General features: G+C 45.1%; 1 protein-coding gene across 6 annotated transcripts; it reads right to left on the reverse strand.

The window, feature by feature from the left end:
- Positions 1–7,183: 7,183 nt before the first annotated feature.
- LOC110508471 (capping protein, Arp2/3 and myosin-I linker protein 3) lies at positions 7,184–54,668 on the reverse strand. 6 transcript variants are annotated; one of them, XM_090225315.1, is made up of 40 exons: positions 54,358–54,668; positions 47,447–47,541; positions 29,687–29,737; positions 29,471–29,530; positions 29,209–29,330; positions 28,614–28,708; positions 28,261–28,331; positions 28,034–28,107; positions 26,311–26,386; positions 25,941–26,029; positions 25,628–25,722; positions 24,717–24,803; positions 23,379–23,488; positions 23,142–23,219; positions 22,398–22,474; positions 19,029–19,133; positions 18,490–18,559; positions 18,261–18,342; positions 18,042–18,138; positions 17,895–17,949; positions 17,338–17,510; positions 16,861–16,929; positions 16,406–16,499; positions 16,125–16,223; positions 15,814–15,933; positions 15,468–15,581; positions 15,077–15,252; positions 14,799–14,886; positions 14,207–14,329; positions 14,045–14,111; positions 13,775–13,947; positions 13,065–13,144; positions 12,776–12,895; positions 12,423–12,600; positions 9,878–10,316; positions 9,455–9,582; positions 9,114–9,351; positions 8,825–8,896; positions 8,337–8,456; positions 7,184–8,029 (listed from the first exon to the last, which is right to left on the reverse strand). In XM_090225315.1, the coding sequence occupies exons 1-40, from the start codon at positions 54,413–54,415 to the stop codon at positions 7,980–7,982; spliced, it is 4,368 nt and encodes a 1,455-aa protein (XP_090081441.1). In that variant the 5' UTR covers positions 54,416–54,668; the 3' UTR covers positions 7,184–7,979. The 6 variants fall into 6 exon arrangements, with proteins under 6 accessions (XP_090081441.1, XP_090081439.1, XP_090081440.1 ...); XM_090225313.1 differs by having other exon boundaries at positions 8,813–8,896; XM_090225314.1 differs by having other exon boundaries at positions 12,423–12,603.
- Between the last annotated feature and the right edge of the window lie 17,421 nt (positions 54,669–72,089).

Here is a 72,089-nt window from a genome sequence, read left to right on the forward strand (position 1 = left end):
GGAAGAAGGTGCTCTGGTCAGATGAAACCAAAATTGAACTTTTTGGCAACAATGCAAAACGTTATGTTTGGCGTAAAAGCAACACAGCTCATCACCATGAACACACCATCCCCACTGTCAAACATGGTGGTGGCAGCATCATGGTTTGGGCCTGCTTTTCTTCAGCAGGGACAGTGAAGATGGTTAAAATTGATGGGAAGATGGATGGAGCCAAATACAGGACCATTCTGGAAGAAAACCTGATGGAGTCTGCAAAAGACCTGAGACTGGGAAGGAGATTTGTCTTCCAACAAGACAATGATCCAAAACATAAAGCAAAATCTACAATGGAATGGTTCAAAAATAAACATATCCAGGTGTTAGAATGGCCAAGTCAAAGTCCAGACCTGAATCCAATCGAGAATCTGTGGAAAGAACTGAAAACTGCTGTTCACAAATGCTCTCCATCCAACCTCACTGAGCTCGAGCTGTTTTGCAAGGAGGAATGGGAAACAATTTCAGTCTCTCGATGTGCAAAACTGATAGAGACATACCCCAAGAGACTTACAGCTGTAATCGCAGCAAAAGGTGGCGCTACAAAGTATTAACTTAAGGGGGCTGAATAATTTTGCACGCCCAATTTTTCAGTTTTTGATTTGTTAAAAAAGTTTGAAATATCCAATAAATGTTGTTCCACTTCATGATTGTGTCCCACTTGTTGTTGATTCTTCACAAAAAAATACAGTTTTATATCTTTATGTTTGAAGCCTGAAATGTGGCAAAAGGTCGCAAAGTTCAAAGGGGCCGAATACTTTCGCAAGGCACTGTATAAGCACTTGGCCCCCAAGGACCATACAATTACAACCGATAAACTGGTTCTACAATGTAAAAGGCAATTCTCACATCCATTGCTCCATCTCTTAAATCAGACGTAATTATTTTTAATGCCATTTCATCACTACGCATACATGACAACGATTCTCTTATTGAACATTCTGACGCCAAAGCGTTCTATGTGCACGGAGGCGTGCGCTCCTATTACCCACAAAACAATTAAGCTATGTCAGAGTTCCGTGTGTCCTAACAGAAAATATGACCAAAGGAAACCATACATGGAATTACATAAACAGAAATTCTACCTCGTGAGTCTTGCAAACATTGATGTGCACTACAAACATTGCGTCCACTCCGAGCAGGGTAAGTAATGGTTGGCTAAATGAAAACGTATCATAAACGTATCACACCTGAAGCAATAAACGTATGGGATGGAATGATGAAACGCTAGCAATTATTTCAGTATTAAATGTCATATAGATTTAACACATAGGGCCTGTGCATTTGAACATGTGAAAGCAAACATTTCAACAAGAATAAAAAGCCCTCCACTGGCAGGAGTTGAGAGTCTTCCCACAACAGACTAATAACTCATTATAACAACACCAAATGTAGCTTCATAGGTAAATCAAACACTTAAAGTAATTGTTACACACCAAAAGACCAGTACTCTCCTATGCTAGTAATTGTTGCCCCACAGCTAATCTGTTGCAACTGTCTCTGGCTGAGTGTAGAGTAATCCACGTGTGGCAAACTACAAAACCTAGCTAGATAATGTCAAGTCAGTCTCAAGTCAAATACGGAAAGTTGTTTAAACTGGCCAGAGAAAATAAAAGGCAGTCGCACGGCATTCAAATGTAAATATATGTTCAACCTCATTGGTTTACTCAGTCATTACTACTGGTAGGTCATTGACATTTGACACTATTTGCAGGTGGAATTGTGATGTGTAGAACTTTAAAAAGAGTTGGTCATCCACTGGGCTGTCTAAAATCTACCTTCACAGTATCAATGAGCCAGGTCAGAGTCCCTAAAACATGTGACCAGGTATGTGGAGCTCCCACAGCGAACATGGGACTTTTAGAGAGTGCTAAATGGATACCTGCCAGCAGAGACTTAGTTGTCAGTAGACATGAACCTGCTAGCATGCGAACATGTAGAAATTGTCAGTTGATGTTTGAATCACATGATTTGCAAAATTATTGATTTTACCCCAAGTCTTTGAGAATCCTGGGGACCTCCTCCACTTCGGTTGACATCTGGAAGGTGGGCTCAATGAGGCAGTAGAGGAACTCAAAGATCCTCAGGAACGCCTTGGTGGAGGGACGCTTGAGAGACTTCACTGACACCATACCAGGAAACCACTTCTCTATCAGGAACTATAGGAGAACAAGGGGAAAATCACTGTCAGCAAGACAAAGGAGCTGATCGTGGACTACAGGAAACATCGACGGGACTGAGGTGGTGCAGGTCGAGAGATTCAAGTTCCTTGCTGTCCACATCACTAACAAACTATCATGGTCCAAACACACACCAAGACAGTTGTGAAGAGGGCACGACAACAACCCCCCACTTGGCATGGGTCCCCATAAACACTTGTTTATGTTTTGTATTATTTTCCAATTCGGTGTCCTTCTGCTCCCTTTTGCAACGAGGGAGTGTACCTAACCAGATTCGTGCAACCGACACCACGCAGTGGAGAGCTTCTCTGTGCCGAGGTCAACAAGGATCTGGAGGTCAGGGCCAAGGCTCAGGCTACATACTCAACGTGAGGGATAACTTACTGTATAAGGTTCCCAAACGGTCTAAAAACCAAGAGTAAATCATACCTCCTACTGATATCTCCGATTTGATTTGTCTGTTTTGCCCCCTTGCTAGGATTAATGAGGTCATCATCAGTGAACCTTAGAACATCACCAACCACAGGACCGGACCACCCAATGGGAGTTTGTAATTCAGTGGAGTGCCACTCAAGATCTGGAGGAACATTTCCCCATTTGCTTCATTGCTGAGGAGGCGGACAGGTGAGTGTCATGGCATCATGTTTCATGGTCCTGCAGCATCACCAGAACAGCTCTGGTACCTTGATACTTTCTGCTACTTCCTGGTACTTTCCGGTAGGCTACATTCCTCTGGAGAATCATCTCTGTTATGAAATTGTCATTTCCCAACGCAGCTGGAGAGAAGTTCTTATTTGATGTGGGTGTTTAATAATACAAATATGACATATTCTGTGTTTTTTTTTTACCCTGATCCTCTCTTTCATGTCAGGCATTTATCAATCAGAGATGAGCTGGGTTCTGGTGTATGCAGTAATCAAATCAAATCAAATGTATTTATATAGCCCTTCGTACATCAGCTGATATCTCAAAGTGCTGTACAGAAACCCAGCCTAAAACCCCAAACAGCAAGCAATGCAGGTGTAGAAGCACGGTGGCTAGGAAAAACTCCCTAGAAAGGCCAAAACCTAGAGAGGAACCAGGCTATGAGGGGTGGCCAGTCGTCTTCTGGCTGTGCCGGGTGGAGATTATAACAGAACATGGCCAAGATGTTCAAATGTTCATAAATGACCAGCATGGTCCAATAATAATAAGGCAGAACAGTTGAAACTGGAGCAGCAGCACGGCCAGGTGGACTGGGGACAGCAAGGAGTAATCATGTCAGGTAGTCCTGAGGCATGGTCCTAGGGCTCAGGTCCCTTGGAGCGCTGTCTCACACTGGACTGGAGCCAGCAGGAATCCAATCAAATGAAAGTCGATGCGTTTCTTCCCCACCTGAGGCTCTCCTCAAGCCTTCAGGAATGGTGCGCCTTGCCGGGTGGCTGACCCCCTGCCTCCATCCACTTTACTCTCCTGACTTTCGTCTACATTCGGCTACTTTCACCTTTACCACTCAAACGCGCCATTTGACTCCTCAAACCCTGGCCTTATCTGCTAACGGAAGTGTGAAGAGTCTGTTTCCGCAAGCGTTCCCGGAAGTGATGCTGCGCCTCTGTAATGGGTTGTAGATTATTTTATGATCAAGGATGATCTATGTTGGAGTGTAAATAGGCATCTTAACAGATAAACCTGTGGACAAGAGTACATACTAGTACTACTTATTCCAATATTTATAAAAATCATGATACTGATTGACTTTTCAGATAGTGCCCACCATTAAGAAGAAAAGTTCAAATGGCCCAAACCTAAATCATGGTTTTACAATCCCGTTGTTTTGAATAAGACAGATATATTTTTACAATAACAAGATACAGTATCTCCTGTGTCAGTCACAGCCGAAGGTGGTTTGCCACGAGACAAAGATGACAGTGGAAGTGGAGAAGTTCTCTATCACTGGAATTCATGAGGACCTTCTCCGCCTCGACAACCCCAGCAACTCTGCCCGCAACCCGGCAACGCATCTCTAACAGCACCCATGTCATCGGAGTCACCCCCCCCCCCCCCCTCTAAATGCCTGTGGCACTCAGACAGAGGTGAGTTTTAACTGAACTGGAAGTAGCAAATAGCCGATTAGCAGCATGAATGAATTTCTGCTTTGCAGAGAGGATTATTGAATGAACAATTATCTTATGGTTGCAGTCCAAGATGAAATTGCATTGAGTCACACTCATTAGATCCTTTGATTTTCCGTCCGTAGGGCGGGCAGCGTCTAGTGCAAAATATTATATGGGGATGATGGCTATATGGATATCTCTTTGGGTGAGACTTATTCACTCCTGGGTGTTTGTCTGTGTTATTAATATTGAACCTGGTCGAATGAAATATATTCGCCCCCAAAGGACAAAGCCTGACTGATTTTGAATTGGGGTTCCCTTAGAGAAAGGGTCAATACGTAGGGTTTTGGTGAGGAGTGGGCCAGTGGTTCCTGCTGTCCTGTGTTACACCGACACACAACCCTCACACTTTCACAAACACTACATACGCACACGCATTAAACACACACACGCACACTGACACAACACAAACACACATGCATACGCACACTCACACACACTTTTACACTCATCATTTACTGCTGCTCCTCTGTTCTTTATTTTACTCTTATTGTAATCTTTCCGAATACCTAGTCACTTTACCCTGTCTTCATGTACATACTTACCTCAAGTACCTCGTACCTCTAGAGGCACATTGCTCTTGTACTGTCACTCCCTGTATATATCTCCATTCTTGTGTCATTTATTTGATTAATTTTATGTTACTATTTTATGTTATTTTTACTTTTAAACTCTGCATCGTTGGAAAAGGTTTGTGAGCAAGCACTTCACTGAAACGTCTACACCGGTTGTACGGCGAACGCGATAAATCCAGTTTGATTTAACTACGAGGACCTAATTTCCAAGAACAAAATCCACACCTTCGACAACCCCAACGACATCATCACCAGGAGGAGATCCATTTCTACAGCCAGTACGCCGAAACATGGCGATGTGACCCTGGGCTTCAACGCACACAGGAACAATGTCACAGTCATGGAGAAAAGCTTCGGCATGTTCACTAACCAGTTTGAGTTCTACCAGACGAGCCAGTGTGTTTCCCCTGACTAAATCATCTACAGTGGGGCAAAAAAGTATTTAGTCAGCCACCAATTGTGCAAGTTCTCCCGCTTAAAAAGATGAGAGAGGCCTGTAATTTTCATCATAGGTAAATGGGAACAGACTGCTGGATGATTCTGGGTGATACCCCCTCAGTTCAGTGACCTTTGACCTCTCTGGCTGTAGGTGTACGTACATCAGCTGTTCAGTAATCCTGTGTGAGGCTGGGAACCTCAACACCTGGTGTGCCCAGGGCTGCGTCAACTCAACCTCCCCCAGTCTGCTGGTCACCACCACCGCAAGAGAGAAGCCCTTATGGAAACTGCCAGGGTCCCAGGGTCCTTTGTGCCTGAGACTTCCAAAAGCTTAGGTAACTATAGCTGAGGGTAACAATAGCTCAGGACAAGCTAGAAGTCAAATGTTGTACTTTGAATGGTTGAAGTTACAACAGTTCTTATCTGCAAGTCTAATCCTAACAGTCATTAGCATGTCAGCCTCCATCTCAGTCTGGATGGAAAGGTGTTTTTGTGTTTCGCAAAGAGTTTTGGTGAAAAGGGTGTTGACTTGTTTTCTTGTCCATCCAGTGACCAACATGAGCATGGTGTTCATGGCTGGGTGTCTCCTGACAGCCGTTGCCAAAGCAACTAGGGGTCAAATACCAGTTAGATGACAGCCATCCTCTCATATGTAGCCTGCAATATTTAAAGAAGAATGAGGGGGAACCATGCTGTCTATCATTTGGCACAGCGGTCTCTAACTTTTACAAGGACTATGTCAGCCTCGTGGGATCAATGAAGTATACCCATTCATCCATGAACATACTTAGTGGACACTCCCACTAACATGTTTTAAGAGTTAAGTGTTCGTTCCTTATCATCATCTACAGCTGCAGGATCTTCATTTGATCACACTGGAATATAAAACGTATATGTGTACCTGAGGTTGCAAAAGGCTTCTGAAGTTTGTCATTTCCACTTAGAAATCTCAGACTTGGTTTTCCCTTACAAAAAAAGGTACAGATCTTTGTATATTTAAAGATGGAATCCGCAGTAGGGGGAAACAGCGACACTGTCCACCCCCACGGGCGTGATTGTTTTTTTTTGTTCTGTAGACAAACTACAGGTGCATCGCGCGCATCATGGTTTAAAAATAAATAAATGCATTTCATATGCTGATGCTCTATCGCGCTTGCAATGATCACAAACGGACGTGGCAGGTTCACCATTCAGGATTCCAGATTTTAAACTAGCTTATCCCCCCATATTGATTAATTAATGTGATTAGCAAAGCTCCTGAATGTGCACTGTCCTCTGCTATAGAGGTGTGCTCTTTCACTCTGTCAAACTCAGGCGTGAAAGAGGAGCTTTTGGCGTCAGAGGACAAGTACCTTCTGGTCTTTTAAATCCAAATTGTGTGTGTGTGTATTTTGTGACATTATTCATGACATGATTAATGAATGTGGACTTTTAACACAGCCAATTTAATATTTGCCTAATTCATTGATTAATGTATTCGTGGCCCATCTGTCAGTTGAAATCCCTTTTAAGCCTACTTCAAACAAATGGACGCTACCAATTCGATGATATACTTTTTTTTACAGACATTGCTCAGGCAATGTCTGTGCCTCTAACTTGTGTTTCATCCAAGTCTGTTTCATCACTCAGCTCTAAGCATTTATCGCCCTCTGCTGCCCACTTCATAGTACTGCTCCAAAATCCATCGATGTCATTTTCATAGAGGGTCAAATCCTAATCTTGCACAACAAACATATGAGTTCTTGAAGCAGATGTCAGGTTAGGGTTGTTTTCACCTGAGATAGTGCGTCATCAGTTTGGTTCCTTTAGTTAAGTCAATTTTATTGATTGATTCATTATATTAGCATTTTTTTGAAAATATACTAATTTCAGTCCTGTAAAATATGAATAAAACAGACTAAAACTGCCATTGTTCTATTGACCAACTACTAGATTACTGTAATAATGATAAACAATACACGTCATTACCATCTTCTCAATAGGAAAAACATCCTTACAACACACTCACATTCATCTTATTGTAAAATAAAAGCATGAATGTTACCCGTTACCATGTAATGACTTGGTAATAACAATGTTTAGTGCAGAGTTTGTTCACTTACGTTCAATAATTACATAATACTAGTTTCGAATACATACCGACTCATTCTTACAGAAACAGGGTCACAGATTGTCAATAAAAGAGAGACGAGGGAGAATCAGAAGTATGATCAAAGATTTTTGTACAACAAGAAGTGCAAGAAATAACAGCGGCATGAGAATACCAGAGGGCCCTCAGAGACCTCTCTGTGTGTGTGTGTCTGTGTGGATAAGAGCGTTGGCTAAATGACTAAAATATAAAGGTAAAAATGTGTGTGTGTGTGTGTGTCCCTCTGCAAAGGAATGAAGGCGAGTGCAACTAAGTATGAGGGAGGAAAAAAAGCAGAGTGTACATGCATGTTTCGTAAAAATGAAGGAAATTAATGCTGTATACGAGGATAACCACAGTTGGGTCTATGGTGATCAAGTTCATCATTTCTCTTCTCTCTCCATCTCTTCACTCTCCTCTCCCTCCAGTTGTCCAGAATGTTGTCTTCGCCTCCGGTCTGTTGTTGTTGTTGTTATGACGACGTCACACCATTGTCGTTGGCGGGCTCTGGACTCTCAGGACCTAGACAGAGAGAGATCTGAAAGTCAAGAGTCCTTGTTCGGCCTTGTCCTATCTCCCATTAAGTATTAGAAAGGTGACTCTCCCTCATCTCCCCAAACAATGCCTAGGCCACAGTCAACAGGATTTTAATGGCCCAGCACGGCCCAGTGTTTTTTTCTGATCATGTGACACATTGGGTAGACTGTCAATGCCATGTCAATTCCCTCTTTCACCACTGAGTCATGAAAAGGAGGCTTATGAACATTCCCATGCTTGCACATACTCATACAGTATGACACAGAGAGGGGTCCAGAGAGCAGATACATACAGACAGTCCTGGGGAAGTCCAGAGATCTGTTTCTGTTCTCTGGGAGTCTGGGTCTTTTCACAGGGGGTTTGCGATCTGAGGACCCCGTCTCCAGATCGTTGGGGCTAATCCGTTCCATGCCTGAAGGGAAATGATATGAGACATACACACAGGGCCACACAGACGGTGACTGGTGACAGGGGGTAGTTGCAGTAATGTAAGAGTCATGAGAAGCAGAGATCTATTGGATAGTCCCTGGCAGAGGGATGGACAGAGGAATGGTCAGCGTACCTAACAGCGACACAATGAGTCAGCATTCAATGACTGAAATAGCAAGCAAATAAATGCATCAAATCACAAATTGGAATTCCAACATCGGAATTCAAAAGATAGTGTAAAACAAGCGTATGCATGCAGGGATCTGTGGAGACAAACATGTAGGTACAGACAGACGTACAGCACACATTCACACATGCAGTGAACCCACACACGCTCACCCTCACACATACCCATGTCACATGAGTCTGCCTTCCTGTTGCGATGCGGCTTCAGTGGATAACCATTTCTTCCTCCCTCCTCATCTGATTAAATAGTCAAAAGGTCAACCTGCCGCCATCATCATCATCATCAACAACAATAATACAATATTCATAGCCATTGATCATTTTTGGGACTGCATGCACATTTTCATTTACATTTGAGTCATTCAGCAGACGTTCTTTTCCAGAGCGTTATCAATTATCACTACAATGATTTCTTAATAAAACCACCTTCAGTGAAATTCCATCATAGTGCTACCTTGACAACCAGCATGATCAGGAGAGTCAAACACAGGCTTGGTAGAAGCAGGAGGCACAGGAGGAAGGCTTTTCTTCTCATTAGTCCCTTCGTCTTGACTGACAGGAGCTTGAGACAAATCAAAAGAGGGCTTGGCAGAGGCAGGTGGAACAGGAGGTGTGGTTTTCTTCTCATTGGTGGTTTCCTCAGGCGGAGTGACAGGAGGCAGTGTCTTTGGAGAGGTCTTATCTCTACCAGGCTGTGGAGATAGATTGCACGCATCGTTAAGTCATTGAGACAGACACAAACAACAAGCAGCGACACAAGAAACAAGGAGACACAGACAGACGAAACAGACACACCTTTTCAGGAATGGGGGGCCGCTGCCCCTCTGCCCCTCTTTCTTTCTGCACACCCTCACGTCTCCTTTCATTATTCTCCTCTTCTACCTTGTCTCCCTCTGTCCATCCTATACCATCAGTTGATTTCTCTACAAAGACAAAAAAAAGTGTGAAACAAAAGTGATATTGTAATTTGGTAACGACTCTACATCCACGTTCTATCACATGCAGTAGCTGGAGCCAAACGCGGCCGACCGGCTCAAATCGGTCTTATGTAGCAAAATGTGAAATTGTGTTTTTTACATTGGATAAAAGTAGAGTCTCAGAGCTATTTAATACACCTCTAGTTAATACACCTCTAGTTAATACACCTCTAGTTAATACACCTCTAGTTAATACACCTCTCTCTAGTTAATACACCTCTAGTTATTTATGTTGCAGTACCGGAGCTTCCCTGCAGGTGTCTCTGTTTAATGCTGGCCAGGCTGGGCTTGCTGCTTTGAGAAGGGGGTTCTGGTTTCTGTCCACAGGGGGCAGCCTCCTTCCTGTCCTCCATGGACTCCGTCCCCTCTGTCTCCTTTGTCCGTCTCTCCACCTCTGTCTGAGTGCTGGGCATCGGCAGGTCCTGACAGACTGGCTCTGTCTGTCTGTCAGTCTGTCTGTCACTCTGTCTGTCAGTCTGTATGTCAGCCTGTTTGTCTGTCAGAGAAGCGGAGGACATTGCATGTCCATTGGCACGGGACTCTGTCTGGGTGTCTGATGCAATCGGCGTGTCCTTCTGTCTGACTGTGTCTCTGCCCACTGGTCTGATCTCAAAGCTACTGTCTGAGTCCTCGTCTTCTGCTCCGATACAATTGTATACCACCCCGACCAGATCTGAAGGCTGGAAGGTGGGAGAGAGACAGAGTGAAGAGAGTAGATTGTACAGCTTACATTGTGTCATATATGCACATTTTTACTATTTCGTTTTACATGGTGGGTCACCATTGACACCAGGGTCTCATTTACAAAGGAGCCCTGCGAACATGAACCTACACAATTTGATACAAAGAATGTAAGATAATAATATAAATACAAGATGAATCAAAACAAACCCAACTCTCACATATCACCTCGCTTAAACTCAATCTAAACTGTCCAATGGAGACCAGCAAGTCTAATTTCAAGGCTATTCCATGAGCTGGGGCTATAAAACTAAAGGCATCCTCGTTGACATTCTACACATGGGACACTCGAAGTCAATCTTAAATGAATCATTGTTCATTAACAGTTAACAGGAGAGGTTTCAACAAACTGGATGCCATAGTACACATCTGTCAGGAGCTCTACCGAGGCAGTCCCATTAGTTCTCTTAAATACTGCTGGCAAGTTATATTTACAAGGTTTAGCTTATTCATCATATATAATTAATTCATCATTAACGTTTGCTGCATTCATGTGACCGACCAATACCGCTTCATAACATGTGACAGACCAATACCTCAGGAGGCTTCTTCTCTCCAAGCTGAGGCCTTAAAACTGAGATATCCTTTTGTTCTCAAAACAAGGTTCTGGGCGTACTGCCAAATTGCAGATGCTGATAGTGAGGATTCGTTCAATCAGTCACTTACATGAACACGGCAATTGGTTATTAGAAAAGCACAAACCTAAAACGTTCCATCACAGATTTTCCCTAGGTCAGTGGAGACCCTGTGGTCATCCTGTCTGGGTTGCCCCCCCCCCCCCCCCCCTTGGGTTGTGCCGTGGCGGAGGTCTTTGTGGGCTATACTCAGCCTTGTCTCAGGATGGTAAGTTGGTGGTTGAAGATATCCCTCTAGTGGTGTGGGGGCTGTGCTTTGGCAAAGTGGGTGGGGTTATATCCTTCCTGTTTGGCCCTGTCCGGGGGTGTCCTCGGATGGGGCCACAGTGTCTCCTGACCCCTCCTGTCTCAGCCTCCAGTATTTATGCTGCAGTATTTTATGTGTCGGGGGGCTAGGGTCAGTTTGTTATATCTGGAGTACTTCTCCTGTCCTATTCGGTGTCCTGTGTGAATCTAAGTGTGCGTTCTCTAATTCTCTCCTTCTCTCTTTCTCTCTCTCGGAGGACCTGAGCCCTAGGACCATGCCCCAGGACTACCTGACATGATGACTCCTTGTTGTCCCCAGTCCACCTGGCTGTGCTGCTGCTCCAGTTTCAACTGTTCTGCCTTATTATTATTCGACCATGCTGGTCATTTATGAACATTGGAACATCTTGGCCATGTTTTGTTATAATTTCCACCCGGCACAGCCAGAAGAGGACTGGCCATCCCACATATGCTCTCTCTAATTCTCTCTTTCTTTCTCTCTCTCGGAGGACCTGAGCCCTAGGACCATGCCCCAGGAATACCTGACATGATGACTCCTTGCTGTCCCCAGTCCACCTGACTGTGCTGCTGCTCCAGTTTCAATTGTTCTGCCTTATTATTTATTATTCGACCATGCTGGTCATTTATGAACATCTGAACATCTTGGCCATGTTCTGTTATAATTTCCACCCGGCACAGCCAGAAGAGGACTGGCCACCCCACATAGCCTGGTTCCTCTCTAGGTTTCTTCCTAGGTTTTGGCCTTTCTAGGGAGTTTTTCCTAGCCACCGTGCTTCTACACCTGCATTGCTTGCTGTTTGGGGTTTTAGGCTGGGTTTCTGTACAGCACTTTGAGATATCAGCTGATGTACGAAGGGCTATATAAATACATTTGATTTGATTTGATTTGATTTTGACCCGCGGGACCTCCAGAACCAGCCAGTAAAGAGAGTGGGTCTGAAAATGGCTGGATCTCCAATTAATACATGAGCTGAGGTAGTAGGGGAGTCTCTGAAGAACCGCTATTACATTCTATGTAATAGATTACATAGAATGTAAAAGCTTGCATGCTGTACTGTGATGCATTTTGTAATGAGTGGGATAGACTAGTCAGGTAAAACTCCTGGCCATATTCATGAACTAGGGGCCGACCTACGTTCCTACCTGTCTCTGTGTGAGGCAGTGGGGGCTAGGCCTGCCCCCCCTCATCCCAGGCAGTGGTGTGCCCTGGATGGGCCTAGGGGACGGCATCATTCTCCCATTGGCTCCCACCTCAATGATGGCCTCCCCCTTCCCACGATCCTTAGGGTGCTGAATCATAGAGTACACGTTCTCTGAGCCACTACTGAGAGAGAGAGAGACCGAGAACGAGACAGAGATGTATTATAAACTGATAAACTGACAATAAACAATTATTTTATAGTTGTTGTTTAACAATTTATAACTATGACCTGAATCATATGCTCGGCAATAAATCAACTAAATGTGTGCATGACTTTTCAGGACTCCCTCCGTACTCTGTTTCCTGATTGGAGATGGTGGAGCTGCGGTTCTTGCGGAACCCGGAGAAGATCGACAGCACACTGCGTCTCTTCTTCCTCCTCAGGGACTGAGCTTGATGGAGTAGTGACAGCTGACTGGTGGGGAGAGATAAAGATATGGGTAGCTGGGTCACTGAGAGTATGTGTGTGTGTGTGTGTGTGTGTGTGTGTGTGTGTGTGTGTGTGTGTGTGTGTGTGTGTGTGTGTGTGTGTGTGTGTGTGTGTGTGTGTGTGTGTGTGTGTGAGTGAATTGTGCGTAGCCTACCTGTCAGGCAGGACTCTCTTGGTATAGAAATCCGGCAGTCCATCCTCCAGCACGTTGACTCCTCCGTTCTCTGAACAGTGCTGAGAGGACGGAGATAACAGGTTTACACCACAGCCACCAACACAAATTCTGCTGTCACACTGAAACTACTGCCATGCTATCCTGTGCAATTATCATGTATCATGTACATACACCCTACTCCCTATATAGTGCACTGCTTTTGACCAGGGCCCATGGGCTCTGGTCGAAAAGAAGCGCACCATACAGGGAAAAGTGTGTCATTTGGGACGCAGCTGAGGAATCTGATATGCCGCCAACAGAGAGATGCCTTGGGGCATTGCGGATTGGAGAACGTGATAAACGAGTGAGTCATGAGATAATGCGACAGATTCACAGTCATAAAGAAACCTATTTTTGGGATGCCTCTGGCATGAAAAACCAGGATGACTCCAATTCTAGAATACAAATACATTGCATTAGAGCTGAGAGGTGAATAGATTTGTTTGGCTCAGAGGCCTGGTCAACCCCTACCCCCTAGGTACTTAAGTTTAACTAAAATGATTGGGTAAGTAATGTCTGTATCACATTTCACACAGCCTAGTGGGTACGTTTGAACTTTCAACTTGACCAGCTTTCAGATCTGTATGAAGTGCTTAGGGGGCTATTTAGGATCGGGTCTGGCTCTTCTTTACAGGTCAGAGTTGACTCACTGTTTCCACGGGGACTTGTCCTCGACAGTGCCTTCGCGGGGGCCGTGGCCTGACCTGTGTCACATGGCGCAGTGGTGCACCCTGGGTAGGCAGGGTGTACAGATCCTCCCATGATGCTGAGCGGGATAGGGGGCCAGAGTGAGTCGGGGAGGAGGTGGGATCATCACCAAGACCTAAAAGGGAGGGAGAGAAGATTCAAAGTTGGGTCAAATCCATGTTAATCCACATAAAATGCCCTGCATGATAACTTTATTATTAAGGTAAGCTCACTCAATCTGGTTGACACCGGACGAATCCTTCTGGTTCTGGAGCTACGTTTCTTGATGGCGATGGTGTCCTAGTATGACACGAGAGAGAGGGAAGGCAACGTGATAAGAGCAATGAAAAAATGCACTCGTACACGCACACATATACACCCGCCCACACACTTACGATGTTCATGCCCAGGCCTTCCTCGTCGGGGAAGTCCAGTGAGTCTGTGATTCTGGATTGTCTGATGATGCGCCTGCCTGTCCCTGCGTCATCCAAACGCTTCGCCTGGGACACCTGACACAGCTAAGACAACCGAGAGGCATTTACAATGCTATATACTGGTCCGACACAATGGGAACTGGTCTGGTCTGAGACTATGCTCTCTGGTGTGAGATGGTGGGGAGATGAAACTGAGATTGAACAAGTCACTGTTCTAGAGGTACACAGATGTACACAGAGGTCCCAGAGGTACACAGAGGTACACAGAGGTCACATAGGTACACAGAGGTACACAGAGGTCACAGAGGTACACAGAGGTACACAGATGTACACAGAGGTACACAGATGTACACAGAGGTACACAGATGTACACAGAGGTCACAGAGGTACACAGAGGTACACAGAGGTCACAGAGGTACACAGAGGTACACAGAGGTCACAGAGGTACACAGAGGTCACAGAGGTACACAGAGGTCACAGAGGTCACAGAGGTACACCGTGCATAGAGGTAAAGACACATCGAGCACAGAGAGAGTAGTGTGTGTGTTAGTACCAGGGTTTTGTGAGTGGTGTAGAGCTCCTGAAGGATCTGATCCACTATGGAGTTGGTCAGATAGGAGACCACCGACAGCTTTACGTCCCTGAGGGAGAAAGATAAAAACAGAGAACGAGATCAAGGGAGGGAGAGAGAAAGAGATCAAGGGAGGGGGGAGAGAGAGAGAGAGAGAGAGAGGGGGGGAGTGAATTCTTCCTTCAAGTTCTCTATTCACACCCTACTCTTTAGTCTAGACCCTTCTCATCCCCTCCCTCTTTTTTTCCTCCCCCTCTTACTCCAGGGCTCTGTTGATGTCCTGTGCCGCTCTCTCCATCAGGGCGGTGCGGATGGTGGAGCGAGGGATGGAGACACGTTCTGAGACAGAGGAGAGCGGAGGGTTGAGTCGCTCAGCTGAGGAGGAGGACATGGGACACAGCTCCCGACACAGAGACACCATGGAGTCCACTATCACCTGGGAATGATCAGTCAACAAAGTCATCAATGTGACACTCCCTCATTCAATAAGTCCTGTTTACGATAAGAATCACAGTACCCATGTTTCCTTATCAGCAACCGTGGCCAGGTCTCCTGCCGAAGAATGTGTATATATATCCATCTATCTTTCAATTCATCCATCATAGTCTAAATCCAACCATGCAGGGGGAGATGGAGTGTTGAGTGGTCTACCTGTAGTTCCTTATCAGCAGCCTTGGCCAGCTCTCCTGCTAGAGAGTCCAGTTTCTGTCTGACAGGCCCGTCCACTGAGAGAACATGGGCCAGCTCACACAGAGATGGGTAGAGCTGAGAGGGAGAGAGAGGAGCTTAGAATATATTCAACCACACATACATATGCATATTCAACACACACACACACACGCATACACACACACACACTCACACGCGCACACACACACGCACACACACAAACAAACACACACACACACACGCACATATGCACACAGTATAGCTGAGAGAGACAGAGAGAGTGGTTTAGAATACATAAACACGCATGCATACGCACACGCCAACTTACTGCACGGGAGTTTCTGGCCTCCTTCAGGACCTGTCTGGCAGCCTGCAACTCCTCTCCTTCCTCTGAGCCTCGGAGAGCACACACCTGCTGCTGCACACGCACACACAGCCGCTCCATCACCTGACACACGCAGACACACACATACACACACACGCGCACGCACGCACACACACACACACAAACACAGACTCACACACAGACACACACACACACACACACACACACACACACGTCAGTCCGTGGGGTTTTGACTCAAAGGCTGTCTTTCTCGCCAAAATTACACCGTTTACATAAGCTCACAGTATTTGTACCTGTTCAGCAGTGCTGGTGACCAGGCCTTGGTGCAGACGAAGAGCCTGTTTCTGAGAGAACCTCTGGGTCTGGTTGTTCCTCAACAGAGCACGCTGGATCTGAGAAACAAAGTGAGAGGGATGGGAAAGGAGGGATGTCGGTGGTGAAAGAAGACGAGCAACAGAGAGAAGAAGAGGTGGTTTAACGAAGTGAACAGGGCAGAAATAAGAGAGACGGACACGAGACGCCGACGACAACAGTCGTGATGTCACGGCGTGACGTCACACCCCAGGGGACCCACCTTGGTCAGCGCTTGGTCAATCCTCTCAGGGGCACTCCGGTAAGCCTGTGTGACATCATTGAGGGGGATGGACATGTAATGCAGGGTGAAGTTACTGTCAAGAGAATGAGTCAGCGAAAATGAAGAAGAGGAAAAAAAAACAGAAATCATTACAAATCAATACCTTTTCTATGAATAATGATGAGTCATTGCCTTGGAAATGCTTGATGCGGTAGTTGGATATCACTCTAATGTCCTCTTTATGTGAATCCTTGTCACTAGAACTTAAAACAGGCAGCCCCGCCTCACAAACAGGTCAGGGTGCTTATGAAACGCTGTGCAACGACTGCAAGGCAAGCTCAGAGATATGCGTCTCTTGTCTTCTGACTTTCAGTCATGTCCCTCGTGTTCAGGCTTGTTTGAGTGAGTGGGTGAGAGCGTGTGTGTGTGTGTGTGTTGGGGTGCGTGTGTCTCACTGTTCCAGGGCCCGAGCCACATCTTGGAATCCTGTAGCCGTGGTGTTATTGCGATCCCACGTCACACTCCTTAGAAGGATCAAATGGGAGGAAGGAAGAAGGAGAAAGAGAGGGATGGATAAAAGGAGAAAAGGAGAGATCATTTGAATAATAATTGACTTGAAAACTGAAGCTCACATACATGGCACCTGTCAAATTACAAATTCAGAATTGCACAGCGTGAATAACCAAAGAAGTGCTTGTTCACTACAGAGTGTATTGAGAGCCGTAACAGAACCCCTCATCATTACATTATCACTGCATTAACTACGGCATAGCAACTGAACAATGAACTTTCCCACATCCCCCTCAGTCTCTCTTTTCCCCCTCCCTCCCTCCCTCCCTCTCTCTCTCACCTCCCCCTTTCTTGCTCTCTACCAGCCCCCCTTTCTCCCTCCTCTCTTTCGCTCCCACTTTCCCTCGCTCCCTCTCTCTTACCTGAGTGTGGTGTTGATCTGCAGGGCTTTGCTGAGCATCTTAGCCCCCGCATCCTCCAGGCTGTTCCCACTCAGGTCCACCTTGCGCAGGCAGGTGTTGCTGCCCAGAGCGTTCACCAGCACTGTGCCCCGAGAGCGCAGGCGCGAGTCCGCCAGAGAGAGGGACTGCAGGGCCTGAGGACGGAGAGACGGAGAGAGGGGCGAGAGAGAGGATAAGGGCTCTCAAAACTGAAGTGAATTTGTAAAGTGTGTGTATGTGTGTGTCTTTGAGTGCTGTGTGCTTGTGTTATGTTTGTGAGTGATCAGCGTCAACAGCAGTAAATAATTGAGTGAGCTCGCCATGGTGATGCCGTATCTGCGCTGAGAGAGGAGCCCGGAGCCGAGAGAATAAAGTACGTCCCAATGAATCATTCACTAGGGCCGGAGAGAACATACAGTGTGCCTGCGTAGAGTATGGCAGTGAGTGCGAGTACATAAACATACCCGGGTGGTACGTGTATGAGTTTGTGTGCGCGCGAGCGTGTCTCAGTGTGTGTTCACGTGCATGATGAAACTCACACACTCTTCCTCCTGCACTAACTGCACTAGTTTCTGCAGAATTTCATCCAGCACCCTGCAGACACATAATTGCCACTGTTAGACAAAATACACATCTTCCCAGTGCGTGTTTCTACGCGCCTGCGGAGGACGGGTTACTGTCCCTACCTGCCCTTGAGGTTGAAGTTCTTGCCCAGCAGCAAGTGTTTGAGGGAAGGGTGTCTGGAGAAGGCCGGGATGACCCCTAGCAGATCAGCATCCAACCCTGAGAGACACATATGCACAGTATATCAGCTAATGCATATGAACTGGCATCTATGTTGGCCCTCAAAATACTCAGAAGACTGTGGCATGCGTAGGGAAGAGAAAGGCACAAGGGTCACTCACCGTTGTCTGAGATGTCCAGACTACCAATACAGGCCACTCTGGGAAACAGCTCCTGGAGCACCCCGGCACCAGCAGACCTCAACTGAGAGAGAGAGAGAGAGAGAGAGAGAGAGAGAGAGAGAGAGAGAGAGAGAGAGAGAGAGAGAGAGAGAGAGAGAGAGAGAGAAGACTAAATCAGTCAAATGGAGAGACAGGAAGGCAAGGCAATTCGGACAGACAGGCGCCGTACCTCACAGCAGCTGAGGTCCAGGTGTAGGTCACTGATGTGAGGGTTGGAAGACAGGCCAAGGAAGAGAGCTCTGAGAAAGGCAGAGATGGAGAGATGGAGCGAGAGAGAGAGAGAGAGAGCGAGAGAGAGGAGGTCAAGAAAGGTCAATGCATAGCAAACTCATTTCAAATTGTTTTCTTAATTACCATGACGGATTTTTCCATCAACTTCCCTACGAGGAAACCATGTAGGATTTATATTCACACACACTGAGGGGTGTTACAGCCGTCTTAAAGGATGTGGGAGAAAAGGAGTTTAGAGATTCCTAGAACTACTTGGCCAAGGACCAGTAAGTGCTTCAACTGAAACGCGGGAAGCGTGGTAAAGTGGTACACAACAAAAAGACAACTTGATAAGGAGATTGGTTTTTACCAACAAAACACCTTTCACAATACACACATGTTCAAGAATTCATTAAGTGTCGGTAAATAAATGATAGACTGAGTCAGAGCGTGAGTCAGACATTTTGGGAGGTGGCCAGAGCGGAGTGCCTATCTCACCTCAGAGTGTCCGGAGGGAGCTTCATGGAAGACAGGTTGACGTGCGTAAGACTGAAGGCTGAACTGAAGAACTGTCTGACGACAGGAAGAGTCTCCCTCACTTTCCTGAAAGAGAGAGAGAGCGAGAGGGAGAGAGGGGGAGAGAGGGAGAGAGGGAGAGCGAGAGCGAGAGTGAGAGCGAGAGTGAGAGCGAGAGTGAGAGTGAGAGTGAGAGTGAGAGCGAGAGCGAGAGCGCGAGAGAGAGAGAGAGAGAACGGGAGAGAAAGAGAGGGAAATAAACAGAGGGAGAGAGAGAGAGAATGCAAGATAGGGAGAACGAGAGCGTGAGAGACAGACAGAGTGGGAGAGAACCAGAGGGAGAGAGAGAGAATGCAAGATAGGGAGAACGAGAGTGTGAGAGACAGACAGAGATAGAGACAGAGTGGGAGAGAACCGGAGGGAGAGAGAGAGAGAATGCAAGATAGGGAGAACGAGAGCGTGAGAGACAGACAGAGTGGGAGAGAACCGGAGGGAGAGAGAGAGAGAATGCAAGATAGGGAGAACGAGAGCGTGAGAGACAGACAGAGAAATAGACAGGCAGTAAATGGCCTTCAAAAAACAAGACTATAACATCAGACAATGTGAACAACACAAAACAAGTTTAAGTTACAAAAATGGCTGGCTTCAGTCACACAGAGATGGGCAGCAGATACACCCAGCACAGTGTAGGGGCCAGTGTAGACATTGAACACTGTTACAGTCAATGATTTGGAGGAAAGAGAGAGGAGAAAGAGTGAGAGTGAGAGTGAGAGAGAGAGAGAGGGGGGGATAGCGCTGGCTCTTTCATTCTTATCAGTTCAAACCGATTTATGTTCTATTTAATGTGGCGAGATCAGAGCTCAGGCAGAGCGACCAAGGCTCCACTGACTGCTGCTAGTGAAGGACAGACACACAGAGAGGGAGGGATGGGAGAGGGGAGAGAGTGAGAGGGACATGTCGAAGAGGAGAAGGAGCTAGAGAAGGCGAGAGAGAAAAGACAGAGAAAGAGAGGCATGAGAGGAATGGAGAAAAAGAGAATAGAGAGGGTGACGTAGCAGGGTGACGTAGCAGGGTGACGTTAATTGTCATGAATCTTGCCCTGGACGCAGAAATTAGAGATTTCTGTTAGATGGGCCAGCTACAAAATTGGATATATCGTAAAAGTTCATGAAAACAAAAATGTGCTTTTTGGTCTTGCACTTCCATATAATAAAACTCATGTCATATACAGTACAGTGTCAACGTCTATAATCACTATGTATTCACAGCCCTTGACTTTATGTGTTACAAAGTGGGATTCAAATGGATATAATTGTTTTTTTTTGTCAACGATCTACACAAAACACTCTGTAATGACAAGTTTTAAGAAGTGTATGGAAAATAAAACACAAACATTTCTTGATTAGATACGTTTTCAACCCCCCTGAGTCAATAAGTGTTAGAATCACTTATTACAGCTGTGAGTCTGTCTGGGTAAGTCTCTAAGAACTTTGCACACCTGGATTGTACAATATTTGCCCAATATTTTTTCTCCCAATTCTTCAAGCTCTGTCAAGTTTGTTGTTGATCATTGCTAGACAGCCATTTTTAAGTCTTGCCATAGATTTTTAAGATGATTTAAGTAGAAACTGTAACTAGGCCACTCAGGAGTTTTCTATGTTGTCTTGGTAAGCAACTCCGGTTTATATTTGGCCTTGTGTTTCAGGTGAATTGTCCAGCTGAAAGATGAATTTCAGTGTCTGTTGGAAAGCAGACTTAACCAAGTTTTCACTAGGATTGTGCTTGTGCTTAGCTGTATTCCACTTTTTTTAAACCCTTAATACTCCCTAGTCCTTGCCGATGACAAGCATACCCATAACATGATGCAGCCACCACCAGTACAGTATGTACTGTATGTACAGTATGTGTGGGGTACAGCAATGGGGTAGTCATTTAAAACTCATGTCAAACACTATTATTGCAAGTAAGATTGAATCCATGCAGCTTATTATGTGACTTGTTAAGCACATTTTTACTCCTGAACTCATTTAGGCTCGCCATTTAGAAAAGCGTTTCATTTGTAAACATTTCTAGAAACACATTTGCAGTTTGACATGATGGGGTGTTGTGTGCAGACCGGTGACACAAAATCTCAATTGAATAAACGTCGTATTCAGGCTGCAACACAGCAAAATGTGGAACAAGTCAAGGGGGGTGAATACTCTCTGAAGGCACTGTGCATGGCGTCATACCCTGGGTTGTTCTGAACGGCCACGGAACACGCACCTCAATGCGCTCGCGACTCCTTCCTATGCGCTTCAAAACCACGGTCTGTTTCTCTGAATTGCTTTGTGCAAGCCCAAACACTGTACGATCCTATTTTATAACCTAGTTAGTCATTTTGGCAATAGAACAAGCGTTCAAATAATGCCCAGCTGACCCAGATTGCAATATAAAATGGGCCCCTTTTGGATTGTGTTAACAGGATTGCAGGGTTGTGCTCCAATCAAAACAACTACAAGTGTGTCAAGTGAACTGTTCTTCAACTTTGGTATGAATCATTTTCCCATAATCTCCAAACTGTTCCCTTTAAATTGCTACCATGATTATGCATTTCATATTTATTTTGTAAGAAACATTTCATTTTTAGTCCTACCCATATAGGCCAATTCCCATGAGTGTAAAGGGTTAATTTAAGGTTTGGGTTAGCCATTAGGGTTAGCAGTGTGGTTAAGGTTAGGGTTCAAATCAGATTTTATGACTTTGTGGATGTGCCAGCTATTGACAACTCTACAGAGGTGCCTCCAGGGCAAGATTCATGACAATAAATGCCAACCTGCTCTATAGTAATAGCAGAGAGAGAGAGAGAGAGATAGTAGAGAGTAGAGAGAAGAGAGCGGGGGAGGTGAGGGAGACCGAGAATGTGCTGGCGCGTAGAGAGCCTGGGGATTTGAACAATAATTCCCTTCCAAAATTAGTCTCATTTTTCACAAACTTTTCTATAATGGATTAATCTGCTGAGCGGAGATGGGGTTGCTGCTTTGCCAGTCCTGAGGGAGGCCAGACGAGAGCAGACGAGAGATGGATCATGTCTGCTCTGCTCCAGCCTGCTCTGCTCCGCAAGGTAGGTAAACACTGGCTCAGAGACGGAAGAGATGGATGAGGGGGCGCGTCTTGTACAGTTGGACACATTTCTATCTAATTCTGTCTACGTGGTACAGGGGTAAAGGCCCATCTCTGACAGAATGTGTTGTGCTCTACACGGACACTTCCCTGAGAGAGGATACTGCTGGTTGCCTCTCAGGGATCAACAACGTTAAGTGAATCGATATGGATGAAGGTCCATTCAAGGGGCAACCAGAGTCACCTCACCTGTGAGAAAAGCAGTTCTTGGAGAGATTCAGGTAAGCGAGATCAACACAACATCCCCTCAACAGAGCGCCGAATAACTGTTATGGATAGAAACCAGTTAGTTAGCAGGATTAAATCACATATTATGTTAACACGACAACAAATACATACGAAGATCAATCATGTCAACAAGCTCGGCAGTTTCACGATCGCTTCGCTAACACCGTCAGGAAGTCATTTTTGCAAAAACGCTAATGTGCCAAGGAAGTGACATTCTAACAAAGTCAACCAGACTCTCTTACAGGGGAGATTATATGGAGAAAACAAGATACGAACACAACAACAATCGTCAGAAAACAAAATCCCGAAGAAAAAAAAGTGGCCTCCTTTCATCCCAAAGACACATCAGAGGAAGAGGAATGAGTTGAGAACGAGCAATGGCAGACCAGAAGCTTCCTGTCTCAGAACACACTGTAATATTCTACACAAACATTAATGCTCAACATAAAAGGCATAATATTCCTGCAATTGTGGCAGAATGTTCCTTCCCAAGTTATACAGATTAAATGTCATGTTTATACGTTTGTAGAATCCCAGAACTGTTGTCCCGATTAGGGCGTCCACACTTCCACTTTAACGATTATAAAGTCCACTTCAATAAGTATGTCAGTTAAGACCATCCTGACCCTTGACCAGACAAAGCGTGTATCACTTTGAATTGTATGGCCAAAGTATGAAGCACTCTAGAATGGAGACGCTACTAACCGAGTCCACAGTGCAGTCGGTCCCAGAGAGGTCCAAATGAACCAGACAGTTTGGCTGGGCTAGGAACAGGTACATGTTCTGCAGAGAGATAGACGGAGAGAGAGAGCCTTTAAAGAGAGTAGTGCGTGCGTGCGTGTGTGTGCGCGCGTGTGTCTGGCTGTGTGTGCGTGTGTTACAAGCGGAGCAACGATGCGTGCGCGTGCGTGTACATGTGGCGTGTTGATGTGCCGGTCTCACCGTGGCGTCCTCCCCAGACAGAATCCCAGGGTTTTTGCTCAGGTCCAGGTGAAGGAGAGAGTTGGAGTAGTCATCACTGGAGCAGAGGGCCTGGGAGAGAGACATCACTCCTAAGATAGAGGAAGGGAGAGGGGGATGAATGAATAAAGAAATGTGCATCGGTAGAAATAGTCTGTTGACGTGGGGAAGTCAAGGACCTGCAGAGGAGGAGGGAAAGCGTTTCAGAGCACCCTTATTAACTGGCCAACTATCCGAGCTAACTACTAATCCCATAAAACGAAACCAAAAAGACAACTATGGGCCCCTTGGTCCGTTATATTAGAGCAGCCCATTCAAATCTCTTTCAGATCTCTTCACTGCAGAGATTTTGAGAGAGAAAATAGTAACAAGAGCATGCTCAGTGAGCAGTGAACTCAATAAAGCCCACAAAACGGCAGACGTGCAGGGCCAGACCTTGTACTCTCGTGTTTACTTTGAGGCCTGCAACAAAAGGTTACAATTAGAGCAATGAGGCAAAGACTGTGGAATAGCTAGCCCTGTGCTCTACCCTAGAACAGTAGATCAATCTCATCCCTAATTCGCCCAGATTAAAGAGGAAATTAGCACACAGCAGACAGCAGAGCAGACAACAGACAGGCATGTGGCGCATACCTTGAGAGGGAGCAGGTAGGCCATCCTCTGCCCATCCATGTGAATCAACACATTCACATATTATGACTGTCTTTTTGACGAGTCATCTGTAAATCTATCAAATCTGTAAATCTATAAATAGACTTTGATCATAAATGTGCTCTTGACAAATATAAGAGAACATAAACCTTAGGACCCTGTATGACCAAGAATAAAATTCTCTTGAATACCCAGGCCCTATAGACGGGTTAGCTGAGAGCGTTAGCTGGTTAGCTGAGCAGAAGGTTATGTGTCGTTGTGATTCTGGATGACCATATAGCTAGCAACAATGACAAGAAACTGCAATGTGGGGAATAGTGAGAGGCTCGTTTCAGTTAGTTTCACCTTGTTCTGGCTGCCATGTCTTGTTTTGAGGTGTTTCGACTGATACCATGTCTATGCTAATATGGCAAAAATCTGCTAGCTAGATAACCTGAAACGATGCTCATTGTGCAACTTTATGTTTTCAATAAACATTGGAGACTAAATATAGTTTACACGTTGTCAACAATCTAAGACAACCCCATCTGTTTTGCCCTATAGTTGAGCACGTGTCGGTTTTGTTGCCAAACAACCAACTGATCTATATGAGTTCATGGAGGAGAGGTGACCACCACAGGGGGGCGCTGTGGCCCAGGGGACAGATGGAGGACAGAGGGATGAACACACCCTTGGAGGAGAGGGACGTCTTGGAGAGGTTGAGCAGACGAAGGCCTTTGTTGAGACGACACACCAGCTGGATGAGGTTGGACACTCCTGGGATAACATAAACACACCTGAGAGTGTCAGAATGAAACACACACACACACAGACAAACACACACACACACACACACACACACACACACACACTGCTCACACACACACCAACTGCTTACACTCACGTCCACAAACAAACAGTCACACACATGAACATGCAAAGATCAGAGTAAGCGCACACAATCACACACCCTTGACCTCCCCCGCACATGATCAGCAAAATGAACACATACACACGGGTATAATCTACCCTAGACGACAAAGCGAGTCTAGTACGTCTATAGGCACACAGGCACAAACACACAGTGATGTTAGTGGAAGTGACAGGTGAAAGAGGCAGATTCTTACTGTACTAACGAGAGTTCCTGGCATGCATACAACCCTGACACACACACACATTAATAGAGGGCACGCGCGCAAACACACACATCTGCCAAGTCAAATCAAATCCAATTGTATTTGTCACACGCGCCGAATACAACCTTACAGTGAAATTCTTACTTACAAGTCCTTAACCAACAATGCAGTTTTAAGGAAACCACCCCCCCCCCCCCCCAAAAAAAAGTAAGAGATAAGAATAACAGTCATAAGAGACGGTAGCAGCAACAGTATGTACAAAACAAGCTACGAACAAACGCAACAAAAAACAACAACAAAATAGCATGCTTGGTTAAGAGCCGATAAGATGGCAGCCCTCCCCTCTGGCGCCATCAGCCCTACAAGCAAACAGCAAACACTGAGAAAGATGCACCCAGACTGGTATTCAAACACATGACTGATGCACCAAAAAGAGCGAGAGACGTGCCACTGAGGGGCCAGTACCTTGGTTGTCCAAGGTGTTGTGGGCCAGGTTGAGAGAGTGGATTGCAGAGGCAGGATTCTCTGACAGAGCCGTCGCCATTTTCTGAGGGAAGTCTCTAAAATAGCAAATGTAGAGAGAAGGATTAAAGATGGTTTTGATGATTCCAGTGATCCATTATGCATCTGTGTATATCTGAGTCATGGAAGAAAAAAAGCTCAACTCAGCACTGAAGTCGGGGTGGTGAAGACAAGAATTCGAACAGATAAAAAGAGAGGAGATGAAAGGGAGAGAAGTGGCAGAAACAGGAGGAGGGGAGGAGTGGAGGAGACTCACGATTTGAGGCCAACGTTCTCCAGAGTGAGTTCCTCCAGACTGCTGGACTTACTGATGGTGTGAAGGACCTGCTCCACCACCTCTGACCCCTGGGGACAACAAACAGAGACATTGCTACATAACTGGACAAGCTCCTTGTGGATAAAACACACTTTTAACCAACTCAAAAATATATAAAACCTTCTAGTCCAGTCTAAACACAAATGGATGTTCTCAGGCAGACAGACAGACAGACAGACAGACAGACAGACAGACAGACAGACAGACAGACAGACAGACAGACAGACAGACAGACAGACAGACAGACAGACAGACTTCTGAAACATAACCAGATGTCACAGGCAATCAGTAATGTGCAATGGATAGTTACAATGCGCATGTCTGTGCAGTAGAGCTTGGTGAACCAAGTGTTGTACGCCATGGAAGCCACCATCACCGCCAGGTCCCTGAAATTGACACACACAATTTCAGGCTTAGATTTATACAACAGTGGTATCAACTGGAAATACTCATCAAAAACTCATTACACTCCCACAGCCAAACCCCACCCCCCCCCACACAAAAAAAAAATGTGTTTTTCTCCAGCAAAACAAATGAATCAGAGAGAGCCATATGGATGGCTTCAGAAATGATGTATGATTCTGCAGCACACTCTCCGTGTTGGAGAGAGAGGGCCTGAGGAAGGAGAGAGGGCAGAGAGAAGGATCAATTTGGCTGACTGAGAGAGGCCAGGTCAGTGGATTACTCAGTGTGAGGTGCAACAGAGCTATGTTTCGATCCTGGCCAACGGCCTAAAACCGTTTTATCCTGCCCAACACACAATTTGTCTAGTGGAGGGGAGGGAGAGAGGGAGGGAGGGAGGGAGAAAGGAAGAGAGGCAGAGAGCGAGAGAGAGTGAGAGAGAGAGAGAGAGAGAGAGATAGAGAGAGAGAGAGAGAGAGAGAGAGAGAGAGAGAGAGCGAAAGAGAGGGAGAGAGAGGCAGAGAGAGAGATGAGGCAACAGACAGAGAGACCAACAGAGAGGGAGAGATCGCTCTTAAAGGGGAACGCCCTCCCTCCATTACAGCGAATCATTAGCGCCCAGTCCAGTGTAGCATGGCTGAGGGCTGTGTTCTCATTTCTCATGCCATTGCGGAAGGGACTTCACTCTGGCTGGCTAAAGGGTGTGTGTGTGTGTGTGTGTGTGTGTGTGTGTGTGATGGTGTGCGTGCGTACGTGTGCATGCATGTGTACAGTATGAGTGTGTACACTCCACAACCTCTCCCAGTGTTCCCCACCAGCCAACAGCAGCTCCCTCATACACCAAACTACTAGCACGATTTCCCTGAATCAACAATTCCATTAAAAGTGTGAGCTGCACTTCCAGCTCATGTGTAGAAGAGAACTGTTTACTACCACTATTGGTCCCCTTGGGGCCTGTAGGGCACGAGAGCATGACAGTCTGCCAGCTATACTCCAGAGAGAGACACACACAGACACACAAGCATGTATGCTGTCACACACGCACGCGCCCACACACACACACACACACACACACACACACACACACACACGAACCAAGTTTAGCTGCTGCAGAGTGCCCAGTGTGAGAGCGACATCTGAACCAGCTATTGCTGCAGGGCCACACAGGCAGCAGAGAGAGAGAAATGTACCCACTTTCATAGCACAAAGAATGAAATGAAATAGAAGAGGACGACAGTCAGCAGAAAAAGCATGGCCGTGTCGGAGGCTGTAACTGTAGAAGGCAGAAATCAGAAAGGATTTGGGTGGGTGGGTGGGGGGTGGGGGTGGGGGGGTGGCGGTGGACACGGCCCAGAGGGATGACCACAATTGCCTCCTGGCAGGGAGACAGGAGAGGCGTAGAGTTTGGGAAGGCCAGCCCACAGGAGGTGGTGGAACTAGGCTTAAACTAGAGCACCTCACACGGGTGAAGTCCCATGAAAGCTTTACCCTGTACCCCTGACACTCACTTACTGACATAGTCCCATCCGAGAGCAGAGTGGGGCTGAAATGTAAGTGGACAGGACTAGAGGAAGGGCGTAGAACAGCAGTATTCTGAAGCATCATTTTTGCATACAGAACAGGTGGTGTACCTGCTGTCCAGGTGGCTGAAGTCCAGCAGGTTGAACTCCCTGTTGTCCTGAGAGTGATAGATAGTGTCCACATCCTAAGAGAGAGGGGAAGTTGGGAGGGTGGGAGGGAGGGGAGAGAGAGAGGGAGGGGAGAGTGAGCGATAGAATAGATTCAGGTTACAAATATGACGGTAACTCCAATGATTGAGCACTACAGTCGGTTGATGTAATGCATGTGGTTTTCTTACCCACTGCACTTCCTCCTTACAGCCGATGCCGTTATAGTCGCACAGAGCTGCGTAGGTCTCAGAGAAACCGCCTGAGAGCAACAGAAAGAGAGAGAGAGAGAGAGAGGATGAGGAGAGAGGGCAAGAGAAGAAAGAGAAACAGAGCAGGGTGGGGGAGTTCATATTGAGTTGAGATGAAAGACAAGAGCATGAAAGAACTTGAGCTAGAGATATTAAAAATGATCCCTGATCACATACAGTCGTAGAATAGTTGCTTCTAAACACAATAACATATGCTCCGGGTGTGAATTCAAAATTGTGTCACGACTCGACAACGAGTGTGAGTTTTGAGAGGGAGTGAGTAGGCGGTTCACCACAGGTTCTCTGAGTCTCTACAGATGATTCGGAGTCCGGTGAAAACTGGAGGACTCCATCAGAGACGTCCCCCTCTGCTCGGCAGATGGTCGGACTGCGAGAGATGGGAAAGGGAGGCAGAGAAGGAAAGATGAGAAATAAGTAGAAAGATATTAACATCTCAGTCGGTGAACAAGCCATATGGATACAGTATGCTGCATACTACACATGTTGGTGACATGACTTTACTGCTACATTAAATACACAGTGTCCTTAATCAAGTTGTGTAGTAAACCCAATACTACTACTACCCTGCTTAAATCTCTGAACCTGTCTGACCTCTGACCCTAATCCTTACTTTAGCTCAATAGCCCTAACTACTCTTTACTTTAACCTTCTGTAGTGCCTTTAACTGCATTCTCTCTGTATCCTGTTAAATGATCCGATGGAAAACAGACATTTTGGTATATTATATACTGTAGATGAGTCTCAATGGTCAATACCCAGCGCAGAGTCAATCCTGATGATGTTACAGTCTGCAGCCAGGCTCTCTCCCTTCTTACAGACTACATAGCACGGTTCGTAGCAGTAGGTGATTCCACAAGCGAGACTTACGCATACATGGAGTTATTGAATATTCGTGAGAGGGCAAAGTTGATATGGTTCATCATGTGATCAAGGTGGTCTTGTGACTGCAGTCTCAAGGAGTGGGTTGATTTGTCCGTGTCTATGACAACCTGAAGGTGTGAGTTGACATCACTGAGATTAAACAGGGCTAAATGGAAATGATCGTTTCAGAGAGTTGAGAGTTGCCCGATAAACACTGAGAAAACGAGGCAGATGGTTGTGGTTGTGGGAATAAAACAGTCTCTCTCACCTGATGATCTGGATAAGTGTTCATTGCTCGAATTTCCAGGAAGTTGAAAGTAACCTCCACCTGAAATGATGTTGATATTGTGCATTGTAATTGATATGACCAAGTTATCCCTTTACTAAAAAAAGATGATAATAATCTTCAGAATCATCCTCATACTCATCATCATCAAAAACAACACTATTAGTCTATGATTTTTTTGTTTAAATCGTGAAATACCTTGGCGGGGACTTTGACAGCAAATAGATACATTCGCCATGTTGCCAGAACCTAAAAAGTGAAAAGAAGAATTTTACTGTCAGACAGAAGGAAATACCAATATAGGGGACCAACCACCATATCTGTTTACTCAAACATAACATTACTCAGTCTTGAATAGATGTTACTTCCTAGCATTTTTGAGACATTGTGATGCTGACATTTCGTTACTTAAGGTAGTTATTTCCAATCGATTCCAGTGTCAATGTGTCACAGCTTGAATTGATTTAGGAGTTAGGAGTTGAGGAGACGCAGGGGGAAACAGGAGAAAAAGCACAACAAAAATCCAGTTTTATCCAGATCAGGGGATTACCATTAAGTGGTTGGCAAGAGGGAAAGTGGGCATATATTCAACGTCGAGTCTGCAGAAGTAATTCATCGCATTCATAATTCAAACGTCCTAATTAGCATACTCCGTCCACGCCTTTATTACACACACCCTGCATCCCTCCATCCTTAAGTCTATTCTTTGCCCTCGCCTTCCCAAATCTTAACCAAATTCCAGTCGGTTCTCCTTTTCTTTAACACCTCTCCTCTCTCACCCCCTGCCATCCTTCCATTTCTTTCTCTATGTAAATCTGTGCTTTATTCCAACAAACTATCTTTTTAAGCCTCCCATCTCACCATCCACCTACCTCTCTGTGCATTGTACCCTCCCTCCCTACCCCCGCCGCCCCCGCCGCCCCCGCCCCCCTCTTCTCTCTCTCTCCTCCCCGTCACTCTTGCCTTTCTTATTTGCTTGGAGGTTTCTTTTCTGTTTCTGCTCTGTCACTTTCAATTCCTCAAGGCCTCTCTGTGCTGAATCGTTAATGGCAACCCACCGTGGGGCAGAGAGAGAGAGAGAGAGAGAGAGAGAGAGAGACAGAGAGAAAGAAACAGAGAGGCTAAGGAGAAGGACAGCGATAGAGGGAGAGATGGAGACAACAGATTTGCCATGAATAAAGTCCTCATATTGGACATCTCTCCACGCTATTCTTAGCTAAGTTAGCACGTCGACAGTGGATCAAGCTGTATCAAATGAGACTGCCAGGAAAGCCCGGCAGCCAGGGAGTTGACCCTGCGGTATGACAGAGGAAAGACAGGCAGCCTCAAGAAACCTCCTTTGAAACAAGGCCTTTTGAGAGCCCCTATTACAGAGATTGTTATTCACATCAGAATACCCTGACATGTTGGAAAACTCAGTTATATAAATCTTATCAGAGAACAGCAGTGGAGAGAACACTTTTTATGATAGCTGAGAGGCTTGGAGTGAGAGAGAGAGAGAGAGAGAGAGAGAGAGAGAGAGAGAGAGAGAGAGAGAGAGAGAGAGAAAGATAGAGAAAGAGAGAGAGAGGAGACAGAGATGCAAAGCTTTTGTCATCAGACACAAAAGATAGGCACGTAAACACGGGCATCAATAATGTAGGTCTTATGGTGGACTTTGATTTGATTGAGTGAGAGGTTGAACACAGCCTGACATGGGGTTTGCATCTTCAAATATAATGAATCATCTATTCAGATATCATTATTAATACCAATCAATGGATTTCTGATTTTGGTTAAGAGTATGTTTGTTCAAAAATAAGTGCCAATCAAAATCAAGGTTAACATGTTGGATATTGGAATTGAATTCGAACATTGGAGAAAGCAATAGATGTCGATTTTTTTTTATTTTTTTAAATACACTTTTTTTTTATATACACGTTTGTATTTTTGACTGGTGGCTGGTACTGTAATACTCCCACTTGTACTGTGTGCCGAACTGTAAACATAGTTTGGCAGACCTAATCAGAGACAGGTGCCTGAGCCTGCGGCTATGGAACCATGACCAGTTCACCAGACGTGCTACATTGTTCCGAAACCGCTGTTTTTGACCCTCTCTCTCCCACTCCTCCCTCCCTCTCTCTCTCTCTCTATCTCACCTGCTGTCTCGACCTCTGAATGCTCGGCTATGAAAAGCCAACTGACTTTGAAAAGCCAAGCCAACTTAACTCCTGAGGTGCTGACCTGTTGCACCCTCTATAAACCCCTGTGATTATTATTTAACCCTGCAGGTCATCCACCAACGTTTGAAACGTCTTGAAGAACAATCTGGCCTTAATGGCCATGTACTCTTATAATCTCCACCCGGCACAGCCAGAAGAGGACTGGCCACCCATCAGAAGCTGGATCCTTTCTAGGTTTCTTCCTAGGTTCCTGCCTTTCTAGGGAGTTTTTCCTAGCCACCATGCTTCTACATGTGCATTGCTTGCTCTTTGGGGTTTTAGGCTGGGTTTCTGTACAAGCACTTTGCGACATCTGCTAATGTAAAAATTACTTTATAAATACACTTGACTGATTGAACTGTCCAATCACAACCTTGAAGAGAGGTTGAAGAGACTGACCTTGAAGAGACTGATTGAACTTTTCCCCACTGTCTGTGAAATCTCATCAGACTCCTCATACATAAACAGTAGACGGTTCTCCAAGCTGCTCTGAGATGACCAATCAGAATCCTAATATCTGAGGGGAGATGACTTTGGCCGAGCCGGATCAGACAGTCAATGTGATACCTGGGTGATGAGATAGGGGGACTTTAACCTGGCCGTCTGAGACATACAGGGAGAATCTTAAAGAGGCAGAGGAGTCGAGTCTTAAAGAGAATCTTTAGAGACGGGAGTGTCTGTGATGGGGGCTGCAGAGGTGCCCTTCCAGCCGTGATGGCACAGAGTCAAACACTCACAGTTCAAAGAGCCAGGCAGAGCCAGAGTGGGTCTGTGGGGAGGGAGTGTGGGTAGGCAGGCCGGGAGGGAGGGAGGGAGGTAGGGGGATGGTTTGGCTTATATTAATCATAAGCTATCAAGCTCTGGGTCTGCACTTCAAACGAGACCTGCAACGCTTCACATCACTGCCTCTGGGAGACGAGGCCAACTTAGGCGTACAGGCACTTTAACGAATAGAACTGGCAAAATGGAGCTCAATTAAATGAAGATGAAATTGTATTTCAATATGATTGAAATACAATAGACATGTAGACTATACTGACTGTATTTATCTGTTAATGCATTCATCTCGGTTTTCATTTGAAGCATCTTTGTATCCTCCAATTGCAAAGACATTGGTCACTTTCTATTTGTGGTCCACTTCATTCTGAAGTCTATCGGCGGTCACAGAGATTGTGTGCTTAGCGGGGATCTTCTGTGTATAAAGAGACGCGAAAGGGCAACAAAAAAAGCATCTGCCGATGCACTTAGCATTTTCAAGTGCGACTTTATTACGAATAAGCAGTATCTCACCCAGAAGCAGTCTTTGTTGTCGCAGGTGATTTTAACCAAGCACCTTTAAAACACATCTTGGGAACAATTCATTTTAAAGGTGTCCTCATTTCAGTGTAATTACATATGTAATTACACTGTAACAAGTATTGTAATTAATTGTAATTATTTATGGTTACACTGTACTAACAAAATGCAACTGGTGGTAACTTCAGTCCGTAATTACAGAGGCGTAACCAATCAAATCAAATTTTATTTGTCACATACACATGGTTAGCAGATATTAATGCGAGTGTAGCGAAATGCTTTTGCTTCTAGTTCCGACAATGCAGTAATAACCAACGAGTAATCTAACCTAGCAATTCCACAACAACTACCTTATACACACAAGTGTAAAGGGATGAAGAATATGTACATAAAAATATATGAATGAGTGATGGTACAGAACGGCATAGAATGCAGTATATGGTAAAAAGTACAGTATATCCATATGAGATGGGTAATGTATTACATAAAGATGGCAAGATGCAGTAGATGGTATAGGGTACAGTATATACTGTACATATGAGATGAGTAATGTAGGATATGTAAACATTATATTAAGTGGCATTGTTTAAAGTGGCTAGTGATACATTTTTACATCAAATGTTCAAGTTTTCCGATAGCATCCAAACGCACCATTTGTCAGCCTGCACAAACCACCTTATAAGTGTTAGCCAATGAAAAACCAAGCACCTCATTGACAGAACTCTGTTATAAAGGGATCTGGAGTCTGATGCCCCGGCCCAGGTCAGGCTTTTGTGACATGGTGAGGTAGGACCCAGGAGCAGAGAAGAGAATCAGGTGAGGAATCAATGGAAAGGAAAAACGTAAACACCTTACTGGTCAAAAGTCCAACCAGTGGACACAAAGTAAAACTTGGGGAAACAACAAACACTGTGATTCGATAACTCACTCAGGAGACAAACACACATGGCAACGAAATCAAGTTTCTACAAAGGCTGACAGAAAACGCATCTCTCTATAAAGAAATTATAATTAGTAACAGAAAGCACCAGGGTCATTACAGTCTCTAGGACGGTCTCTGCCCGGTCTCTGCCCTCTACCCGGTCCCTCGGGTGACAGGTGGAACCATGACAGCTTTCGTTTAAAATACATGAAAGCAACTGAACGCTATGACAAAAGACGGACCTATAGGGGAGGGTCTGGGTGGGTGTCTGTCCGCGGTGGCGGCTCTGGCGCAGGACGTGGACCCCACTCCACCATAGTCCTTGTCCGCCTCTTACTTAGCCCGCCTCCGTGGCCTCTTAAGAGCCGACCTCGGACTGGGTACCCTGGCCATGAGTCCCGAATGGACGGGAGACTCCGGCAGCACCGGATGGACGGGAGACTCCGGCAGCACCGGACAGGCGGAAGACTGCGGCAGCTCCGGCGAGAAGGGCGATTCCGGCAGCGCCGGCGTGACGGGCAATTCCGGCAGCTCCTGACAGACGGGCGGCTCTGGCAGCTCCTGACTGACGGGCGGCTCTGGCAGCTCCTGACTGACGGGCGGCTCTGGCAGCTCCTGACTGACGGGCGGCTCTGGCAGCTCCTGACTGACGGGCGGCTCTGGCAGCTCCTGACAGACGGGCGGCTCTGGCAGATCCGGACTGGAGGGAGACTCTGGCAGATCCGGACTGGAGAGAGACTCTGGCAGATCCGGACTGGAGGGAGACTCTGGCAGATCCGGACTGGAGGGAGACTCTGGCAGATCCGGACTGGAGGGAGACTCTGGCAGATCCGGACTGGAGGGAGATTCTGGCAGCGCTGGATAGGCGGGAGCACCTGTATGAAGGTGCGGGGGGCCGCCACCGGAGGGCTGGTGTGTGGAGACCGGACCGTGAAGGTGCACTGGAGGTCTCGAGCACCGAGCCTGCCCAACCCTACCTGGCTGAATGTTCCCCATAGCCAGGCCAGTGCGGCGAGGTGGAATAGCCCGCACTGGGCTGTGCTGGCGAACCGGGGACACCATGCGTAGGGCTGGTGCCATGTAACCCGGCCCGAGGAGACGCACTGGAGACCAGATGCGCTGAGCCGGCTTCATGGCACCTGGCTCGAAGCCGATATGAGGTGCTGCTTTGTACCGCACCGGGCTATGCATGCGCACCGGGGACATCGTGCGCCTCACGGCATAACACAGTGCCTGCCCGGCCCCTCTCTCTCCACTGTAAGCACAGGGATTTGGCTACCTGACTTAGCAAAACTCCCCATGTTCTCCCCCCAAGACATTTTTGGGGCTGCCTCTCGGGCTTCCAACCGCGCTTTCATGCTGCCTCCTCATACCACCGCCTCTCGGCTTTCGCTGCCTCCAGCTCTGCCTTGGGGCGGCGATATTCTCCAGCCTGTGCCCAGGGTCCCTTGCCGTTCAAAATCTCCTCCCATGTCCAGGAGTCCTGCGCTTTCGGCCTCTGCCTGTTACCACGCTGCTTGGTCCTTTGGTAGTGGGTGATTCTGTAACGGTCGTCGATGGTGGAAGAAGGTGAGGACCAAGGTGCAGTGTGGTATGTGTCCATATTTTTTATAATTAACACGGAAATAACAAAAATACCAAAGAGAAACGACCGAAAACAGTTCTGGCTGATGCAGACTCAAAACAGAAAACAGAAAATAATCACCCACGAAACACAATAAAAAACAGGCTCCCTAAATATGATCTCTGATTGAGAACCATACCAGGCCAAACACAGAAATAGCAAATCCTAGAAAAACTAACAAAGACAACCCACCCAACTCACTCCCTGACCATACTAAAACAAATACATAACAGTCTTAAGGTCAGAAAGTGACAGCTCCGTGAATCTTTTCCTCGATCCTGACTAGCCTCCCAGTCCCTGCCGATGAAAGACATCCCCACAGCATGATGCTGCCACCAAAATGCTTCAACGTAGGGATGGAACTGATTTCCTCCAGACGTGACGCTTGGCACTCAGGCCAAATAGCTAAATCTTGGTTTCATCAGACCAGAGAATTTTGTTTCTCATGGTCTAAGAGACATTTAGGTGCATTTAAGAAAACTCCAAGTGGGCTGTCACGTGCGTTTTACTGAGGAGTGGCTTCCATCTGGCCACTCTACCATAAAAGCCAGATTGGTGGAGTGCTGCAGAGACGGTTGTCCTTCTGGGGGAAATCTGGAGCTCTGTCAGAGTGACCATCGGGTTCTTGGTCACCTACCTGACATAGGCCCTTCTCCGCCGATTGCCCAGCTCTAGGAAGAGTCTTGATGGTTCTAAACTTCTTCCATTTAAGAATGGTCACTGTGTTCTTGGGGACCTTCAATGCGGCAGACATTTTTTGGTACCCTTCCCAAGATCGGTGCCACGATACAATCCAGTCTCGGAGCTTTCCGGATAATTCCTTTGACCTCATGGCTTGGTTTTTGCTCTGACATGCACTGTCAACTGAGGAACCTTTTATAGACAGGTGAGAACAAGTTCTCATTTACAACTGCGACCTGGCCAAGATAAAGCAAAGCAGTGTAACAAAAACAACACAGATTTACACATCAACAAACATACAGTCAATAACACAATAGAAAAATCTACGTACAGTGTGTGCGCTCTCATTTGTTGACTTCTGTAACCGTAAAAGCCTTGGTTTCATGCGTGTTAAAATTAGAAGCCTCCTCCCTAAGTTTGTTTTATTCACTGCTTTAGCACACTCCACCAAACCGGATGTCCTAGCCTTGTCTGAATCCTGGCGTAGGAAGGCCACCAAAAATCCAGAAATGTCCATCCCTAACTATAATATTTTCCGACAAGATAGAGCTGGGGGGGGCGGAGTTTCAATCTGCTGCAGCGATAGCCTGCAGGGTTCTGTCATACTATCCAGGTCTGTGCCCAAACAATTTGAGATTCTACTTTTAAAAATCTACCTTTCCAGAAACAAGTCTCTCACCGTTGTCGCTTGTTATAGACTCCCTTCAGCCCCCAGCTGTGCCATAGACACCATATGTGAACTGATTGCCCCCCATCTATCTTCAGAGTTCGTACTGTTAGGTGACCTAAACTGGGACATGCTTAACACCCCGGCCGTCCTACAATCTAAGCTAGATGCCCTCTCACACAAATTATGAAGGAACCTATCAGGTACAACCCTACATCCATAACCATGGGCACCCTCTTAGATATCATCCTGACCAACTTGCCCTCTAAATACACCTCTGCTGATTTCAACCAGGATCTCAGCAATCACTGCCTCATTGCCTGTGTGCATAATGGGTCCGCGGTCAAACGACCACCCCTCATCACTGTCAAACGCTCCCTAAAACACTTCAGCGGGCTGGCCTTTCTAATCGACCTGGCCCGGGTATCCTGGAAGGATATCAACCTCATCCCATCTGTAGAGGATACCTGGTTGCTCTTTAAAAGTGCTTTCCTCACCATCTTAAATAAGCATGCCCCATTCAAAGAATGTAGAACTAAGAACAGATATAGCCCTTGGTTCACCCCAGACTTGATTGCCTTTGATCAGCACAAAACATCCTGTGTTGTTCTGCATTAGCATCGAATAGCCCCCCGCGATATGCAGCTTTTCAGGGAAGTCAGTGACCAATACACTCAGTCAGTTAGGAAAGCTAAGGATAGCTTTTTCAAACAGAAATTTCCATCCTGTAGCACTAATTCCAAAAAGTTTTGGAACACTGTAAAGTCCATGGAGAATAAGAGCACCTCCTCCCAGCTGCCCACTGCACTGAGGATAGGAAACACTGTCACCACCGATAAATCTCCGATAATCGATCATTTCAATAAGCATTTTTCTACGGCTGGACATGCTTTCCACCGCTTCTCCTTCAACCAAATTCAGACAGCTGATATTCTGAAAGAGCTACAAAATCTGGATCCCTACAAATCAGCTGGGCTAGACAATCTGGACCCTCTCTTTCTAAAATTATCCGCCAAAATTGTTGCTGCTGGAAATTATCTGATCCACCTCTACGCAGTCAACACCATTCTGTATACATCTGGCCCTTCTTTGGACACTGTGCTTTGGACACAAACCTCCAAACAAGCTTCAATGCCATACAACACTCCTTCCGTGGCCTCCAAATGCTTTTAAACGCTATTAAAACTAAGTGCATGCTCTTCAACCGATTGCTGCCCGCACCCTCCCGCCCGACTAGCATTACTACTTTAGACGGTTCTGACTTAGAATATGTGGTCATCTACAAATACCTAGGTGTCTGGTTAGACTGTAAACTCTCCTTCCAGACTCACATTAAGCATCTCCAATCCAGAATTAAATCTAGAATCGGCTTCCTATTTCGCAACAAAGCCACCTTCACTCATACTGCCAAACATACCCACGTAAAACTGACTATCCTACCGATCCTTGACTTCGGCGATGTCATTTACAAAATTGCCTCCAACACTCTACTCAGCAAACTGAATGCAGTCTATGTTAAGGGAATTTTTATCAATAATGACTAATTATGTATACATTTCAATCAGGACTGACTAATCAGAATACTATTATGTTACTGTATATGTACTAATCAGAATATTATTATGTTACTGTATATGTATGAATTTTCTTTTTAATCCTAGTACTGAATATAATGTGTGTAAATATAATCAAGAATTAGAACAATGACTGTCTGTTCCTTGGTAGAAATGAATAAACTATATCGCCAGACTGGCTAGAATGCTTATCTACACTGGCTGACCTTGGCTCTAGGCGAGGGGGGAAGGCTTGAAAACTATATAGCCTTTCTACCAGTGTCAAGAAGAGACGGAACATTTAGTTTATTTTAACATAATGTACAGACAAGGGTATGGTAGGATGTGAGTACAATGGAGGTAAAACTAGGCATTGAGTGACAATGATAGAAGTTTTGTCTCTAGAGGCACCATTTAAGTCAGGTGAGGCCACTGCATGTGTGGGGGGTGGAACAAAAGTGCTAGCTAAGGCATATTGAGCAGGGCTGGAGGCTCTACAGTGAAATAAGACAATAATCACTAACCAAAAGAGCAATCGACATGGCATATTGACATTAGGGAGAGGCATGTGTAGCTGAGTAATCATAGGGTCCAGTGAGTAGCTAGGCGAGCTTGAGCCACGGTGATTCAGACAGCTAGTGGGCCGGGGTAGCAGGCTAGCAGAAGGGCCTCTGGGGACGCCGCAACGGAAGAGCCTGTTGAAACCACATTGTACGGTTACGTCGGCAGACCAGTCGTGATGGATCGGCGGGGCTCCGTGTTGGCAGTAAAGGGTCCAAGCCAATTGGCAAAAGAGGTATTGTAGCCCAAGAATTGGCTAATGGACCTCTTCGGCTAACCGGGAGATGAGCCTAGCACGAGGCTAGCTCCAGGCTAACTGGTGCTTGCTTCGGGACAGAGACGTTAGCCAGGAGTAGCCACTCGGATAGCAGCTAGCTGCGATGATCCGGTGTAAAGGTTCAGAGTTTGTGATAGGAATCCGGAGATGTGGTAGAGACAAAACAGTCCAATATGCTCTGGGTTGAAATCGCTCTGTGCAGACTGGCAGGAATTGACCGGGCTGAGGCTGGCTGATGTCCGAGATAATGGTCATGACCGCTAGCAGTGGCTAACTACTAGCTAGTTAACTGGCTAGCTTCTGATGGGGTTTCCGGTTCTAAAGTATAAAAAGTAGCGGATCCTTACCACATTGGGTGAGGCGGGTAGCAGGTAGTATGTTCAGTCCGTAAATTGAGATTAAAAATATAAGAAGAAAACTATATATACACCGGACGGGACAAGACAAAACAGACGACCGACTGCTACGCCATCTTGGCGACGCCATTTCCAATCAATTGAATTTACCACAGGTGGACTGTGGTAGCAACATCTCAAGGATGATCAATGGAAACAGGATTGCACCTGAGCTCAACTTAGATTCTCATAGCAAGGGGTCTGAATACTTATGCAAATAAGGTCTTTCTGTTTTATTTTTATTTTTAATACATTTGAAAAAATAAAAAATTAACTTTTATTATAAAAATATAAAAAATGTGGAAAAGTGGTCTGAATACTTTCCAAATGCACTGTATGTAGCTGCTTCTTTTGTCTCAGGTTCAGGAATGGCTGAAGAATTACAACATATACCTGGAGATAACTCTGCAAATAGCACTGCTGGGTTATTTGAAAAGTCGTAGTCAATTGATCAATACTATAATGAAAACTCTTAGCAAAACAAAAGAGTGTGCAAAGCTGTCATCAAGGCAAAGGCTGGCTATTTTGAAAAATCTCAGATATAACATATACTTTGATTTGTTTAACACTTTTTTTAGTTACTACATGATTCAATGTGTTATTTCATAGTTTTGATGTCTTCACTATTATTCCACAATGTAGAAAATAGTACAAATAAAGAAATCCTGGAATGAGCAGGTGTCCAAACTTTTGACTGGTACTGTATATTTACCAACAAATATGGGGAATTAGAAATGATGCAGCCAATTACATTGACAGAAGCCACAGTCTATCTTCAATATTAAAGTTGATCTTACCCCTAATAAAATACAAATAAAATAAAAAGGAGGGCAGGGCAGAGCAGGGCAGGGCAGGGCAGGGCAGAGCAGGGCAGAGCAGGGCAGGGCAGGCCAGGGCAGAGCAGGGCAGGGCAGAGCATGGCAGAGCAGGGCAGGGCAGAGCATGGCAGAGCAGGGCAGGGCAGGGCAGAGCAGGGCAGGGCAGGGCAGAGCAGGGCAGAGCAGGGCAGGGCAGGGCAGAGCAGGGCAGGGCAGGGCAGGGCAGAGCAGGGCAGGGCAGAGCATGGCAGAGCAGGGCAGAGCATGGCAGAGCAGGGCAGGGCAGAGCAGGGCAGGGCAGGGCAGAGCAGGGCAGGGCAGAGCAGGGCAGGGCAGGACAGGGCAGGGCAGGGCAGAGCAGGGCAGGGCAGGGCAGGGCAGGGCAGGGCAGGACAGGGCAGGGCAGAGCAGGGCAGGGCAGAGCAGGGCAGGGCAGAGCAGGGCAGGGCAGGGCAGGGCAGGGCAGGCCAGGGCAGAGCAGGGCAGGGCAGAGCAGGGCAGGGCAGGGCAGGGCAGGGCAGGGCAGAGCAGGGCAGGGCAGAGCAGGGCAGGGCAGAGCAGGGCAGGGCAGGCCAGGGAAGGCCAGGGCAGGGCAGGCCAGGGCAGGCCAGGGCTTGACAATGGGGAAATTACTTTACTAATAAATAGTTAGCTCTATGGAAAAATTGTGAGATATTCATTCAGTGTTTACCTATTTATATATATATATATACAGTGCCTTGCAAAAGTATTCGGCCCCCATGAACTTTGGGACCTTTTGCCACATTTCAGGCTTCAAACATAAAGATATAAAACTGTATTTTTGTTGTGAAGAATCAACAACAAGTGGGACACAATCATGAAGTGGAACGACATTTATTGGATATTTCTAACTTTTTTAACAAATCAAAAACTGAAAAGTTGGGCGTGCAAAATTATTCAGCCCCTTTACTTTCAGTGCAGCAAACTCTCTCCAGAAGTTCAGTGAGGATCTCTGAATGATCCAATGTTGACCTAAATGACTAATGATGATAAATACAATCCACCTGTGTGTAATCAAGTCTCCATATAAATGCACCTGCACTGTGATAGTCTCAGAGGTCCGTTAAAAGCGCAGAGAGCATCATGAAGAACAAGGAACACACCAGGCAGGTCCGAGATACTGTTGTGAAGAAGTTTAAAGCCGGATTTGGATACAAAAAGATTTCCCAAGCTTTAAACATCCCAAGGAGCACTGTGCAAGCGATAATATTGAAATGGAAGGAGTATCAGACCACTGCAAATCTACCAAGACCTGGCCGTCCCTCTAAACTTTCAGCTCATACAAGGAGAAGACTGATCAGAGATGCAGCCAAGAGGCCCATGATCACTCTGGATGAACTGCAGAGATCTACAGCTGAGGTGGGAGACTCTGTCCATAGGACAACAATCAGTCGTATATTGCACAAATCTGGCCTTTATGGAAGAGTGGCAAGAAGAATGCCATTTCTTAAAGATATCCATAAAAAGTGTTGTTTAAAGTTTGACACAAGCCACCTGGGAGACACACCAAACATGTGGAAGAAGGTGCTCTGGTCAGATGAAACCAAAATTGAACTTTTTGGCAACAATGCAAAACGTTATGTTTGGCGTAAAAGCAACACAGCTGAACACACCATCCCCACTGTCAAACATGGTGGTGGCAGCATCATGGTTTGGGCCTGCTTTTCTTCAGCAGGGACAGGGAAGATGGTTAAAATTGATGGGAAGATGGATGGAGCCAAATACAGGACCATTCTGGAAGAAAACCTGATGGAGTCTGCAAAAGACCTGAGACTGGGACGGAGATTTGTCTTCCAACAAGACAATGTTCCAAAACATAAAGCAAAATCTACAATGGAATGGTTCAAAAATAAACATATCCAGGTGTTAGAATGGCCAAGTCAAAGTCCAGACCTGAATCCGATCGAGAATCGGAAAGAACTGAAAACTGCTGTTCACAAATGCTCTCCATCCAACCTCACTGAGCTCGAGCTGTTTTGCAAGGAGGAATGGGAAAACATTTCAGTCTCTCAATGTGCAAAACTGATAGAGACATACCCCAAGCGACTTGCAGCTGTAATCGCAATAAAAGGTGGCGCTACAAAGTATTAACTTAAGGGGGCTGAATAATTTTGCACGCCCAATTTTTCAGTTTTTGATTTGTTAAAAAAGTTTTAAATATCCAATAAATGTCGTTCCACTTCATGATTGTGTCCCACTTGTTGTTGATTCTTCACAAAAAAATACAGTTTTATATCTTTATGTTTGAAGCCTGAAATGTGGCAAAAGGTCGCAAAGTTCAAGGGGGCCGAATACTTTCGCAAGGCACTGTATATATATATATATATATATATGGTATCCAATCGTCTCTTCAGTAGCTACTATCTTGTCTCATCGCCACAACTCCCGTACGGGCTCGGGAGAGACGAAGGTCGAAAGTCATGCATCCTCCGATACACAACCCAACCAAGCCACTGCTTCCCAACACAGTGTGCATCCAACCCGGAAGCCAGCCGCACCATAGTCGGAGGAAACACCGTGCACCTGGCAACCTTGGTTAGCGCGCACTGCACCCGGCCCGCCACAGGAGTTGCTGGTGTGTGATGAGACAAGGACATCCCTACCGGCCAAGCCCTCCCCAACCCGGACGACGACAGGCCAATTGTGCGTCGCCCCACGGACCTCCCGGTCGCGGCTGGCCACGACAGAGCCTGGCCGCAAACCCAGAGTCTCTGATGGCACAGAGCACTTTGTGACATCAGCTGGTGTAAAAAGGTCTTTATAAATACATTTGATTGATTTATTGATTGCTTGTCAAGTTTGCTGACGACACCCCAGTTGTAGGCCTGATAGCAAACAACGACAGGTCAGCCTATCGGGAGGAGGTAAGTGAACTGGCATTGTGGTGCCAGGACAACAACCTTGCCCTCAACGTCAGCAAAACAAAGGAGTTGATTGTTGACTTCAGGAAGCAGAGGGAACATGCCCCGATCCACATCAATGGGACTGCAGTATAGAAAGTCAGCAGTTTGAAGTTCCTCGGCGTCCACATCGCTGAGAACTTGACCAACAACACCACCACACCTGTCAATATAGGGTGCAACTCCATCTCTACTTCCTAAGGCGGCTGAAGAAATTAGGCATGCCACCCCGGGTCCTCTCCAAATACTACCACTGCACCATCGAGAGCGTCCTGACATGTTGAATCACGGCCTGACACAGGAATTGCTCCATCCACAACCACAAGGCCCTCCAGCAGGTAGTGAAGACAGCCCAGTACATCACTGGGACCAAGCTCTCACCCATCCAGGACATCTACTCCAAACATTGCCTGAGGAAGGCCCTCCGCATCATCAAGGACCCCACACACCCCAGCCACGAGCTGTTCACTTCCTTACCAACAGACTCAGAGACAGTTTCTATCTACAAGCCATCAGATTACTGAACACTTGAACTGGACTGACCACCTGCACTGACTCTCCTCAGCTTAGCACTCCTCCACACACACACACACACACACACACACACACACACACACACACACACACACACACACACACACACACACATACATACATTCACGCTACACACACATAAAATACTTCAGAATTTAAACACTTGCCCCCCAACCACCCCTTTCCTAAAACACGTGTAAATATTGGACTATAAAATGTGCCTTCCTGTCTTATACTTGTGCAAAAATGTTTATTTTATCCTACTGAACCCTTTACTTTATGTTCATATTCTTATATTTTATTCTTTCTTATTGTTGTTGCAATGTCGAGCAGGAACCTGCAATGAAGTATTTCGTTGGACGGTGTATACCATTAGTACATACTACTAATAAAACCTAATAAAACCTGAACTAGTAACGATGGTGTTTGTGAACCAGCTCTGAGATTTAACTATGCTACTACGAAGTCCTAACGATCAATTTAGACTTAAGATGCTTTTGAGAAACCGGGCCCTGGCCGCTCTAATCTAGGATCCCGTCTCTCTGGCTCTGAAGAACGGGTGTGTGTGCCTGCATTCACACAAAATCCCCAGTGTCTCTTGGGAATTTTGTGTGTATCCGCACCAGTGTGTGTGCATGTATGTGTGCGCGCGCATGTGTGTGTATGTGTGTGCACGTCCTCTTGAGTATGTGTGCGCGCACACACGCACTTGTGCGCACACACATACTCACAGAGACGTGCACACATACACACACGCATGCGCACACACACTGGTGCGCAAACATACAAAATCCCCAAGAGACACTGGGGACAGTCTGCTTTCACCCAGGTGAACCCAGCATCAAAAGGACACAACCTTTCCATCTTCCCTGGCAGACAGTCTGGCAGAGAGTACGGGCGCGTTTGAAAACACAGCTGCCCTAGGTCCTGCTCTATAAGCAGCCTTTAAAAAGAGACAGAGAGAAAGAGGGAGAGATGGATAGAGAGAGATAAATTGGAGGGAGGAGGCAAATGAGGGAGAAAATGCTGGCTTAAAAACACATCTTGTAGCAGATTTTGCTCACATAACAGTCTGCACAACCCTAACTCAAAGAGACTTACAACCGAGCCCTGTGGAACATTAAAGGGATCTGGGAGAGGGGAGGGAGAGAGTGGGGCGAGAGGGGGAGGGGGGGGGGGGGGTACGGAGACTAATACATCCCTGTTTATAGACAGAGCAATATCCCTGTAGTAAGACATCTATCATCAGATCAACAGATCAATCATACCACCATTAGATGCCTGCCATTTACAGACATCCAACCATTACGGCATTCCCCAACAGGTACTCTGTTGTATCCAACGGGGATGTGCAAGTGTCAACCTCTTTAGCTGACTACCAGAACTCACATGACAAAAAGCCATCTTGGTTCAATTCAAGCATTTTCAGTCTTCATTATGTGGTGCTAATACAAATCCAAGTGAGGTACTCTGTTGTGTTTAAGATAAACAGCTCTCCTTCTCTCCTGCCATTGAATGTCTCTACAAGTAGCCTACTCTGTTGACAGATCCCTCCTTGTACCTTGTAGTTACAGGAGACTAACAGAGAATGTGGAGATCTAAGTGGAGAAAAGGTTTGAGACAACCGACTGTGTTTGGAGTGTCACACTGTAACGATCACATCCCAGTAATAGGGCCTTTATTAGTGAGGAGAGAGGGAGCTGGGAACCAATGACGGGCGAAATCGAGCAAGGGATCGAGATAAATAATGGACGAGGGTAGAAAAGGCAGCAATTGGGTCATCAAAACACATCAGATTTCTTCCTTCCTTTCCCCCTCTCCTCCGTTGCTCTGAGCTCTCATCACCCCTTTCCCTGGTGCCCCCCTCGACTCGCACCACCCCTCCTTCTCCTCTGCCCCTCCCTCCTTCACTCCTCTCAGTCTTTGAAGATGTTTTGTTTTTGGAGTTGGCGCTAATCTTCAAATGAGTGCTCCGAAATGCATGCCCTCTGTGTGTGTCCCAGTTTGTGTGTGCAATGACAGGGTGTGTTTATGCGGTTGTTTGTGTATCTGGGCGTATGTTGTTACTCTTCGTAACGTTGCCCTCAGCACAATGGTGTATGTCTTGCTGAGCATACTATATGTCTGTCTGAATGAAATGCACTAGGAGGGTGAGGCTGTCTGTGTGCGTGTATGTGTGCGGGTATGTGTGTGTACATGTGTCTGTGAGGCACAGCGGGACAGCTGGAACAGGAGACGTACACAGACAGCTGAATACCAGCACAACCCCAGAGGGAGAAAGGACACAGAGAGAGAGAGAGAGAGAGAGAGACAGGGAGGGAGGGACGAACAAAGAGTAGATGAAGTGTAGTAGACTAAGTATTCAACAGCGAGCTCACTGCATGCATGCCTGTGTGTGTTTTAGACACCCTACACGTTGTTCCAAAAGCTCTGTCCATTTACAAACATTGACATATGCACAATACACATGTAGGCCTCTATGCGATGTTTTACTTGTCATCATGCCATGCTACGCCATAAGTGTTTTCAGAAGTTGCATTAGCAAAACCCATTTAGACTAACATTCTCCTGAGGCCAAATTGAGTTCTGTTCAGATAAAGGAGGGAGCAGAGTGGTTCAACACAGCTCTATGTGTTGAGATAAAGATGGAGGAGGGGAGGAGGGGGGGAGAGAAGGGCAAGATGAGAGATGATGAGGAGGGAGAAAAGCGAGAGAGCAGGGAGCGGGAGGGGAGATGGGAGAGTAATAGAGATGGACAGATATGGAGGAGAAGAAAAGGAAACAGAGGCTAGACAGAGGCAAAAATAGAGGGGGTGAGTGGTAATGACAGCTTGTCTTCCCTCTACCCAGCACCAGTTTACTCTCAGCAGTAAGAGGAAATGAGCTTGTGCTCTTACTCCTCTACGACCCTTGTGTCATGTGTGTGTGTGTGTGTGTGTGTGTGTGTGTGTGTGTGTGTGTGTGTGTGTGTGTGTGTGTGTGTGTGTGTGTGTGTGTGTGTGTGTGTGCGTGCGTGCGTGTGTGCGTGTGTGCGTGCTTGCGTGTCTGTCATTAGTAACTGATACGGGTGACTAATTGAGGATGTCTCAAAAGCAGCAATGTCCGGAAGTGTGTGTGTTGCCTCGCACAAGCTGCTAGGACACCTCTCAGTCCGCTTACACACCCTCAGGCACACACACACTGGCATGAGCACACGCGCACACAGGGGCACGCACACACACACACACACACACACACACACACACACACACACACACGCACACACATACACACCATCCCCATGCCTCTGGCATTAGAGGCACACTGCCACTTCTAATAAAGGTTGAAAGGATATGGACTCAATGCCCCATGATGTCCCGTTTGCTCCTAGGGGAGTGTGTGGACCACCAAGCTTGAATGCCCGATTAAAATGGATTGTACTCTAATTTAAAGTTGAAAATACACTACATTGACCTGAGATATAGAATCCAGATTTCTGACAGTAGAGTGTATTGTGAAGGGGCCTCACCAGTATCCTGTCCTCTGATTTGCCGTGCTTGGTGTCCTGCTTTACAGCTCGCACAAACTTGATAGATTGTTTATCAATGAGCCTCCTGATGCTCTCTGTGGAAAGAAGGCATGAAACAAAAGTCAATACTGCAAGTAAATTCCTCTCTCACAAAAACGCTCTCTTACAGGCAACATTACAAACACCACGGCACAGACACACATACACGAGAAAACAAGAGGAAGCGAAACTGGTTTTATATTTAGCCCCAGAGATGGAACTGATTTGGAGGTACAGTCACACTATGAGACAAAAGAGACAGAGTGGCATGGCAAACAGCTTTAGTAGAATGTTATGTTAATTAATAAAGGAAGTTTTATCAAAGTTTTACCAAATAGTTGATACACATCACACTATTTCTTAAGCTGCCATATCCAAAAGACACCATAAGCTTTCAAACACTAAGGCTGCGTTTACACAGGCAGCCCAATTCGGATCTTTTTTTCACTAATTGGTCTCTTGACTAATCTGATCATCTCTGGAAAAAGATCTGATGTGAAAAGAGCTGATGTGATTGGTCAAAAGACGGAAGAGGGGGATGGGGACAGAGGAGGGAGAGACGAGAAAGGATCAGAGAAAGACAGAGAGTTAAGGCAGCTGTAATCAACTTTAATCTCTGTAAAAGCTCAGACACAGCGATAGGATTGTCAAACATTTGCCTGCCGACAGTATTTAGCACCCGTGAACAGTCAATCTTTTTTGTGTTCAAATAGCAAAGACCTCGTCAGCCACTAAACCCTGTTAAAATTCTCCAAACCAGAAGGTGGCAGTAGCGTTATTTGCATATCCGAGCATATTGCTTATGGTCTAGATTCAAAGCTATCTGCGCTAATGTTGCTATTTTGTAGAAAGCCCTTGTTGATACTATGGCCACAGCTACATTCACTGCCTAGCAAGAATTCACTCTCCATAATCGGAGGGCCTGTTGTCCGGACCTCTGGCAGTCTCTATGGGGCTGCCACAGGGTTCAATTCTCGGGCCGACTCTTTTCTCTGTATATATCAATGATTTCGCTCTTGCTGCGGGTGATTCTTTGATCCACCTCTACGCAGACGACACCATTCTGTATATATCTGGCCCTTCTTTGGACACTGTGTTAAAAAACCTCCAAACAAGCTTCAACGCCATACAACTCTCCTTCCGTGGCCTCCAACTGCTCTTAAATTCTAGTAAAACGAACTGCATGCTCTTCAACCGATCTCTGCCAGCACCCGCCCGCTCGACTAGAATATGTGGACAACTATAAATACCTAGGTGTCTGGCTAGACTGTAAACTCTCCTTCCAGTCACATTAAGCATCTCCAATCCAATGTTAAATCTAGAATTGGCTTCCTGTTTCGCAAAAAAAGCCTCCTTCACTCAAAATAGCCTCCAACACTCTGCTCAGCAAATTGTATGCAGTCTATCACAGTGCCATCCGTTTTGTCTCCAAAGCCCCATATATTACCCACCACTGCGACCTGTATGCTCTCGTTGGCTGGCCCTAGCTTCATATTCATCGCCAAACCCACTGGCTCCAGGTCATCCTTGCTAGGTAAAGCCCCACCTTATCTCAGCTCACTGGTCACCATAGCAGCACCCACCCGTAGCACGCGCCCCAGCAGGTATATTTCACTGGTCACCCCCAAAGCCAATTCCTCCTTTGGCCGCCTTCCCATCCAATTCTCTGCTGCCAGTGACTGGAACGAACTGCAAAAATCACTGAAGCTGGAGACTCATATCTCTCTCACTAACTTTACTACAGTGCCTTGCGAAAGTATTTGGCCCCCTTGAACTTTGCGACCTTTTGCCACATTTCAGGCTTCAAACATACAGATATAAAACTGTATTTTTTTGTGAAGAATCAACAACAAGTGGGACACAATCATGAAGTGGAACAACATTTATTGGATATTTCAAACTTTTTTAACAAATCAAAAACTGAAAAATTGGGCGTGCAAAATTATTCAGCCCCCTTAAGTTAATACTTTGTAGCGCCACCTTTTGCTGCGATTACAGCTGTAAGTCGCTTGGGGTATGTCTCTATCAGTTTTGCACATCGAGAGACTGACATTTTTTCCCATTCCTCCTTGCAAAACAGCTCGAGCTCAGTGAGGTTGGATGGAGAGCATTTGTGAACAGCAGTTTTCAGTTCTTTCCACAGATTCTCGATTGGATTCAGGTCTGGACTTTGACTTGGCCATTCTAACACCTGGATATGTTTATTTTTGAACCATTCCATTGTAGATTTTGCTTTATGTTTTGGATCATTGTCTTGTTGGAAGACAAATCTCCGTCCCAGTCTCAGGTCTTTTGCAGACTCCATCAGGTTTTCTTCCAGAATGGTCCTGTATTTGGCTCCATCCATCTTCCCATCAATTTTAACCATCTTCACTGTCCCTGCTGAAGAAAAGCAGGCCCAAACCATGATGCTGCCACCACCATGTTTGACAGTGGGGATGGTGTGTTCAGCTGTGTTGCTTTTACGCCAAACATAACGTTTTGCATTGTTGCCAAAAAGTTCAATTTTGGTTTCATCTGACCAGAGCACCTTCTTCCACGTTTGGTGTGTCTCCCAGGTGGCTTGTGGCAAACTTTAAACGACACTTTTTATGGATATCTTTAAGAAATGTCTTTCTTCTTGCCACTCTTCCATAAAGGCCAGATTTGTGCAATATACGACTGATTGTTGTCCTATGGACAGAGTCTCCCACCTCAGCTGTAGATCTCTGCAATTCATCCAGAGTGATCATGGGCCTCTTGGCTGCATCTCTGATCAGTCTTCTCCTTGTATGAGCTGAAAGTTCAGAGGGACGGCCAGGTCTTGGTAGATTTGTAGTGGTCTGATACTCCTTCCATTTCAATATTATCGCTTGCACAGTGCTCCTTGGGATGTTTAAAGCTTGGGAAATCTTTTTGTATCCAAATCCGGCTTTAAACTTCTTCACAACAGTATCTCGGACCTGCCTAGTGTGTTCCTTGTTCTTCATGATGCTCTCTGCGCTTTTAACGGACCTCTGAGACTATCACAGTGCAGGTGCATTTATACGGAGACTTGATTACACACAGGTGGATTGTATTTATCATCATTAGTCATTTAGGTCAACATTGGATCATTCAGAGATCCTCACTGAACTTCTGGAGAGAGTTTGCTGCACTGAAAGTAAAGGGGCTGAATAATTTTGCACGCCCAATTTTTCAGTTTTTGATTTGTTAAAAAAGTTTTAAATATCCAATAAATGTCGTTCCACTTCATGATTGTGTCCCACTTGTTGTTGATTCTTCACAAAAAATACAGTTTTATATCTTTATGTTTGAGGCCTGAAATGTGGCAAAAGGTCGCAAAGTTCAAGGGGGCCGAATACTTTCGCAAGGCACTGTAACTGCTAACTGCTTTGACAGCACCATCCCTTATCTTACCTCATTTGCACACACTGTATATAGACTTTTTTCTATTGTGTTATTGACTGTATGTTTGTTTATTCCATGTGTAACTCTGTGTTGTTGTTTGTGTCGCACTGTTTTGCTTTATCTTGACCAGGTCGCAGCTGTAAATGAGAACTTGTTCTCTACTAGCCTACCTGGTTAAATAAATGTGAAATAACAATTTAAAATGCTGCCAAACATACCCTCGCAAAACTGACTATCCTACCGATCCTTGACTTCGGCGATGCAATTTACAAAATATCCTCCGATAAAGCTCCGCCTTATCTCAGCTCACTGGTCACCATAGCAACACCCACCCGTAGCACACACTCCAGCAGGTATATTTTACCTGTGTAAACAGCCCATCCAACCAACTACCTACCTCATCCCCATATTTGTTTTTGTTTTTCTGCTCTTTTGCACACCATTATTTCTACTTGCACATCCTCATCTGCACATATATCACTCCAGTGTAAATTGCTAAATGGTATTTACTTCACCACTATTGGCCTATTTATTGCCTTACCTCCTTACTTCATTTGCACACACTGTATACAGATTTTTCTATTGTGTTATTGACTGTACATTTGTTTATCCCATGTGTAACTCTGTGTTGTTTTCATCGCACTACTTTGCTTTATCTTGGCCAGGTCTCAGTTGTAACTGAGAACTTTTTCTCAACTGGCCTATCTGGTTAAATTATGGTTGGTTTTTAAAAAGTTTAAATCCCATTATGCCAGTGCCAGCCCATAGCCAAATGTTTAGCTAGCTAGCTAACATTAGCGCATTTGCTAACTAGCAAAAATATTTTGTATTGTATTTTTTGTACCATCCCATAGTCTACATTGCATATGAAGTGTGACTGGTTCATCTGTAGATGAAAATACCCTCTTTTTCCCTTTTTTTTGTTGGCACCCCCACTTCGGGGTTCGTTCTCTCTGATTGGCTCAAAGTCAAGTTGTTGGCCACTGACGAGCATTGCGATTCTACAAGTAGAATTGGTAGGTTAGTCGCTGCCGGGTCGGCAAGCAGCAGATAACGCTTTTGTTCTAGCAAGAAAAGGAACGGCCTGCCACTATGATAAGTGCCTTTCGGCAGTACCTATCGGCAATGAGATTCTCAGTGTGTTTCATGCTTAAAAACCACTCAATTATAGCCCTTAACACTCGGCATTCCCACAGAAGGCCCGGCCACAGCATATGCTGAACTACCATTAGAGAGAGAGGAAGGAGAGAAAGAGATGGGAGAGGAGAGGATGAGTTAAAACCTAGCCAGCAGATCCGACCCGCTTGCTTACAGCTTCATTTGGGTGGGACAGGCTTCCTGCGTAGATTAAAATATAGTGGAGCCAGCACAAGATCATTTTCGCAAAACGTAGCATGAATTTTGAATAAGTGGGACACATTTTGCATTTCAGTCTTCTGTAACCTCTTTCAACATCTATCCAACACATTAGCCCAACACATTTCTGAAATCCTCAAGATGTTTCCTAATCACACAGAAAAACTCATGTTGATATCATATTCACAGAGGCATGACACACTCATTTGTGTACACTGAGTCCAAACCATATTTTCTGTTTGCATTTGGTAGACTACGACAGCAGGTTAGATGAACTGGGACACAATGATTATAATCCTGATTGTACTCCAATGACAATTCAATTCAATTTTGTGTGATTAGGAAACATGTGTTGGGATAATATATTGGATAGATGTCTGAACAGGTTACAAATCCACTTTTTCTGAATTCACTAAAATAACTGTACCAATAACAGTACTACAAAAAAACATTTGCAGGATATAGTACTACAAGCCGACAACAAGAAAAATTATTGAAATACAAAAGGTAAACAAAATATTGGCAACTTTTTAATAGTATGCACATTTACATAACAATTTGTGATGATTATTTATGACAGTTTTATAACCTTAACATCAAAACAGAAAAAAATCTATGTCACTTATCATACTGTGTGCTTCGCAGGGTGAGCTCCCACCTTGACGCTTGCTCTGTGATGTCACACCAATGAAGTGATCATGTGGTTTCTCTGCAAGGGCTTAGTCACAATAGTGTTGACTTTCTCTAGTCAGACCAATGAATAAATGTGTCAGGATTAAACTGTGCCAGTTTATATGACCTCCCACTCTTTCTGATTTCACCCTGCCTCAATCCAGGAATGAAAAATGCATTGTACTCCCAAATGTTACACTGACAAGGTTGAACGACTGCTTGCTTAACAGTCGCTCAATCTTCTCAGTGTAACAGTTGTAATAACTGGACAATTCGGAGTACAATGTTGATTAATGTGCACTGTCCCTGTAAAAAATAAAATAAACTCAAACTCGATGCATTTCTCATCCCTGGATTGGGGGACGTTTTCTGAGACATTTCTGGTGCCGGCTCCGCCGTGTCTTCATCGACACAGGAAGCCTGTCTGAACCCTAGCGTAGCTGTAAGCAAGCGGGTCGGATCTGCTGGCGAAGTTAAAAACCTGCCTTGATTGTCTAATGGAACTGCTCTTTCTCCATGAGTGCCCACCACACATCCCTTCCTTCCTGTCTCTGTACCTTTAGCTCTGACTGGTCATTACCACAGCCAAATCCAGAAACAAACAAGGGATTCATTTGCCTTCACGATAATTAACAGCGAGAGACACCCTTTTAACACCCTTCTGTCCAATGGTGTCAGTTGGTGTGTGTGCGTGCAATGTGTTTGTGTGTGTGTATATGTCAGACACTACCATTGTGCTGGCATGTGTGACCAACGTGAGTGTGATCGTGCTTGTCACATGTTTAAATATAACTCTCAGTGTGTGTGTGTGTGTGTGTGTGTGTGTGTGTGTGTGTGTGTGTGTGTGTGCGTGTGTGTGTGCGTGTGTGTGTGTGTGTGTGTGTGTGCGTGTGGGTGTGTGTACTAAACAGTGGTATGCTGAGCGCTGCACACCCTAAGGGCACTATAGCCCATCTCTTCAGCGTAGAGGGCCTCTCAATGAAAAAACTCATGCCTGCAAGCTTCAAACAAAATGATTGTTCCACATAACACCCCTACACACAAACACACTCAAAGGAAAACTATTAAAGCCAAGGCAAAGCACCCAGAGACACGCACAGGCAGGCACGCATTTGCAGTAACACACATCCAACCAACTCGCTACTGACAGAAGTGGGGTTTAATAACCGTTTAAAGTATGATTGTGCTAAACACAGAGCAGGCAGCGGGAACCAAAGCAATCCCAACGTAGCCTGTTTATTTCGATTCGGATCGATAGGAATAACAGGTTATCATTCCTGACGTGGGCTTACACAGGAGAACATGGAACGTCAAAGAGAGTGACATGTACAATAAAATAACCATTGGAATTCACAACAGCGATAGGCTCTGTATTCTGCCCAGGAAATATAGTATGTAGGCTACAGCAGGTGTTGAGCATTACAGTGAATTTAAAAGAGCAGTTTTGCGCTTACCTGTGTTTTCTCTGCCGACGTGAACGAAACCTGCAGCGGTGGTCTCTTTAGAGGCCATAGCGCGCCCTGACGCGTCCGTCTGCGCTTCTTATAATCAAGGGAGAGAGCCGCTAATGCGTTTCAACTGGCAATCGGAGAGTAGCGCGGGCGACTCCAGTTCCTATAAACATATCAAATCGGGGGGAGAGACAGATAGAGCGAGACAGATAGAGAGAGAGAGAGAGAGAGAGAGAGAGAGAGAGAGAGAGAGAGAGAGAGAGAGAGAGAGGGGGGGGGGGGGGGGGGGATGCATCAGTCAACGCAAGAAGCATAGACCCAAGGGCTTCAGATGTTACTTTTAATATTTGAGGGAAAATAAAATAATAACACTATAATCTCGAATCTCAAATAACCTCAACACTAATTCTAATAACACGAATTATTAAAAGTCACACAAAAACATTGAATAAACGTATTAAATTTGTCAAAATATTCTAATGATATTTGTTATCTTTAATATCAAAATTAATAATGACTCCATTTTGCTTCATTAGATCAATAACTTTTGGTTCATTTCATTCATATCAAGAAATAGCCTACAGTACCGCCCATTGTCAATATATGGCCATGGAGACAGTTTTTTGTGAGCTGGGTGGTTGCCAACAATTATTACACAGTATGGACTGCTGCAGTAAAAACTGGAGGAGAAGTCACCACGTTTCCATCCACAGTTTTCATGCGACTCATGTCATACCGTATTTTAAAAAATCACAACAGCTGTGATGGAATGAAAAGGGAACGGTTCGGTACCGTGGTAAAGTTGCTTTGAGATTCGATATTTGCCAAACATTCGGACCTTCGAACATCAATAGCTTGCGATCGATTTGAGTTTTATGAAGAAAAAAGATGTTAATCAAAGCACAGTTTCATAATCACACAGCAATAGTGTAGGCAGTCTGGCCACAGTCAATGCAGGTAGTTAGGAACTACCAACAAAGTGCATGATCACAATATTAAAATGTGAATAGCTCTTACACCATGTGACTTAGCAACCTTATTTCAACTGTGCATTATGCTTTACACAGAGAGGCATGTTACAGACTCTTTCGTTTTCTCCTAAAATGATTCCTATGTTTTTGAAATATACATATGTATACAAAAATCAACTAAAATGCAATAGCTCCTTGACCATGTGACCTAGACACCTCAAACCAACTTTGGAATGTTCACAGGGTAGGGACACACATGGCACACCCGTTGGTTTCCCCAGTAAGCACTTACACCATGTTATATCAATATTTCAACATGTACAATTTAAATAGCAACCACATGATTTAGCAACCTAGTTTAAACTGTCCATTATTACTTATATAAACAGTCATGTTGCACACACTAGTGTTCTCATAAAATGATTCCTGCATTTAAAAAAAAGTATATACAGTGCATTCGGGAAAGTATTCAGACTCCTTGACTATTTCCACATTTTGTTAAGTTACAGCCCTATTCTAAAACTGATTACATAGTTTTTTTCCCTGATCAATCCACACACAATCCCCATAATGAAATGAATGAAAGAAATTAGCCTTAGACCACTGCACCACTCGGGAGTCAAGCATTTATAAATTGTGTGTTCACCATATATTAATAATTAAACCCATGTTAATAAACCATTTACTAATCTTTTGTAAAGTATTTTTGCAGTCCCTAATCTAAATTGAGTGCTATTCATACTTTATGAACACTTTATAAATGTTTTGAGTGACCATAAAGATGGGCATGTCATTGGTAGGAATTCCTGCAGTACCTGGTAAAAGAACAAGCACGCAACACAGCATGTTTCAGGAAATACACTGTATATACATGAATAACTGTGAAGAACTAGCTTACTAACATTTACAAATGCGGGAGTAATGATTAATAAATGGTGAGTAGACAGTTTGTAAATGACTTATACATGGTTTATTATTGACCCTTATAATGAAGTGTTACCCTAGGCTAGGATTTTGCTGGGCCCAGCCCAGTTATGCTAGACTTAGCAGCACAGACGGCTCAGCAGCTGCAGCTACAGGCAAGTGTAGTGGACGTAGGATGGAGAGAGAGAGAGAGAGAGAGAGAGAGAGAGAGAGAGAGAGAGAGAGAGAGAAAGAGAGAGAGAGAGAGAGAGAGAGAGTGAGAGAGAGAGAGAGAGAGAGAGAGGGAGAGGGAGAGGGAGAGGGAGAGAGAGAGAGAGAGAGAGAGAGAGAGAGAGAGAAAGAGAGAGAGAGAGAGAGAGAGAGAGAGAGAGAGAGAGAGAGAGAGAGAGAGACACACACACACACACTGACACATGTACTGCCAGTGTATTGATATTTTGGGTCTATATTATGTATGTAATAGTAATTAACCCTTAGGATAGGGGAGACAAGTACAATATTCTTAAATCCACATAAAAACAATATGCATATGTGTTTCCATCAAGACATCTCTGGTGGGATAATGTGCATATTGTTTGCAGATATATTGCAGATAAAAAGCTGTGCGCGATGAAATAGTGCACATAAATATACACTTTGTGGTTTAATTCCCATGTACAGAATAAAGTTAAATGGGTTTCCATCGCATTTTCAACTCAACTGAAGGTTTTCTCACAAAAAATGTTGCGTTAGTATTGGCACATGCGCTCTAACTAACAGCTTGCAGATACAGTGTGGGTACAGCCCACTATGACTAGGGAAACCATGCAATTAAATAGGCTACAGATGGAATAAGTTATGATGAACTTCACAGGGTGGTGAAAGCGCACTGTGATCTTGATGCGCCTTTCCAATTAATATCAAGGGTCTTGTTCTGGAGACATGATGATTCGTGCTTGACTGCTGTTTGACAACTACAAATATTCTCATCCGTGATAATCTCATCATGTGGTCACCAACCTTTTCTGAGTCAAGATCACTTTCTGAGTCAAGATCACTTTCTGAGTCAAGATCACTTTCTGAGTCAAAATGCGAGCAGAGATCTACCACTCAGATTTTTATTTAAACGTGTCTTAAAAAAACGTAAGCCTAAGCAACATTAACCAATTAAAAACAGTTATGTAGAAATGAGGTTTGTGCAGTAGGCTATAGGCCCAATACATTACCACCGCATATTGGCTACACTCGAATTGCCCTGCCAATGAGGTTCTTCTCAGACCCTTTTGAAATGATATTTCAACATTTTAGGTGCATGATCCCACTGATAATAGATCATTGTTGTATTACTTGTGATGCACAGCTTTTACTGGACTGATTGGCCTGCATCTGATGGTCAGTCTGAGGGGAGGGAGGCAGCAGCCTTGAGGCTACCTCCCACCTGACTCGCCGTCCCTCCTCTCTCGCTCCCGTCAATGAGAAGAGGGGTTACAAACTTCCAGCTGATTGCAGAAATAATGCAGTGTGACTTAATGACCAGAGAAACTAAAATATTCCTTGATATTAAAAAAGACACAAGCTGCAAATAATAACAACGCAAGCTCATCGAAACTCTTCGCTATACTCATTCATTGCCGCTGCAGTGCTGGTTGTAGCGTGAGTGGAAGTAGGGAGATCGCAAATGTATAGCTTATAAAACTGTTGAACAAAGTGTTTACGGTGCTGAATAACAACTTAAATAAGAACTCACTCATACAAACAGCAGCTTTCGCTCTGGTCATGGTTTGAAAAGAAATCTCACATGATCAACTTTGCTGTGCATTCAAAGCTTCTTTTTACAGTCTATGGATCGAGGAAACTGTGCAGACACGGTGATCTGGGCTATCCGAATGGACAGTGGTAGGCCTACAGGTGCACTTCATTTGCTCTCTGAGCCTGCCTGGTAGGCGGAGTTCTACCTTCAGACACATGAAATGGTTCAAAATGGGAACACTTTGCCTTCCCGGCGCTAGGGCTACTGAATCTACCGCCAACAGCAGAAAAATAAATAAATAAGAACGCAAGGCTTTATCTTTGGGTTTTTGACATAAATGTTTGGGGATTGACTAGGAATGGCTATATCCACAACATGTCCATTTTGTGGAAACACACCACTGGTGGGAAGATGCAGATTTTAGAACATTCACATGAAAATCTGTCGCCAATTAGATAGAAACGTAGCTACTGAAGCAAATATGTTGGGTCTGTTTGAAGGGCAAGCCAGGTTTGGCCATTTGGTTATCTCTATTGTCCGTTTGGTGGAAACACCACTGACGGGAAAATGTGTATATTTTCTTCATGCAGATTTTAGAATATTCGCATGAAAATCTATCGCCAATTGGATGTAAACCTAGTTATTGGAGGAAATATGTTGAGTCTGTTTGAAGGGCAAGCCAGGTTTGGCCATTTGGTTATCTTTATTGGAATCAATATTTTTGAATACGTGGATGCCTTCATTTAAGATAACGTATTTCAACCCATCAGTCTGCACAGTATGGGAGAGCCATGAGGTTTTGTTCAGTACAAATCCGTACAGGTTTCAGGCACTATTCCTTCGCATCCTTGATAGCAAGTGTTGAAAAGTTAATATTGTAAGTCAATTACCATCTTGCAAAAACACTCTATTACACACATCATTACAAACACACCATCACCCTGTCTCTCTCTCTCTCTCTCACACACACACACACACACACACACACACGAAAACAACAGGAAACAAACGGGAACTGACATGATTCTGAAAAGGAGGGGTACGGTAGAGTTATGAGACAAACGAGAAAGGGGCATGGCAAACAGATTAAGCAAAATGACTCATTTCCCTTTGTATCCTTGAAAGGATTGGTACAGATCACAAAGGGCTTGAGAGGCCTGATTGGATCAAGCAGCAAATAAAGCAGAAAACAGAAAGAGTCTAGTGTGATTATTCCACTGATCTGAACCATTGCTTGTCGAACCCAACCCTAAGTAATTTCACAAATGTAATATCTGCTATTGTTTTACAGCCTCCTTTGTCCCTTTCACTCTGCAGTGAAGTGGATGATGAACCCATGTGTGTGAGCATGCACCATGCACTACACACACAAACAGTTCAGGGTTAGCTTGCATTTGTGAGAGGTGTGTGTGAGGGTGTATAGAAGGCACAGGAGCAGCTGGCTCTGGTGTCATCCCTAACACTGGCCCTAAAGGGGCCCCATGGCCACATAAACATGTTTGTGTCAGTTTGTGTGTGAGAGGAGACCTTTGTGTCTGTGTCTCTCAAATGATGTCACTGGAGTGAAAGACCCCAGTGGGGGGGCATAACAGCAGGGAGAGAAGGGGAGGGAGGGAAGGGTAAGTGGAGGAGAGAAGACAATGAAAACTGGCAGGTTTAGGGTCTCTTCTCCTTGAATTTGCTTTCCCTGTCCAGTTCTTCAACACTAGTGCAGATGGAAAAGAGGCAGCAGTCACTGCAGACTATTGAGATTGAACCTCCGCTTAAGAGTTTAGCTAAGGTGAGATGATAAACAGGCCGACACGGGGTCCAGGTTTCACAGGGTGAAAGACTTCAGCTGTTCACACGGACACGCTTGAAAGTATGATATCATCCTTTATTAATGAATACATCATCTCAAAGACAGGAGCAGGGACGTCCTCAGTGTACTCTCACTTACTTCTCTGTCTGTTAGGATGTATGTATGAACGCTCCCAGTAAAAATAAACTCAGACATGTTATTTCCACTAAAACATTTACAGTTGACTGACCTTTGGACCATCACGCATGGTCCTATGGAATAGATCTTACAAGAACCTCTTTTATCTGTGCATTTTTTTTTTTTTACAAAAACATCAGAATCTGTGCATTTTGAAATACAAAGTGGTGCTTAGCTAAAGGAGATTTACGGACTGTATCCATTTCATCATTTTAGGTCTTGGTCTTTTCCTGACTGTCTACACCAGGATGTGTGCAAGTAGGATAAGGCAGTTACGCTTCATATATATATATATATAGACTAACAGTGCTTGGGTCTACCAGTGCTTATGATGTGCTGCCCTCACCTGGTGAGACAGGGTAAAATCCTATTCCCATTTCTCCTCTATTCCGTTTCACATGAATGAGCATTGGCTGATGCAGGCATGAAATGAGTGCTGCATATAGTAAAGGATATAACGGTAATTATGTTTGCTTTTTCGAAGCTCACTGTGCCGAACATGGAAAGTTCAGTTTGTCACTGTGTTTGAGTGCACATGTCAAAGGAAATCATATTGGGGGGGGGGGGGGATACACTATTATAAGCACTCCACCTCTGGCCCAAGGCAGCATGCAGCTAGGGCCAAAACTCTCTTCATCTGGCTGATGGGACTACATGGGTGACCTTTACAGCTTGTGCTGTGACTGAGCAGTCAGATATAAAGCAGAGTATGAAGCCTGTCAGTAATACAAGCCCACAGAGAATTGCTGTCGCTACAGCACCCTGGCTTCCCCACTGTCTGCACTCACCTCTCCCATGGTTCCGTTCACGTGGTCCCCAGCTGCTGACCGGGCGTTTTGGGATCTCAAACACTGCTTCACCACGGCTCCCATCTTGGTTCATCCTGACCCGTCCGGCCACTTCGTGGTGGAGGCCGATGTTTAGGATGTCAGAATGGGGGCTGTCCTGTCCCAGCGTTCTGCCCTGGACCTCAAGCTGCATTCCTGCACCGCCTTCTCCCACCGCCTCAGTGCCAAGGAGAGGAACTACGATGTGGGGAATAGTGAGCTTCTCGCGGTTGTTGGAGTTGAGACCGGGGCTGGAGTTGGCGGGAACATCCATTCATTGTGTGGACCGACCACAAGAACCTGGAATATTTCCGCACTGCCAAGCGCCTCAATTCCAGGCAGGCTAGGCGGGCCCTACTGTTCACCTGGTTCAACTTCTCCCTCTCCTACCGCCGGGATCCAAGAATGTCAAGCCGGATGCGCCGTCACGCCGCTATAGCCCCACGACTACTACCCCAGGGGGTCCAGATAACCGGATGTTCGTGTCTGACGCTGTCCGCTCCGCGGTCCTGGAGTGGGCCCATTCCTCCAGGCTTGCCTGCCACCCGGGCTCCCGTTGGATCCTGGCTTTTGTGCGACAACTCTTTTGGTGGCCTACCATGGTTCCTGATGTCTCTGCATTTCTCACCGCTTGGACGGTCTGTGCACAGAACAAGACTGCTCGGCAAGCTCCGGCTGGTCTCCTCCAACCTCTGCCTGTCCCTCACCGTCCCTGATCTCACATCTCCCTGGACTTTGTCACGGGTCTCCCCCATCTGATGGCAACACCGCCATCCTGACCGTTGTGGATCGGTTTTCCAAAGCCTCCCACTTTATTCCCACAGACCCTCCGGATCTTCCGGATCCATGGACTGCCAGCCGACATGGTCTCCAACCGGGCTCCTCAGTTCTCATCCCAGGTTCTGGAAGGTGTTCTGCACCCTCATTGGGTCATTGGCCAGCCTGTCCTCCGGTTTCCACTCCCAGTCAAACGGCCAGTCGGTGCGAGCCAACCAAGACCTTGAGACTACTCTGCGCTGCCTGGTCTCCGCCAACCCCACCACCTGGAGCCAGCAGCTTGTGTGGGTCGAGTATGCCCACAACACCCTTCCCTGCTCTGCCACTGGCCTATCACCGTTTGAATGTTCCCTGGGGTATCAGCCCCTGGTCTTCCCTGAGCAGGAAGAAGGGCTTGGCATACCTTCTGCCCAGATGTTTGTCTGCAGCTGTCGTCGTACCTGGAGGAGAGCCCGGTCGGCCCTCCTCAAGACCACCTCCAGGTATTGACGACAAGCGGATCGCCACCGGACCCCGGCTCCCCAGTATCATGTCGGGCAGAAGGTATGGCTGTCCACCCAGATCTGCCCCTCCGGGTGGAATCCCGCAAACTGTTCCCCCGGTTTATCGGTCTGTTTCCCATCTCCAAAGTCATTAGCCCCACTGCTGTTCATCTCCTGTTGCCCCGTACCCTTCATATACATCCCGCCTTTCATGGGTCTAGAGTTAAACCCATGTCTCACAGCCCTTTGTCTCCTGTCTCCAGGCCCACCCATCTCCCCTGTCTCATTCGACAGCCAACCGGAGTACACGTGAGGCGTCTCCTGAAGGTTTGATCTCGGGGCAGGGGGTTCCAGTACCTGGTTGACTGGGAGGATTATGGCCCAGAGGAGAGGTGCTGGGCCTCCGCCAGGGACATCCTGTACAGGGACAATGCCGACATCCTGGTCAACCAGGTATGCACCCAGGTAGGCACCCCTGGGGGGGTACTGTCACACCCTGATCTGTTTCACCTGTCTATGTGCTAGTCTCCACCCCCCTCCAGGTGTTGCTCATCTTCCCCATTATCCCCTGTGTATTTATACCTGTGTTCTCTGTTTGTCTGTTGTCAGTTAGTTTTGTTCGTAAAACCTACCAGCATTTGTTCCCCTACTCCAGTCTGTTTCTTGCTCCTGTTTTCTAGTCCTTCCCGGTTTTGCCCCTTCTGCCTGCCCTGTTCTGGACCCTTTGCACCAATCTCTGGAATACTGACCCCTGCCTGCCTTTGACCTGTTGTTTGCCAGCCCCTGTGTTAGAAATAAACGTTTGTTTCTTCGACACTGTCTGCATCTGGGACATACCTGAAACGTGATACATTCACCATTGTTTGGAATTAAATAGAAGGGTGAACGGAGCGATCAGGCTGGTTCACTCAGGCTAATAGCCTACAGTATGACCTATAAACAAAAGGCTTAGGATTGCAACCTATCAATTAGAACTGAAGTTACAGAAAGCTTTTACTCACCCGGTCAGGTGATGAGTTTGCACTCATACTCTGATGCAATTTCACCAACAGATCATGTCAATTAAACACCATATCAAAGAAGAATTTGAAGTTATTGTTAAAATATCTATAGCTCTGCATATAAGCAGTCTTTTTTAGTCTTCAGATTGATTTGAGGTGGCTTAGATTTGTCTGTGAAAATGTACATTTCACTAACAGACTCATTATTGCTTGCGGCCCAATAAAGAGACTGCATAAAAAACAGAAAACATTAAAACGGCAATCCTTAGTTGAAGCAATAACAAAGTGGCTCTGTTTATAACTGCCTCTGTTTTGGTAAAAAGCTGAGTGATGGGCCTTGAGAAATGTAACCACTCTCAGTGTCACATCCTGACCTTAGTTCCTTTTTTATGTCTCTATTTTAGTTTGGTCAGGGCATGAGTTGGGGTGGGCATTCTATGTTTTGTGTTCTATGTTTTATATCTCTATGTGTTTGGCCTGGTATGGTTCCCAATCAGAGGCAGCTGGCAATCGTTGTCTCTGATTGAGAACCATACTTAGGTAGCCTGTTTTCCTATTTAGAGTTGTGGGTGATTGTTTTCTGTTGTGTGTCTGCACCAGCCAGAACTGTTTCAGTCGTTCACTTTGTTATTTTGGTGTTCATTAAATTAATATGGACACATACCACGCTGCACCTTGGTCCTCTCCTTCCAACAGCTGTTACACTCAGATTAATAGGCAGTGCTATGGATGCAAGGACTAACCATCCAATATATAAAAAATAATAACTGTGAGCATGTTTTGAGATGATACAGTGTTTGTTTACATGTACAATGTTTACAAACATTGGAGTAAAGCAAGCTAATACTCTGGATTCTGATGTGGTTTGACAGTTGATTTATAAGTTATATTATTTAAGACTCAGTGGGTATATTTAAGTGGACGGCAGTATAAAACATATTTTCATGAGAGAGCCATGAACAGTAACTAGTAATGCCTTATAATGTTAGAAAGCGCAGATATTTTTTTAATCTATGACTTGTAGGCCCTTTTTGCACTAGCATGCACTGCTATAGTAAATAGCATGAAAAATAGTACATAGTAGATTTCATTTTAAAATGTCATATGTTATGAACAAGTTCTTAAGAACAACCTATTCATGAAAAATCGCGGAATAGGGCTTACATTTTTTTTTTAAATAATCTACACATATTCACCAACTACAATTGACATGCTATAAGATTTCAGCTGCCTCATTACTAGTGCTAAGTGATTAACAGAAATGTCCGTTATTTTTTGTTTTTTAAACAACTAATTGACCGGTCTCGGTTCAATTACTTGAACTCCATTTCAATGTACACATTGCACAGTTTCTCTAGAGATAAATCAGATCCTGCCTGAACTTTGCGATGTAGTAGGGAGTTGCAGTTTCCAGCAGGACATTATTCTACATAGTTTAGCGCATAAAACGTGGTAATGTCACGACGTCCGCCGAAGTTGGCGGTCGTTGTCACCGTCCTACTAGCCGCTACCGATCTCTTTTTCGTTTGTCTGTTGGTTTTGTCTTATTAGTTTCACCTGTGTGTATTTTGGTTTAATTAGCTTCCCTATATGTAGTAGTTTGACCCGCCCTTGTTTTGTGCGGGATTGTCTTTTGTTACGTGTGTACATATTAGGTCGTAGTGTATTTTATTTTCTATACTGGACACCCTGTGGTTTTGGGTTGTCTGGTATAGTGTCCTGCGCCCTGTATTGTATTGGGCTTATCAGTTTGGTGTGCAATAGTAAAGCACTTTACTCCGTTACTCTCTCTCTCTCTCTGTGTCTGATTCCTGCACACACACCTAGTCCCGCGTGACAGGTAATTAAGTACAATGACCACAATCCATTGTGCATCTACTTGTCCAGTGTGTTTCCAAAGACAGAATGAAACGCTGTGGTGTTTATCTTTGCCTGCTATGGAAGAGACAAGAATGCACGTGATTGTGAATGGATATACAGTAGACAGCAGCAGTTGCTTCGTGAGGTATGATAGTTGGTATTCAGCAGTCATACAAGTATGCCTTATTGACGTTGAAGAACTACAAAATAGATTGTCAGACAGCCTAGGCAGCAGCTCTATAGAGATGAGATGATGACTTGGAATGAAATAATAAAGTCATCAAATAATACAAATATTATATACACAACAACTGAAATATTTTATTACAGTAAAGTAATGTGAATAAATGATGGTTAGTAATGGGCAGTCACTATCATGTGACTTTTATTAATTGTTATATTCTGTGTTGTAACAGCATTTAACTCAAATAATCTAAACCGAAATCGAAAACTGTGATTATTTTTTAATAATCTAACCGCAACAACCTCAAAAAGCACTACTTGCTCAGCACTACTGACAGTATCTCTATTACACTCTACACTGCCCTCGCCCACCTGGACAAAAGGAATACCTATGTAAGAAAGTGGTTCGTTGACTATAGCTCAGTATTCAATACAATAGTCCCCTCCAAGATAATCACCAAGCTCAGGACCCTGGAACTGAACACTTCCCTCTGCAACTGAATTCTGGACTTCCTGATGGGCCACACCCAGGCGGTGAGGGTAGGCAACAACACATCCGCCTTGATGACCATCAAAATGGGAGCCCCTCAGGGGTGTGGGCTTCGTCTCCTCCTGTACTCCCTGTTCAACCACAATTGCATAGTCGCACACGACTCAAACACCATCATCAAGTTAGCTGAAGACACGAAGGTGGCAAGACAGATCACCGATGAGCCAGCCTATACAGCCTATAGGGAGGAGGTCAGATACCTGGAAGTGTGGTGCCAGGACAACAACTTCTCCCTCAATGTCAGAAAGAAAAAGTAGCTGATCGTGGACTACAGGAAACAGAATCTGAACATGATCCCATCAATCAATCAATCAAATGTATATGTCAGAGCAGCTCACAGAGCAGCTCCCAACTGTCAGAGCAGCTCACAGATTACTGCACCTGTACATAGCCCACCTATAATTTAGCCCAAACAACTACCTCTTTCCCTACTGTATTTATTTTATTTATTTATTTTGCTCCTTTGCACCCCATTATTTGTATTTCTACTTTGCACATTCTTCCACTGCAAATCTACCATTCCAGTGTTTTACTTGCTATATTGTATTTACTTTGCCACCATGGCCTTTTTTTGCCTTTACCTCCCTTATCTCACCTCATTTGCTCACATCGTATATAGACTTGTTTATACTGTATTATTAACTGTATGTTTGTTTTACTCCATGTGTAACTCTGTGTTGTTGTATGTGCTTTATCTTGGCCAGGTCGCAATTGTAAATGAGAACTTGTTCTCAACTTGCCTACCTGGTTAAATAAAGGTGAAAAAATATATAAATCCCTTTTTACATCAGCCGATGTCACAAAGTGCTGTACAGAAACCCAGCCTAAAACCCCAAACAGGGCTGTAGTGGCGCGGGTCAAGAGCTTCAAGTGTCCACATCACTTAGGAATTAACATTGTCCACACACACCATTGCACTGCACACTGCCCTATCCTATCTGGACAAGAGAAATACCTATATAAGAATGCTGTTCATTGACTATAGTTCAGCATTCAACACCATAGTACTCTCCAAGTTCATCATTAAGCTGGGGCCCTGGGTCTGAACTCCGCCCTGTGCAACTGTGTCCTGGACTTTCTGACGGGCCACTCCCAGGTGGTGAAGGTAGGAAACAACACCTCCACTTCGCTGATCCTCAACACAAGGGCCCCACAAGGGTGCGTACTCAACCCGCTTCTGTACTCCCTGTTCACCCATGACTGCGTGGCCATGCAAGCCTCCAACTCTATCATCAAGTTTGCAGATGACACAACAGTAGTAGGCCTGATTAACAACAATTACGAGACAGCCTACAGGGAGGAGGTGAGGGCTCTGGGAGTGGTGCCAAGAAAACAACCTACATATCTATGTCAACAAAACCTACCTATGTCAACATAACAAAGGAGCTGATCGTGGACTTCAGGAAACAGCAGTGGGAGCACGCCCCTATCCACATCGACGAGACGGCAGCAGAGAAGGTGGAAAGCTTCAAGTTCTTCGGCGTACACATCACTGACGATCTGAAATGGTACACCCACACAGACAGTGTGGTGAAGAAGGCGCAACAGGGCCTCTTCAAACTCAGGAGGCTGAAGAAATTTGGCTTGGCCCCTAAAACCCTCACAAACTTTCACTTGTCAGTTACAGTGGTCTCCTAGCTGCAGTCTACAGAGCCTCATCAGCCACGCCTCTCAAAAATTAGTTTGGTTGCACCTAGGGCTGTAGGGGTCACAACATTTCGTCAGCTGGTGATTGTCAAGCAAATAACTGTCGGTCTCACGGTAATTGACCGTTAATTAACATAAACACATTTAGCCTCTCCTGGCTTCCCTCTGATGCCGACCTTTGGAGCATCTACATTTAAAAAAGTTGAATAAATGCATGTAATATAGCCTACACCTTCTCAATATATCCTTTATTTATTGTAGACAGGTCTAAAGAAGCATGATGTGAAGACAATGTAGTCTATTTTAGAAGAGTAGAATAGCATACTCTGAGTTGTCCTTATGTTAGGTCCTGATCTGGCTATGCCAAATGGCTGTGGGCTCCACTAGTTCATTTAGCAGACAAGATTTGCTCAGAATTCCGTGGCATTATTTTATAGTATGAAGAATACAACTGAACAAAGCTGAATAAAATACGAAGGATATTTTCTCCAAACGTGTTGAGTGGTTAACAAAGAAATTGGTACTCCTACATACTTAATTTAGAGTAATTAATGTAACTTTCGTTGTTCTACAAACGTTGGGCGACTGATTTGAAAAAAGCTGGTTGAAAGGCACGAGTTATGCTTTGTTTTTAGTGCAAGCTGTATACATTTCATCAGTCACTCAATCACAATTTGACAAGCACTTGATAATGCCTTGAATTTCATGGCGGCATCCCCTTTGGGTGACCGTAATGCACCTTAAAAAAATCCATGCCTTTGCGACCAGTGGCCGTTGTGCCCTTCTCCATGAGTGCTGTTTGCGCGGAAGTACCGCTCTCACTCACATGGCTCTCCGTCACTCCATAGGGTCTTTCTCACAGGCTACAAGTGAATACAGACACATCGGGGATGCAACTGCGTGCGTCCTTATCCAATTCCGAGTTGCATATTGAAGATATTGGAAAAACTGTCCACATTTACTTTTCGTCAGCCAACAAGATGAGTAGGCCTAACGAACAGGAAAAGCACTAGCCTATGTCAATCTACTATCCACCATAGTACAAAAGTCAATATATTATATTCTTTGCGGGAAATAAATATTCCAAACATAGTCTGGGACAGTTGTGGGATGCGATAGATCCCAAATTAATACAACCAGTAGCATCAAAAAAACCTTTTTACTCAATGTGCCTGACACAACAGATCAAAACGTTTAGCTTAAAATATTGGTGAACTTTTAGGATATTTCTTCACATTAGAAGCACATCAATGTGCACATGGCAGTAGGCCATAAGCGCGAATGTTCCATTAGAGGGAAAACACAATTATGAAAAGTCACCGCAAATTCAATTATGCATGTAATGCTTTTATTATAAAGGTGCATTATTGTGGTGAAAATTATCTTCCATAAACTTGAAACTCACATGCTGATTATGTATGCCAGTTAGGCTTGTAAAGCGGATTAATGTGCTTAATTTTAAGAAGTTATTTGGCCACTTTGGTTGTGATACTAACCTTATGAAAACATATAGGCCTATGGGCTAGGCTACATGAGGTGTGCAACTATGACTTGAAAAAGTCGGAAAGGCATTGTTTCTTATGCTGGGCATCATTCACAAGTGATAATATATCATTTCCAAATGATAGACTAATGCTGTCACCCATCAGAATATTCTTGATTTAATCTTGTCTTTACATATACTGAATAATATATGTGTGAAATTTGTTTTGATTTAGAATGGACCATTATCATGTATCTGTATCGAAACAGGGGCAGCAGGAAAAAATATGTGTCATCTATGCACTTAAATAGCGAATGGAGGACACTTTTCCCTTGGTTAATTTTCATGCCAGCCAGGTAGGCTATACTCCTGTAGTAAATATAAGCAATGTGCTTAATATTAGGAAAGTTGAGAAATAACTATAGTAGGCCTAGCCTATAGGAAGCTGATTGGATCCTCCTCTTTTTATTAGAGGCAATCACTCTGTTTTCTACAACAATTGCATAGCCTATAGAAATGTGCCGCAACATGATCTCTTATAGCCCTAGTTGCACCAGCACCACCTTGTTTGACTCAGAACTTGGTTTCTTTCTTCGCTTACTCTCCTCTCCTCTCCTGCCTGCCTGCCTCATGAGAGAGTGAACACAAATGTTTATGGAAAACAAGGTGTGTTAATAAAAAGAGGTTATAATATCAGTTTAGTCGTCCTTTAAAACTATCTAGAATGATCTAATCTACAGTTAGCTAACAAAACCCTTTTATTAGCCTAGCTACGTGCAGCGAGCAGCTGACGTTAATAATTTAGAGTCACTAAATAAATATGTTTGGCACAGGATAAAGATGATGAAACGAACTGCTGCTGCTAGTCAAGGCCAAGGTATTCTGAAGTTCATGAAAAGGTTAAGTCAGTCAGTTTGGTATTCCAGTAATGTTGGCATATTTATTTTTCCCACTGCTGGTGATTATTCACAAAAGTTTGTGGTGCAAATGTCACTGTCTTAAAAGTACAAAAACTACAAATTCCGCCACAGAGCAGTCTACACAGACAATATGAACACATTACACCAACCATGACAGATGGATGGCTAATGAGGAAAACAGCAGGTCTGGGACAGGTAGCACGTCCAGTGAACAGGTCAGGGTTCCATAGCCGCAGGCAGAACAGTTGAAACTGGAGCAGCAGCACGGTCAGGTGGACTGGGGACAGCAAAAAGTAATCATGCCAAGTAGTCCTGAGGCATGGTCCTAGGGCTCAGGTCCTCCGGGAGAGAGAAAGAAAGAAAGAGAATTAGAGAGAGCATACTTAAATTCACACAGGACACTGGATAACACAGGAGAAATACTCCAGATATAACAGACTGACCCTAGCCCCCCGACACATAAACCACTACAGCATAAATACTGGAGGCTGAGACAGGAGGGGTCAGGAGACACTGTGGCCCCATCCGATGATACCGCCGGACAGGGCCAAACAGGATATAAACCAACCCACTTTGCCAAAGCACAGCCCCCACACCACTAGAGGGATATCTTCAACCACCAACTTACCATCCTGAGACAAGGCTGAGTATAGCCCACAAAGTTTTCCGCCATGGCACAACCCAAGGGGGGCGCCAACCCAGACAGGAAGACCACTTCAGTGACTCAACTCACTCAAGTGACGCACCCCTCCTAGGGACGGCATGGAAGAGCACCAGTAAGCCAGTGACTCAGTCCCTGTAATAGGTTTAGAGGCAGAGGATCCCAGTGGAGAGAGGGGAACCGGCCAGGCAGAGACAGCAAGGGTGGTTTGTTGCTCCAGTGCCTTTCCGTTCACCTTCACACTCCTGGGCCAGACTACATTCAATCATAGGACCTACTGAAGAGATGAGTCTTCAATAAAGACTTAAAGGTTGAGACCAAGTCTGCGTCTCTCACATGGGTAGGCAGACCATTCCATAAAAATGGAGCTCTATAGGAGAAAGCCCTGCCTCCAGCTGTTTGCTTAAAAATTCTAGGTACAATTAGGAGGCCTGCGTCTTGTGACTATAGCATATGTGTAGGTATGTACGGCAGGACCAAATCGGAAAGATAGATAGGAGCAAGCCCATGTAATGCTTTGTAGGTTAACAGTAAAACCTTGAAATCAGCCCTTGCCTTAACAGGAAGCCAGTGTAGGGAGGCTAGCGCTGGAGTAATATGATCAAATTTTGGGGTTCTAGTCAGGATTCTAGCAGACGTATTTAGCACTTACTGAAGTGTATTTAGTGCTTTATCCGGGTAGCCGGAAAGTAGAGCATTGCAGTAGTCTAACCTAGAAGTAACAAAAGCATGGATACATTTTTCTGCATTATTTTTGGAGAGAAAATATCTGATTTTTGCAATGTTACGTAGATGTAAAAAAGCTGTCCATGAAACAGTCTTGATATGTTCGTCAAAAGAGAGATCAGGGTCCAGAGTAACACAGAGGTCCTTCACAGTTTTATTTGAGACGACTGTACAACCATCAAGATTAATTGTCAGATTCAGCAGAAGATTTCTTTGTTTCTTGGGACCTAGAACAAGCATCTCTGATTTGTCCGAGTTTAAAAGTAGAAAGTTTGCAGCCATCCACTTCCTCATGTCTGAAACACAGGCTTCTAGCGAGGGCAATTCTGGGGCTTCACCATGTTTCATTGAAATGTACAACTGCGTGTCATCCGCATAGCAGTGAAAGTTAACATTATGTTTTCGAATGACATCCCCAAGAGGTAAAATATATAGTGAAAACAGTGGTCCTAAAACGGAACCTTGAGGAACACTGAAATGTACAGTTGATTTGTCAGAGGACAAACCATCCACAGAGACAAACTGATATCTTTCCGACAGATAATATCTAAACCAGGCCAGAACTTGTCCGTGTAGACCAATTTGGGTTTCCAATCTCTCCAAAAGAATGTGGTGATCGATGGTATCAAAAGCAGCACTAAGGGCTAGGAGCACGAGGACAGATGCAGAGCCTCGGTCTGATGCCATTAAAAGGTAATTTACCACCTTCACAAGTGCAGTCTCGGTGCTATTATGGGGTCTAAAACCAGACTGAAGCATTTCGTATACATTGTTTGTCTTCAGGAGGGCAGTGAGTTGCTGCGCAACGGCTTTTTCTAAAATGTTTGAGAGGAATGGGAGATTCGATATAGGCCGATAGTTTTTTATATTTTCTGGGTCAAGGTTAGGCTTTTTCAAGAGAGGCTTTATTACTGCCACTCTTAGTGAGTTTGGTACACATACGGTGGATAGAGAGCCATTTATTATGTTCAACATAGGAGGGCCAAGCACAGGAAACAGCTCTTTCAGTAATTTAG

This window comes from Oncorhynchus mykiss, chromosome 28, assembly GCF_057628025.1.
Source record: "Oncorhynchus mykiss isolate SJ-2025 chromosome 28, ASM5762802v1, whole genome shotgun sequence".
NCBI lineage: Eukaryota > Metazoa > Chordata > Actinopteri > Salmoniformes > Salmonidae > Oncorhynchus > Oncorhynchus mykiss.

Excerpts from the sequence above, each read along its gene's own strand:
- LOC110508471 (XM_090225312.1), bottom strand. The coding sequence starts at position 54,415 with ATGGCCTCTAAAGAGACCACCGCTGCAGGTTTCGTTCACGTCGGCAGA. Across the intron at positions 47,542-54,357 it reads CGTCGGCAGAGAAAACACAG|AGAGCATCAGGAGGCTCATT; the intron begins GTAAGCGCAAAA and ends TTCTTTCCACAG. Across the intron at positions 25,723-25,940 it reads GAGAACGTTGGCCTCAAATC|AGACTTCCCTCAGAAAATGG; the intron begins GTGAGTCTCCTC and ends TTGCTATTTTAG.